The 70,369-nt window shown below is 40.7% G+C and overlaps 6 protein-coding genes and 2 long non-coding RNA genes across 10 annotated transcripts in view; 6 read left to right on the top strand and 2 right to left on the bottom strand.

Moving 5' to 3' along the window:
• The window catches only part of tmem176 (transmembrane protein 176), a 9,702-nt gene extending 3,780 nt beyond the window's left edge, over positions 1 to 5,922 (top strand). Inside the window, exons 3-8 of the mRNA XM_020656839.3 lie at positions 1 to 24; positions 720 to 830; positions 1,316 to 1,372; positions 1,797 to 1,943; positions 3,904 to 4,020; positions 5,206 to 5,922. The exon at positions 1 to 24 is cut by the window's left edge and continues 105 nt beyond it. Coding sequence (XP_020512495.1) covers positions 1 to 24; positions 720 to 830; positions 1,316 to 1,372; positions 1,797 to 1,943; positions 3,904 to 4,020; positions 5,206 to 5,265 — 516 coding nt within the window. The 3' untranslated portion in view covers positions 5,266 to 5,922. The remainder of the gene's footprint in view (positions 25 to 719; positions 831 to 1,315; positions 1,373 to 1,796; positions 1,944 to 3,903; positions 4,021 to 5,205) is intronic.
• Positions 5,923 to 13,843: 7,921 nt separating this feature from the next.
• LOC110001357 (uncharacterized) lies at positions 13,844 to 27,563 on the bottom strand. The gene is made up of 5 exons (XM_065960612.1): positions 27,107 to 27,563; positions 24,580 to 24,710; positions 22,669 to 23,550; positions 17,339 to 17,405; positions 13,844 to 15,072 (listed from the first exon to the last, which is right to left on the bottom strand). Exons 1-5 carry the CDS (start codon positions 27,393 to 27,395, stop codon positions 14,486 to 14,488), a joined length of 1,956 nt encoding a protein of 651 aa, XP_065816684.1. The 5' UTR covers positions 27,396 to 27,563; the 3' UTR covers positions 13,844 to 14,485.
• On the top strand, positions 16,440 to 17,561 carry LOC110001354 (uncharacterized). Its single transcript, XR_002278765.3, has 3 exons — positions 16,440 to 16,478; positions 16,569 to 16,642; positions 16,862 to 17,561. It is a non-coding gene; the product is annotated as an uncharacterized lncRNA (long non-coding RNA).
• A 5,854-nt stretch (positions 27,564 to 33,417) lies between the features above and the next one.
• On the top strand, positions 33,418 to 37,657 carry chchd10 (coiled-coil-helix-coiled-coil-helix domain containing 10). Its single transcript, XM_020656846.3, has 4 exons — positions 33,418 to 33,578; positions 34,713 to 34,944; positions 35,765 to 35,906; positions 37,395 to 37,657. Exons 1-4 carry the CDS (start codon positions 33,538 to 33,540, stop codon positions 37,412 to 37,414), a joined length of 435 nt encoding a protein of 144 aa, XP_020512502.1. The 5' UTR covers positions 33,418 to 33,537; the 3' UTR covers positions 37,415 to 37,657.
• A 2,040-nt stretch (positions 37,658 to 39,697) lies between these two features.
• LOC114921655 (uncharacterized) lies at positions 39,698 to 41,105 on the bottom strand. The gene is made up of 2 exons (XR_003809960.2): positions 40,966 to 41,105; positions 39,698 to 40,427 (listed from the first exon to the last, which is right to left on the bottom strand). It is a non-coding gene; the product is annotated as an uncharacterized lncRNA (long non-coding RNA).
• Positions 40,016 to 42,400, top strand: ddt (D-dopachrome tautomerase). The gene is made up of 3 exons (XM_020656845.3): positions 40,016 to 40,232; positions 40,986 to 41,161; positions 42,134 to 42,400. Exons 1-3 carry the CDS (start codon positions 40,125 to 40,127, stop codon positions 42,204 to 42,206), a joined length of 357 nt encoding a protein of 118 aa, XP_020512501.2. The 5' UTR covers positions 40,016 to 40,124; the 3' UTR covers positions 42,207 to 42,400.
• Positions 42,401 to 47,767: 5,367 nt separating this feature from the next.
• Positions 47,768 to 51,197, top strand: LOC110001351 (galactose-specific lectin nattectin). Of its 2 annotated transcripts, none has more exons than XM_065955038.1 (9): positions 47,768 to 47,923; positions 48,005 to 48,095; positions 48,868 to 48,990; positions 49,100 to 49,129; positions 49,216 to 49,266; positions 49,363 to 49,454; positions 49,934 to 50,059; positions 50,224 to 50,320; positions 50,809 to 51,197. In XM_065955038.1, the coding sequence occupies exons 2-9, from the start codon at positions 48,047 to 48,049 to the stop codon at positions 50,877 to 50,879; spliced, it is 639 nt and encodes a 212-aa protein (XP_065811110.1). In that variant the 5' UTR covers positions 47,768 to 47,923; positions 48,005 to 48,046; the 3' UTR covers positions 50,880 to 51,197. The 2 variants fall into 2 exon arrangements, with proteins under 2 accessions (XP_065811110.1, XP_020512494.2); XM_020656838.2 differs by having other exon boundaries at positions 47,789 to 47,923; positions 48,008 to 48,095.
• A 10,964-nt stretch (positions 51,198 to 62,161) lies between these two features.
• LOC109976392 (galactose-specific lectin nattectin-like) lies at positions 62,162 to 66,316 on the top strand. 2 transcript variants are annotated; one of them, XM_029275880.2, is made up of 9 exons: positions 62,162 to 62,317; positions 62,399 to 62,489; positions 63,681 to 63,803; positions 63,913 to 63,942; positions 64,029 to 64,079; positions 64,176 to 64,267; positions 64,805 to 64,930; positions 65,088 to 65,184; positions 65,934 to 66,316. In XM_029275880.2, exons 2-9 carry the CDS (start codon positions 62,441 to 62,443, stop codon positions 66,002 to 66,004), a joined length of 639 nt encoding a protein of 212 aa, XP_029131713.2. In that variant the 5' UTR covers positions 62,162 to 62,317; positions 62,399 to 62,440; the 3' UTR covers positions 66,005 to 66,316. The 2 variants fall into 2 exon arrangements, with proteins under 2 accessions (XP_029131713.2, XP_065811121.1); XM_065955049.1 differs by having other exon boundaries at positions 62,183 to 62,317; positions 62,402 to 62,489.
• The last annotated feature ends 4,053 nt before the right edge of the window (positions 66,317 to 70,369 follow it).

Raw genomic sequence — 70,369 nt, 5'->3', positions numbered from 1 at the left:
AAAGGAGAACCCAAAAGTCTGGGGGTGAGTAACAACTACATGAACACTGAACATATCTAGATCATTCCAGTAGGACTGCTCCTGAAAAAAACATGCAGAACACGCAGAAAGGTCGGACGAAGCAACAGAGTCCACTACACGATTCTATAATGAGAATATTTGCCTCACGATATCAACAAAAGAGGTGAGAAGAACATGCTGGAGAACAGTAAACGTAATGCAGTCGTTCAATTCTGTGCACAGAGATCGTAGCGGTCTTATGCATTCAGACTACGGACCATTCACTGGTCACAAGATATAAACCTCACCATCCTCTCCCACTGGCTCGAGGTGAATTCTTGAGCCAGGAGAAACCAAGGAGAAACTTCAGTGAAAAATGTGTCAGTTTGTGTTCACACAGCTCCTCCTGCAGATATCAGGAGTTTTCACGAGTTTTCTGCAAGTGTTAATGCTGATTTGTCTGTTTTTAGATTGATCTAAATTCATGTACAGTCAGAATTTCCAAACATGGCGACCGCCATCACTGGGTTTCAAAACTCCTCTTCAGTAACCATTGATGACATCACTGAGACCACGTCAGTCCTGATATAGCGTTTGAAAAAACGCTTTATTTTGATTATTGTTTTGTCTTCATCCACGTTATTTTAACGTGTGTGTGTGTGTGTGTGTGTGTGTGTGTGTGTGTGTGTGTGTGTGTGTGTGTGTGTTTGTGTGTCCAGGTGGCTCAGGTGATGCTGGGACTGATGGTCATGTCTTACTCGATCCCCCTGCACTGCACTGAGGTCACTGAGGTGGTGCTCCTCGGCGTCCCCTGGTGGAGCGGACTGATGGTGAGATTCTTCTTCTTCATTGGTTTTAATGTTGATTCCTTCTGATGTAACACGTTTTCAAAGAAGCTAGGTGGAACAGTTAACTTGAGCTAAATTGGACAGAGTGTAACTTAAAATGAGCCCTTCCCATATCGCTCAGTTGACTCCTGGATTTCTAAAAAAAAGACTCCCATCTCACTGTTGTGAAACACAGGTCTGTTTGAGGTTTCAGTAAACATCATGTGTCGAAGAAAACGACACACTTTGATCTTTGTTTTAATAACACATTTAAAATTCTGGGCTTCTTGGTAAGGTCTTTTTTTGGCCCATCAATAATTCTGACATTGATATAAGACTGACTCTGATATAAACTTGGCTCAGATATAAACCTGACTTATATTAGTCAGAGTCAGGTTTTTATCAGAGTCTGATATAAACCTGGCGGTAATATAAACCCGATGCAAATATAAACCTGACTCTGACACTGATTGTCCTCCATCTTTTAGTTCATCATAGCAGGAGTGATTGCCATCATCCTGGACAAACACGGCACCATGAACATTGTGAGTCTAAACACAGTCCTTATGGTCTGTGACTTACACTCAGGTTTGGACCTGCAGCTGCTTTAGTGATTCTTTTATTTATAAATTCACATTCTGAAATAATATAGGCTATGATGATTAATGTTTGTACGTGCTAAATCCACCGACAGTGCCAGCATGAAGATGATCCCAGAGGCAAAACAAGAGTGATTGCTGAATTGTTCAACATTAGTAGCTGCTTGGTGAAAAGCCTTTGCAATGTCTGTCTACCATGATGCTTTACATTATTTTAATATGAATAATTATTTAAAATAACTATGATTATTTCTCAAATCTTCCACAATCACTCAGTTTTTTGTTTACGTCATAAAAGGAGAATGTAAAGCAACAACCCTACTTCCCATGGCTTCCTCTTTTCTTGTTGAATTTTTGTGTTATTTTGCAGCTCCGTGTGTGTCTTCTGGTGAGCGTGGTGTCCACCTTGCTGTCTGTGGTGGCTGTGATCATCTACTCTGTGGACATCGATAAGAACGTAGAGCCACTCTGCGTGAAGTCTCAGCGTAGCAGATGCAGCCAGAGATACTACGCCATGGTTAGTGTCAGCAAGCTGTCATGCAGACAGAAAAAGCTTCTCAGATTATTAGAGATATTTATTTTGGTATCAGGAGTGTTGTTTCTTTTTGCAGTCTGAGTTGTACCATGCACAAGGGTTTCACTTTGGCTGTTTATTGGAAAGCAGTCAGGTTCTGATTCACAAAACTATTGAAATTTACAAAACACACACCAAGGGTTAAATGCTCGCCTAACTGACCTGCAGAGCAAACAGCATTTCAGTGCATCCATTATGGAGTCATTTGAGGAAAAATTGCTTACAAAAGAGGGAAAAGGTAATCAGCCATAGATAACAAAATGTAAATTATATGATCCCAGAACAAATGTCCCAGGTGTATTAGAGTGTCTCATTTTGGACCTGGGAAGACCTTACATATATGTCTGTATTATTTTAGTTTCTTCTCTGAGCTGCAGAAACATGCGATAAAAACCCACCGAGCTGATAAAGGGCTGACTCTGACTGTTTTCACTTCCTGACCAGCTTTTTTAGGGAACAGAGAGCAAAAATATTTCATCATACTGCTGCTACATCTGTTTGTGCTTGACATGCAGTTTAAATGTCACACGCTACACATTGCACAATCCCTGTGTTGTAAAAAGCAAATACATGAATTAAAAAATTAAACATAGGATTACAATTGAAAATCTGTACAACAACAGCTTGTTCTTTGTAAAAAGATGTGTTAGTTTAGTTCATCATGTCGTTTCCTGTGAGGAATCATTTCCAAGAATGACTATGTGACTGTGAGAAAAATGCATTTTTTTTGTAACATGTTGTAGTATTGAACATCTCTTTGAGGAGTTTAAAACTGAAAATAACCTTTACTTGTAAAGAAAGTAGAAAGCTTTATCTGTCTATGAACATCACAGGACACATTTATGTGTTAGTCCAAACAGGCCGAATAATCACAGTGATCTTCATACAAAGATATAAACCATCAAATGTGTTTGAACATCCTATTCTCATTGGTTGCATTAATTCCCGATAATGGACACCCATAAATAAGTTTAAGTAAAACTAATTTGTCCTTAATTAATTGACAAGACTAACATCTATTGAGTAGAGTAATGAACCAAGAGGCTGTTTACATGACTATTGAAGCTGAAAACGGGAACCTTTTGTCGGGTTTTGGCTGTTTGTTAATACCACAACAGCATTTAGGCCTGAAAACACAAAGTTATGAATCCTAATTCCAAAGTGTAACCTTTTGAAAATGGCACCCTCTCCGTCTTCGTGTAAACTGGCAATATGCAGTTCCTCTAAAAACTGTCTTTTTGCACATGCTCATTACATTTCCAGTCCATAGACATGAGCGATTACAACAGCAAGGGCGGGCGATGGAGTATTTCGACTGGCATGACTCACAATCAACATTTTCACTGTTTCTAGTTTAGGGTCGCTAGGAGTAGTAGCTCCACCTCATCTCCACCTCATTGTCTCTCCACACTAATGTTTGTGTTTTCCATTTTAATGTAATCCACTGTGTGCTGGATATGACAATAACAATTTAAAAAGATAGATACATTTGTGGTCTTAATGATTTTGGGGTGAAACATACATATTCTTGGACTGGTTTTAACCATAAAACATAACAGTTTTTTATATTGTACCTTTAAGAGAGTGTGTACTTCTCTACACCTCCCTCATGCATTGATTTCTGCTTTCTTCCTCGTGATTATTGAACTTGAATCTTCAGAGTTACATGTAGATATGGTTATTATCACATAAAAACAGACTTGAGAGGTCTTGTCCTTTTCTCAGGCAAGTGAAATAAGCAGGATAATGTCTGTCTTGTCTATCCACATTTCCAATAAATTCCTTTTATAAACACCTTTTAAGAATCTTTAAAATATGTTCTTTGCTTTCATTGTAATTAATGAATGATGTGAGTTAATACTGTGTGTGTGTGTGTGTGTGTGTGTGTGTGTGTGTTCAACAGAAGCTGAGCAAAGGGGTGAAGTCGTCCCTCCTCGTCTTCACGTTGGCTCAGACGGTGGTATCCTCCATTGTCTGTTTCCTCCTCTTCAGACAGCGACGCAACTTCGGACAGTACTCTGTAAGAACACTGTTTCTTTTACTATTATCAGAAAATACACCTGATTTATCCTCACAGCTAAAGTCCCAACACACACACACACACACACACACACACACACACACACACACACACACACACACACACACACACACACACACACACACACACACACACACACACACACACACAGTACAGTCAGTCTGATGACATCATTACTAGCATCTTGTGTTGTTCTAGAAAAAAGGCAAAGGATTCATGTCATTGTCTTTCGTTTATTTAATAAATACTCATTGTCAGTGATGCTGTGATTACATGGGGTGGCACGGCTGTGTCTCAGTTGGTAGAGTCTGCCGTCTGCTAACCGGAAGGTCGAGGGTTCGATCCCCAGCTCCTGCAGCCAAATGTCCGATGGGCCCATGGGCAAGGCGCTTAACCCCAATTTGCTCTTGCTGCTTCCTCAGCGGTGTTTAAGTGTGTTTGAATGTGTTTGTTACTTCTGATGGTCACTTTAGCGGCCTCTTCCATCAGTGTGTGAATGGGTAGGTGTGACATGCAGTGTAAAAGTTTTTTTAGCAGTCAGAACACTAGAAAAGGGCATTACAAGCTGAAATCCATTTACCATTTACATGTTTAGACTTTGGATTCCTCTCTAATTAACCGTCCACAGCCAACCATAAAATGACCATATGCCTGAGTAGTAATCATCACCAAAGGGTTTCAATGAAAACTGAACTCTGGATCAACACAGGATTTATCAGGTTTAACCCAGGATTATCTCTGAATTTATGTCGGATTGACTCAGGAGTAACTAAACCTATCATGTGGAATAAAGTATTTACTCAGTATTAGTTCAGGATTGGCAAAGACTTGACCTCAGATTAACTCAGGATTAAACGGGTGTGTATCTAATGATTAACAATGGTTTTATTGAGGTTGAATTTAGGATTAACTACGGTTTGATTCAAGTGTAATTTAGCCTCGTGATTAACTCAGGATTAATCTAGGTCAGTGATTCTGGCCCCTACCAGTTTGAAGATCCTTTAAGTTTCAAACTAAATTCATACCAACAGGAAAGATCTTTCCAACACTCAAGCTCAATACACTTTGTACATCATAATGAACGTCAATGCATTTTTTTTTTAATAACCTGAATGCTTCAAGCACCCTATTATGCTGATTTCTTTCTTTCTGTTTTTTTTTCAGTCTCTCTCTGCTGGTGGTCCCTCCACACCCACATTACTTATCCCCCCTGACCTGAACTGATCTCTGATAAGACCAGCAGACATCAATCACCTGATGATCAGATTCAATATTCCTACATGTTTTTAACATTATCAGCTGTGTCTGATATGAGACCAGCTGAGGGGCACAAAAGTTAAAATGTTTTCACGACAGTCAGAATATTTGAACACTTCAGACGGATGAGACAAGAAATCCTTTAAACTTAAAAAATTGTTGATACAACAAACATTAAACAATACTACAAACATAAAAGTTGACAAATGTGTGTTTAAGTTCCCTTAAAATGTGTTTGATTTTTAAAACAATAGGACTGCATAGGTGAGGAGGAAATGCAAAGACAGGCTTATTAGCACCCCCTGTCTGCTGTCTCCTGTTTCCTGCGTATTGAGTGTTCCCTGGAAGTGTGTGTGTGTGTGTGTTTGCGCGCGCGTGTGTGTGTGTGTGTGTGTGTGTGTGTGTGTGTGTGTGTGTGTGTGTGTGTGTGTGTGTGCATGTGTGTGCGTGTGTGTGTGTATGTGTGTGTGTGTGTGTGTGTGTGTGAGAGTGTGATTTTAATTAATATCATGTGCACTGTTTTACTTTAACCTCAGATATAATAAAGATATGTTTTTTGTACTAACTATGATAAAGTTTGTTTATTTTATAAAGAATAAAATCATATTTACTGATAAATTCAAATTGGTCGGCGCCTGAGTATGTTTGCGTAAATGAATTAATTTCAAGTAGCACTGCTCCACCTCTTCCCGTCGTTCAAAGTGGAGCCAAAATCCTCCCCATGACAGGCTCTGAAGACTTGTTCTAGTGACATCATCCAGAGTCTGAGCAGAAGAGATCAGAGCTGCTGTTATGACATCCCCTTCCTTTCACCAAACATGCATTTAACTTCCTGCTAAAAGGTCAAAGGTCCCTCAGGTGGGAACAGTCCACAGCAGAACATATTTGTGTCAGTTTGAAACCACTCATGGTTATGGAAAGTTGACTCTTGTGTTAGTGTTTGATACGTTTCCTTTCACCGCTGTTCTTCTACTCTAACAATCCGGTGCACCCAGCGCTGCTGAGTCTCATTTGTCAGAAAAGCTGTCAATCGTGATGTTATTCTTCTTTTTATAGCATCGAATAACTCATTCACATTAAACATGTCAGAAAAATAAAATCTTGGACAGAAATCAGCACGATAAGATCTAACTTTAATGACAGAAACAATCTTTGAGAAAATTGTATTTGCCGTGTATACTGATTTTGATCCATGTCCCATCTGTTAACATAGAGGAGGCGGAGCTTATGATCTATACTGCAGCCAGTCAGTAGGGGGAGCTCTGAATGTTTTGGCCTCTTATACAGTCTATGGTGAGTGTGTGTGTTTGTTTATGTATAATCCTTTTTGTTTACACAGTCCTTTTTGCATGCAGACTTGGTACTCTTGATCTGCAGGCTTAATGTTATCTCTTCTCTGTTAAACTGAACATTATTTTCAGTTTTGTATCAAAGAAATGCTTATGTAAATATTTAAAACACTTAAACTACACTGATCCTATTTGACTCTGTTCTATTACTTTTTATATTGAGATGGCAGTGCAGTCAGACGCACAACCCAGTGCTCTGTTTTTTGAGGTTTTTTATTCATAGTTCCGGATTATTTCTGAGTTGCCGCTGACAATAGCTGCTAAACCGTCTCATTGTTTTTATATAGATGACTAAGATCTATTCTATTCAATTATGATTCTATGGTTGTTTTTTTAATATGACCAGAAAAATACTGTAGGTCCTCACTTGGTCAGTGTACAACAATAGTCCTCTGTTTGTAATGTAGGCATGTATGTGTGTGTTTGAGCAGGGAAACAACAGAACACACACACACACACACACACAGATCTCAGGGCCTCATGCTTCAGACGTCATGGAAAACATAAAGATCTCCATCATGGCACCAGATGTTTGTCCCTGCAGCTGTCCCTGCAGACTGTTAACATGTGTTAAAGCAAAGAAAACTATTACACAGCTGAGCCTGAACACAAAAAACACACAATTGTGTGTGATTCATCTGCTAACAATCTGAGTTAGAGTGTTAGTAGTGAATGAGTCAGCTCTATGTGTAGGCTTTTTCGCTTCATGGACTTTCTGACACAATTTTCTTTTACCGGCAAACCTCCACAACCCAAAAATGAAAACGGCTCCGCGACCCACTTTGGGTCTCAACCCACCAGTTGAGAACCAGTGGTTTACAAACACAAAATATTGGGTTATCACAAAATAAAAAATAAAATCTTGGACAGAAATCAGCACGATAAGATCTAACTTTATTGACAGAAACAATCTTTGAGAAAATTTTATTTGCCGTGTATACTGATTTTGATCCATATCCCATCTTTTAACATAGAGGAGGCGGGGCTTATGAGCTATACTGCAGCCAGTCAGTAGGGGGAGCTCTGAATGTTTTGGCCTCTTATACAGTCTATATATTCAAAATATGGAGTTATCACAACATTTAGAATAACTTCTAGCTAAATTGACTTAAATTTTAAGTTCCCATGACTAACTGATAGTAGATGATAGTCGAGCGAGCTTCTTTCTAAATTTATCTTTATTGTATTGTTAATATAGTTGATAATAACGTTGTAATATTGTAGTTTGTGTATATAGTGGGTTGAACTTCAGTGGTAGCAGCTGACAGCTGAAGACCAGGTGGCAGTTAACATTGTCAAGGTAACAGTGGACTCCACCAATCAGAGATGTTGATTTGAGACTCTGGTTGTCTCCCACAGGAGTATAAACCATCGTTTTAAATCCAGGTAGCACTTTGGATGGTTGGATGGTTATCAAATCTGCTATGAAGAAAATTAATGATATTTTTACTTCCAGAACAACACTGTTCAGCTCTATTACACAGCTGAACGAAACGATCCGGATCATTTAAAAGAGATGGAAATCCCACCACTATCATGAAGCTGTGCAGAGTACACAAACATTTGTGTCCGTGTAAATAGTTCTCATTAAAAACACTGGCCGCTAGAAGCTGAAACATCCACTGCAAAATGTACTGAAACAAATTGTGAAATTCAAATTAAAAAAATAACTTTATTTGTCCCCGGGTGTCAATTCAAATTCAAATAAGGTCTGGTGTTCATGAAATCTTTTTATTTCTTCTATCAAAATGGACATTTTGATAATGGTTGTGTGTGGGACATCTGGGTCACACTTGTGGAATTGCAGTGTTTTGCAACTTCTACATTAGCTTCATTTTTCCAACACTGCTTGGTCTGTCTTGGCTGGAGGGTCCTGTTGTATTCTTGTCCCTCTGATGACCGTTTCCTGTCCATCCACAGAGCGCTCTTCATTCTTTTTATTCTCTCTTTTTTTTAAACACTGTAGGAATGTCAGTGTTCTCTAATGTGGACTATTTTGGACTTACTGACCCACTGAGACCCTGAGAAACAGTTTGTGTGGTTGTAAGTTTGTGTGTGCGTGCGCGTATGTGTGTTTGTGTGTGTTGATCGGTCAGTATTACCTCATGGTGTAAAGTTCAGACATGCTTTCTCTAAGCAAACATATGTACGCAAACAGGGAACGTTTAACAGACTAGAACTGAAGATCTTTACACTGACCTTCATTTTTCTTTAAATAATGATTGCGTACTTGTGTCTGTCTGTTTATTTTTCGTCTGATTATGTTGCTGTGTTTAGAGATGTCAGTGAAAACATACATGGAGAGGGTGGATAATTTTAGCTCAGTGTAGAGCCAAAAAACAAGATAATAACACACTAACACACTAACACAGAGTAACACTGCACCAAAAGAATTCTCATGAGGGTCAATAAATGAGGGGCTGATCACTTTATCTCACACTGACACAGAAAGGTCCTCTGTACTAAAACTAGGACAGCAGCAGTCTTTCTCTGAACTAAGGGAACATTTCACTCCCACAATGTGACATGAACTCTGACATATCAACCAATCAACAACCGCCAGGGCTGACAGATGAAGCTAAAACTTAAGTACCAAAAAGTAAATCCCCATAGAGCCCAATATTTAAAATATCCAACTTAACAGCAGAAATACATGTTTACAGCCTAGTACAAAAACAGTAACTACTTGACCACTGGAGCCACTGGATTTTAATTCAACTCACCTGTTTACATAAAGTAAGGCTTAAAGGGATGTAGAATAAGGGGCGTGACCTCTTTGAGTGACAGGTGGGAGCTTTTAGGTGTCACCTCAGCTGATCCAGTCACTGAATTTAATCTCTGGGCAGTGATCATAAAACAATGATCTATATGCTAACGGTCACTTTGACATCTTTATCAGGTGATGATAAGTAAAGTGTGCCCATGGCTTATTCTGGTGCCCTCTAGTGGAAAAAGAAGCAGTTAACGATGCGTCAAACTTGCTTTGAAGCAGCCAATTTCGATCTCAGCGTTTCTATTTTGCATTCAAGGGTTTCTGTTAAGTATTTGATTTTGATTTACTGTTCTCTTGTTTTAAGTCTTTATGTCTTTAGTTTGGATATAGTGTTAAATTGTCTTTTTTTATTTACTAACTGTTAGTATCCCTCCCTCCGTTTAGCTGCTCTTCAGGAATTCATCCAATTTTTTGGAAGAAATTACAAGATCAAATGGAAGTTCAATTTCCATAAGACGGCTGCAAAAAATGGTGTTGGCATGTTTAGCACCGATGTTTTGTTTGAGGTTTTTTTTCAGTTGTTGTGGAAAGATGCTTATTGGCTTAAAACACATGAAAAATGACTCTGCAGGTGTAGTTACTGGGTGCATCCAAATTGCCAAGTACCTACTCAATTTGTCGGTTGGCATTAGTCAGTAGGTAGTACCTACTATCCGTGCTGTATACTGTTTAGTACCTACTATTCAGTAGGCGCACACAGTAGGCAGATATTTGTTCCTACATCGTCTGATTCAGTCAGTATGGAAGTGGCGTCATTTACGTTACCCGAATCGGCCACACCCACACGTTTTTTTGTTTGTTTTTTTGTTCAGCTTTTTCCAAAAAGAGTAATGCGCATATACAGTCAGGTAAAAAAAACAATATCACAATGTAAATCAAGTAAAAGACAGATTAAATAACTAAATAACGTACAGTACATAAAGGAAAGTACAAATGAAAGACAGTAATATACAGAATATAAAGTAAAATAAACCAATAAAGACGCATTTAAATAGTTAAATCATTATTTAAATAGAGGGGGGAAAGGTTTTATAATAATGCAGAAATTAGTTTTATTTTCTGTTGTTAATTAAAAGTAGCAATTTCAGTCAGGACTTTAACTCTAGATTAAAAATTGATTCAATTAATCCATGCTCGTTTGTTTTGATTTGGTGGAGCATGTGATGTGATGATTTAAGTTTAATTTCGCACAGCATTGTGGGTGGTAAAATACAATCAATTTCCAGAAAGGATGCATCCGATCCATACTGCATGAAACCCGGAAGTTAGTATCCATGCTGAAATGTTCAGTATACTGAGGTGGACCCAAAAAATGCATACTGAATGACCACGAAAGTTAAGTATACTGAAACTCCCTACTGAAAAGTCTGTACTGCCTACTGAACTGTGGCTATTCGAAAAGGGCCATTGTCCCTCTTAGTTTGGGGCTCTATGTTTAAAGGAGTAGAGGGCCTCTACAGACTGTTTCCAGGGGCTAGTGGTATCATTTTCTGTCCATGCTTTATACAAAGTCCGTGTTATTGTTCACATTGGAACAAATGACACCGCCCGGTTGACATCTGATCTGACCAAAAAGGATTTTAATAATCTTTTTAACGTCTTAATCAAGTGTGGGAAAGACATTTTTGTTTCAGGTTCCATACCCACGCTAGCCCGCGGCGCCGGGCGTTTCAGCTATCTACTCTGCCTCCACACATGGCTTCAGTCCACCTGCAGACTGCACAACATTGGTTTTATCGACAATTTTAACCTGTTTTGATGATGTTTCCAATTCTGCAGCCACTGAATTTCTCAATATTACAGATTCTTTTAACCTCAAGCAACATGTTGTAGGCCCCACGCACATAAAAGGCCACACCTTGGACCTGTTCTTTTATCTAGGGATATATGTCAACTATGTCAGATGTGGAGACTTGCTGATCAGTGACCATAGAAGTATTTTCTTTGATCTTTGTGTAACCATTGATCCTCCCAGTGTTGTAAGAACCTTTCACTCCCGCATCATTACAACAAATACAGCCGATCAGTTCTGAACACAATATCATTGGGATTGTCATTCACACCTAAACAATACTGACCATTTATTGCAATCTTTTAATCTTCATTGTGCCACGTTACTGGACACAGTGGCACCTTTAAAGACGAGGACTAATGCCATTCCTAACCTTTCCCCATGGATGACCAATGCTGTCCACTGCCTGAGACAGCACTGTCGCAAGTCTGAACAGCTATGGAAATCCACTGGACTAGAGGTACATCGCCTTTATCTCAAAGATTTGCGGCATTCTTTTAATGAAGCAGTACAGGAAGCCAATCCAAAAGTTTTGACACAATCAACAATATTGTCTCACCATCTCCATCCACCTTACCATGCTGCTCAACTAATGACTGCAATAAGTTCCTCCTTTGTTAATAAGGTATTGGCTATAAGGTCCAATATGCAGCCAAATTCTCACCCACCTAGAGACAGCTCCTCTGCTACCCCTACTGTCTTGGACTCCTTCCACCTTGTTAGCTTTGAGGATCTTATGAATTTGACAATGAAAACAAAGCTGACTAATAGCTCCTTTGATGTCTTACCACATTCACTGTTTTTAAAACTTTTACCTACTACTAGTCCTGCTGTTTTATCCATTGTAAATTCCTTATGCTTACAGGATTTTTCCCTACTTATTTTAAACATGCAACGATTCAGCCCATCTTAAAGAAACCAAATTTAGACCCAGCACTGCCTATGAACTATAGGCCAATTGCCTCACTGCTGTGTTGGAGGAACATAACATCTATGACAAATTCCAGTCAGGGTTCCGGAAAGGGCATTCCACCGAAACCGCTCTATTGAGGGTCTCCAACGATATTTTAATGTCTGCTGATGGAGGTGATTGTTCAGTGTTGGTTGTTCTTGACCTCAGCTCCGCCTTTGAGATGGTTGACCACTGAGTGGGAATATCAGGTAAGGCCCTGGACTGGTTCTCTTCGTATCTAAGTGAAAGGACCTTCACTGTCTCTGTTGGGGGGTTTATGCATGACTCCTTTATCGTGTGGAGTCCCGCAAGGCTCAGTCCTGGGACCTCTGTTGTTCTCTCTCTATCTTTCATTCATTATCACTAGACGGCCATGTTAAACAGCTAGCCAAATCATGCTTTTTTCAATTAAGAAATATCAGTAAGCTGAGTAAGTTCTGTCTTTCACAGAACTTGAAATGATTTTGCACGCCTTTATCTCATCTCGTATCGATTATTGTAATGCTCTTTTCACCTCACTTAGCACGTCCGCCCTAAACCGTCTCCAGTCAATCCAGAATGCTGCTGCTCGATTACTCACCAGGTCAAACAAACGGTCTCACATCACTCCGATACTGAAAACACTGCACTGGCTGCCTGTGGCATATAGGATTAAGTTTAAAACTCTCATTCTCACCTTCAGAGCCATTCACGGTCAGGCACCAGATTATCTGTCTGTCTCATTCACCCGTATTTACCCACCCAGGTCAAACACCCTACACCTGCTGTCTGTCCCGCAGACACATTTTAAGACTTGTGGGGATCGTGCGTTTCAGTCCATAGCACCAATCCTCTGGGATTCTCTACCCATCTCGCTACGTCTTTCTGACTCTGTTGAGTCTTTTAAAAAACAATTAAAAACATTAATGTTTAGACAGGCCTATGGGTCATCAGGTCCACCCAGTGTACCTACTCATCTATGTTTTATTGTGCCAATTATTGTTCCTGTTTATAGCAGGATTTTATAATGTCGTCCATGACATACTCATTTTTTTCTTTTTTTCTTCTTTCATTGTATGTATGCTGTTGTTGTTTTTTGTTGATGTAAAGCACTTTGTGACCTTTGTCTGCGAAAAGCACTATATAAATAAACTTTATTATTATTATTATTATAAAAAAGATCAAGTACATCACTTACTTTTTTAATGAAAACTTCAAACAGTGAGCAAAAGAAGACTCATGTAAGCTATCAGAGAAGCAGTGATGTGCTTTACAAAGTGAATCCAAAGAAAACAGAGTAACATGGAGAAAATGCAGTCATCATATAAAACATTTAAAGAAAAGATTCAAAGAAATGAGGAGCAAACAATCTCTCCATTATTACAGTATGAACAAATCCACACCTGAACAGTTAAATTTCAGTGACGTGAAAATTATTTGTACTGTTAAAATATTTGTTGGTCTATCTTAATGTCTTTTTATACATTTGTCTTTGTCTCCGTTTCTTGGTGTCTCTATAATGTTGTGTTCCTGTATCTCTGTTTCTTTGTGTCACTTGTTGCGGTGCAGCGCCTGGTGTCAGATGAGGTTGCTGAGGAAGGAGAAGTTCTTGCCACACTTGGAGCAGTGGAAGTGTCTCTCTCCAGTGTGGACGCTCTGGTGGACCCTCAGGCTGGTGGAGTTGGAGAACGTCTTCTCGCAGTGGGGGCAGGGGAACGGTCTCTCCCCACTGTGAAGCATCTGGTGCCATCTTGTACTGTGTACAAGATGGCCACTCCGTGTCTCCAATCTGTCTGCTCTCCTGCCAGTCAAGCAGCAGGGGGGCAGTCCTTTGTTGGTCACCTGATGAGAGCAGAGGTATGAAAAGCGAACCAGGACATAAAAGGTCTTAGTATTTTTCACTTATAAGGTTTCACTTCAGAGCTGCGTGTTTCTCTCACACCTGACACACTGATACACATCATCAGCTGTTTCTGCACTCAGGGGTCTCAAGCATTAATGCCCCCCACCCCTTTCCACCTCACTCTCTTCAGACTACTGACTGCTGTCAATGCTTACATTTTTGTACCCCAACTATAAATCTTACATGGCACATTTATTGGTTGTGGCTGTGTTGCTTGCCAGTATTTTGTGTTTTTTTTTTAAAGATTTTTGGGGACATTTTGAGACAAGAGGGCTTAAAGACCAGTGGCTGCAGTAGCTCATTCTAAAGAGACTTGGGTTAGGAACCAGATGGTTGCCAGTTCAAGTCCCAGTATGGACCAAAGAATGGAAGTTGGGTCTGGTTGCTGGAGAGGTGACTGTTTACATCCTGAGTACTGGCAATGAGCAAAGAACCACTTTCACTTGTTGCGATGCAACGCCTGGTGTCGGATAAGGTTACTGAGGAAGGAGAAGTTCTTGCCACACTTGGAGCAGTTGAAGCGTCTCTCTCCGGTGTGGACGCTCTGGTGGACCTTCAGGTTAGTGGAAGTGGCAAACGCCTTCCCGCAGTGGGGGCAGGGGAATGGTCTCTCCCCTGTGTGGACCATCTGGTGCCGCTTCAGGCTGCACATCTGTCCAAACCTCTTGTCGCACTGAGGGCACTTGTGTGGCTTCTCTCCGGTGTGGGCACGCTCGTGGATGCGGAGCTTACAGTGGTGGGAAAACCGGCGTGAGCAGATGGAGCAGGTGAAGGGGAGGCTGGGCTGCTGGGACAAGGAATTCTGGTTCTGAGTGTTGATTGACTGGTAGACCAAGTTCTGGTCAGAGAAGTGGTCCATTTGCTGGACTCCTGACCAAGAGTTCTGCTGCGAGAGGTTTACTTTATCCATGGTAACAGGGGAGGTGGTGTGGGCAGAGATGTCCCAAGTGGATTCCCCTGAAGACAGACACAGCAGGGAGGGGTTCTGAGACCTGGTTAAACCCTCCACCCTCCACTCCATCCCTTCTACACGCTCCAGGTATCAGACCACCACAGCCATCCTGTCCTGAGTCAATCACAATGATGTCAGGCTCTGGGATTGACCTCACTTTGCCTGTGAGGCTGAATGAACTTCCTGCTGCAGAGACCACTGTGTATGAGGAACAAGAAGGCTGCTCTGATCCTCCAGACTGCTTGCTCTCCGGCCAGTAGAGCAGTGATCGGGTTGGGCTTTTTTTCTCTGGGGAGTCACCTCATGAGAGCACAGGTACGAAACAGGAATGCCAATCATTTGCTGGCTCCATCTTCTTAAGTGTGATGATATTTTTTGGTATTTCAAAGACTTCCAACAAAATTCTGCTACTTAACTTAGTACAGCAGACAAGTGAATTCATCCGTCCCTGAAAATAGTCACTGTAACTTCTACTGCGGAGCCATGCTGTTGTAATACGTGCAGAATGTGGTTTGGCATTGTCTTGATGAAATGAACAAGGCCTATCCTGGAAAAGAAGTTGCCTATTTTGCAGTTTTTTGCAAGTTGCTCATAAACCTGTATTTATGGTTCGGCATTAATGTTTCCTTCACAAATGTGCAGGTTACCCATGCCACACAGTATGAGCATATGCACCTCCATACCATCACGGATGCTGGCTTTCAACTGAGCTCAGATAAGAATGCCTGATGATCCCTCTCCTCTTAAGCCCAGAAGACACGGCGTCCACTGTTTCCACACAGAAAGTCAAATTTGGACTTGTCAGACAGGACAGTTTTCCACTTCACCTCAGACCATCTTAAATGACCTCTGGCCAAGAAAAGGGGACGGTGGTCTGGACCTGGTTTATATAGGTTTCTTCTTTGAAAGCTGAGTTTCAGCTTACATTAGTGAAAGCAGCAAAGGACTGTGCTCATAAACAATGGTTTTTGGAAGGGTTTCTGAGCCCATGCAGTGATGTCCACTACAGATTCACATCTGTTTTTAATACAGGGCTGACTGAGGACTTAAACATCTCAGTCACCCAGTGTTGGTTTTAACTTTAGATGTATCTTAAGAGGCCTTTTAAACACTGAGTCAGGGACTACTGTAACCGGTGGACTCCATAGGTCTGTGTGTGCAGCGTTCAGTCACCGCCTATTTTGGCATAATGTTGATAAAGTGAAGGGATATCTGATAGGAAGTCTGTATATTGTTTTATTTTGAAATTGACCAGATGCTCTGTGCATCCCTTGTCTGACTTGCTGTCCGGGTTGATCTGCTCTGTTCAGCTTGATCCATGCTTGCAGCAGGCTCATGGACAGTGTAAGTGGCCAAAGGAGCCTATTTGGGTTGTTTGTTGTTGCTCCACCCCGGAACATGAATTACACGTTTTAGCGCACGCGTCACACTCGGCTCGTCACTCACGGCGAGCAGGCAGGGGGGCTTGAGCAGAGTTACGGTATGTGCACGGCTAATTTGTTTGTAATGGTCAATTGTTTGTTTTCTCCAAACGCGATACTAAAACAAGGTTTTATGGTTTACCATTAAGCATGAAGGTTTGAAGGTTTATGGAGATCGCTGTGTCCAAAGATGAAAGTTTGCACCCTTGGGAAGCGGAGCGAGGTATGTGCGTAATTTGGGAAGGTGTTAATTGAATGATTTATGAATGAATTGAGGTTCGCTACTATAAGGGATTGTGCAATATTGTTGTAAGTGTTTAATGTAATGCGTTGGGTGTTTGAATCGGGCCTGTTGTGATGTGGATGTTATTGTTTGTGTTTGTTTAAAGTAGCTCTTTTCTGAATGTTAATTTTGGCTTTTTTTTGTTTTTGGTTTTTCTAGTTTCATGGTGCTCGAAACGAAATAAATAAATTGCATCGGTCGAACTCCACGCTTCCTTATATGTTGTCTTGGTCGAGGGCTGCTACAGACAGTCTGCATGTGCTTGAGACAGACGGGCTGCATTGCCTGCAGTGGAAACAAGAGCATTGACTAGAGAGGGCGCTATAAGCTCCGGAGTGCCCATCTCAGATGGAAATTCAACCGATCCCTTGGAATCTGACAGTAAAATTGAAGTGTTTTTTCCAGTGTGTCACTTCACTAAGGTAGACTGATATTTTAAGCATTTTCATATTTTAATTTGAGGCATTTCAGAACATCTGAAGGAAAAGATTAAACTGATCTTGACACATGTTGATGTTAAAACTATAATTATAGAATAATAAACCATCACTGCTGCTGTATGAAGCTATCAATGCAGGTTAAAATGTTTCAATGGTCCACTACAGGATATGATGTCACAGATAGACGGACAAATACCTGTCACCTCCTTCTTCTCTTCCTGCTCGCTCAGAGGGCTGCTCAGGTGTGTCGGACGTCTCTGGGCCTGAAAGAGAAGGGAGATGTTTAGAGGACACACAGTTACCGTGTGCTCTCACATGATGGGTTTCATTATTGTTGCAGTCACTGGGGTTATGTTTCAGATGTATATGCTCAGTATGATCCCACATTTTCAAAACTGCTTTACACTGCAGCTTTGACAGTGACGATCACTTCAGCTTCACAATAAAATCAAACAGTTTGAAAACATGATTTATTGGCATATTAAAAAACACTGAGTATAGATATTTGTTTACATGTTAAACATCATAAAGAGGATGTTTAATAGAAGTTAATCAAGATTTCACATGGTCTCAGATGTTTCTCCTTCTACGAGAGAATATTTCATCCGGGAGTTTGAACTCCTACAGCTGCTCTTACACTGTATGTACATGCTGATTTTTACTTCTACAGACCATAAAGGGTTAATAGTGATGGTGATAACAATGACTCTATAATTTTAAGTGGGCGTGGTCACAGTGACTTTACCACTTGATGTGTGTCTACTGTTTTTCTTCACAGACTGTATAAAAGAAGATGGCTGATCTCACAACTCACAAAAAGTGAAGCCCAAACATTTGCCTTTTGAGCTCCGCCAACTGGCTGCAGCATAGGTCATAGGCTCCGCCTCCTCCATCTTAACAGATATGAGGGTCAAACTATAAAAGTTAAAAATAGATTTCAAACTAATTTTTTTCAAACATGGATTCTGTCTTTATAGTTAAACCCCGTTTCCACCAAGCAGTCGGGTTTGGTTCAGTATAGTTTGGAACAGTTCGGTACAGTAACTTCCTTGTGTTTCCACAGCCAAACGTACCCTTATTTGGTAAGTGGAGTGTAAGCCAGATGGATATAGCTGCGCCAGCTATGCAATAGTATGACATCATAGCAGCCCAACACAGTGTAGTCCGCTATTAATTAAGTTAAACGTTCAAGAACGGGACACAGTAAACAAAGAACCCTTTAGGGTCGGATCCGTACTCTTGGCACCCCAACAGATGGGTACCAAAAAAGTAGGATGGTACGGATTCCTTATTATGGTACCATTCCAAACTTTTGATGGTGCCAATAAATGGGTACCGTACTGAACATAACTGAATCGGACCGCTTGGCTGGAAACGGGGCTTTAGTTGTTATCATGCAGACTGATTTCCAAGTTGATTTTGATTGTTCTGTTTAGTTTAGTTTAGTTTAGTTTATTTAGTTATGTGATCCTATATAAAGGAGTATATCGTTTTGATTGATGGCTGTGGTGACAAAATGAGACTCCTAAAGCACTGTGTGCACCGGATTATCAGAGTAGAGGAAGAGCCGTGAGAGAAACACTCACACAAGAGTCATTGAACTTTCAATAACCACAAGTGTCAGCTTCAAACTGACGCAACAATCTGATCTGCTGTGGACTGTACCCACCTGAGGGACCTTTGACCTTTTATCAGGAAAGGTCAAAGGAAGGGGTGGTAGCAATAAGAAAGCTCAATTCAATCTCTACTGCAGACTCCGTGTGCAAATGACATGTTTTTACTTTTCATTTTCCTTAAGAGGGTTTTTGGAGACATTAGGTTGGTTATCTTATTTACAAGTTACTGTTATGATAATCTGGATGCTAAATATTTTCCGACTTATATAACCAAACAACGAACAAGACTTAATGTTTCCCATGGTACCGACTTGTCATTCCCAGGTAGCCCCGTGCTAACTCCTCCCCTTTTCCTGGTCTCTTTGATTCTAAATGGGACCATTATTTACAAAATGAACATCATGCTGTATTGAAGAAGACTTGAAACTAGAGAGAGAACATAAACTCATTGGGAAAATGTTTACTGAGGGAATAAATCAACTGACAAGTAGGAACATCTGATCATAGACTTCTATATAATCAGACTGCTTTGTACAACGGGTGGAGTCGCCCCCTGCTGGACTTCAAAAATACTGCAGGTTTAAGACACTTAAGTAGCTCAGACACCCTGCTAGTTAAAAAAAATCTGTGATGTATTCTAATGTTGTTTTGTACATATACAAATACATTGACAAAAACATAAACAAGCTGATGGAAATTTTCAAAAATATTTAATAATTTAATGATACAAAAGATCCTCAGCAGGAGTCTGTTACACAAACGATGCACTTTGGTTCATTCAGAGAGTCACTGCAGGTTGTGCAGAGATGGAGCATCCTCTCAAACTTGTTCTCTTCAGTTCAATGATTCATGTGAATAAAGACTAGAATATAAAGTTGTAAAGAATGAAGTGAAAAAGTCGAGTTTCTATGAATACAAAGTACACATGAATGGGACAGCAGCTCTGATTCTTCTCATGTCTTTTGGAGGTTTTTCTGTAACGTTTGTCCTTTTAAACACCTGCACAAAACTCCTGAAAACTTCCTGAAATGTCAAGGTTGAGCTGCATGTGTGAAAGCAAACAGCAAAACTTTTAAGCCTGTCTTTACCTTGATTTTTTCTGCCAGCCCCCTAAGTTTATTTCTGCGTAAAAATAATAATTAAGTTGATGAGTAAATGCAGCAGAAACATTTCCAATAAATGTTTGCAAGTTAGACAGCGTGCGGGAGTTTACCTTTAAGTGACAGTCTGCCTGAACTTTTCTTAAAAGTTTCAGGAGTGCATAAGTAGAAACAGTTTATGAGGGTAAAATTTATTTTACAGACATGGCACAACAATCTGCCAAACACCTCCTTTATCATTGACTTCACTTTTTATTCAGTCACAAACTAACAGATGTTCTACTGCCTTTGTTACTAAACTTCTCCTACAACTATTCTGGTAAGGAAGCTTCTACATTTGACATCCCCTAACTGTGGAGCAGAAATTCAAAACATATCATCTTAATTTGGCTTTGATTAGGGTTTATCTCGATATATCATTGATGTTTGTATCAGACTGACTTGACGGTTTTTCTATCACTATCTTTTTATTCAACATATACGCTCACCGGTCACTTTTTTAGGTACGGTGTTCAACTGCTTGTTATTACAAACATCTAATCAGCCTATCACATGACAGCATCTCAATGTATTCAGGATTGTAGATATGGTCAAGACGATCTTCTTAAGTTCTAACCGAGCATCAGAATGGGGAAGAAAGTTGATTTAAGTGACTTAAATGTGGCATGATTGTTGGTGCCAGACGGGCTAGTCTGAGTATTTCAGCAACTGCTAATCTACTAGGATTTTTCACACACAACCATCTCAAGGGTTTACAGAGAATGGTCTGAAAAAGAGAAAATATCCAGTGATCGTCAGTTCTCCGAGCGAATATGCCTCATTGATGTCAGAGGTCAAAGGAGAATGGCCAGACTGGTTTGAGTTGGTAAAAAGGAAACAGTACCTCAAATAACCCCTCCTTACAACCGAGGTCCCTGTGTACTAATTGAGCATCCGCTACAGCCTACCTGAACATTGTTGCTGACCATGTCAAACCCTGATGATCACAGTGTAGCAAATCTTCTGATAGAAAGCTAATATCATATCAAATTGGTTTCCTGAACATGGCAATGAGTTCACTGTACTCAAATGGACTCCACAGTCAGCAGATCTCCGTCCAATAGAGCACTTTTTGGATGTGGAACAGGAGATTCGTCTCATGGATATGCCGCCAACAAATCTGCAGCAACTGTGTGATGCTATCATGTTAATATGGACCAAAATCTCAAAATGTTTCTAGCACCTTGTTGAATCTATGCCACAAAGAATTAAGGCAATTCTGAAGGGAAAAGGGGGTCCAACCCAGTACTGGCAAGGTGTTCCTAATTAAGTTGCAGATGAGTGTATATTTATAGTATTTTGGTTTATCTCAGTCTACAGAGGCTACATTCTTGTATCATCTCGCTCCCTTTAACTACCACGCCTCATGCCTAGTATTGATATCAAGGAGCTCCAGCCCTCATCACTTAGGTTACACCTAAAACAGTTTCTGAGGAAGACTTCTGAAGCCCAAGGATAGCGGTGGCCATATTGAAAATGCTGTCTCCATCCAACAATCAGAAAACGTATAAACAAAGAGGTGGAACTGAGATGGGGCTTATTCCCCCTAACAAGCAGCTACAACACACTCAGCTGTTGGTAAACTCAGCCACGCCCTTAATTATGCAAATGTACAAAACTCTTAAGCTTGATGAAATAAAAAAAAGGAGTTATAAAATGAATTCATCGTAACATGAGCTGAGTGGGGAGTGACTCAGTGCAGGAGAGAGCCTCAAGTGGACACTCATAGAACTGTCTTTTTTCCACATTTTTCAACACAGGAGGTTGCTGATTGGTCACCCCCCCAAGCTCTTTATCCACATCTACTGTCACTCTACGTCTGTCCTGATTAACAGTGTCTGCATAAAATATTTAATATAATGACGTTCTGCAGTTTTCTATGTTTGTGGCAGACCTGCCCCATCCTGCCTGCATGGTTTGTGCATGCACAGGCTGCACTTCAGTGCGCTGTGCGAGTCAAAAAAAACATTGTGCATGCATAAAGGATCTTTAGCTTCAGATTTTGTACCCAACACAGCCCTCTGTAACAGAGTGTGGCTACGTTTACAGCAATAGACTACAGCAGGCTGTAATGTTACTAACATGAAGCACCTGATTGTTGTCACACGGAGCCAATAGCTGATACCTGCATTATGGCAGACGGAGTGAGAGGGAGCAGAGGAAAGAAGAAGCAGCGTTTGAAACAAAGTAACCACACAGTGAAATATCAATGTTTTATGTGTGAAAGTCAGCGAAATACTAAAATGTCTTCCTATTCAACAGCGGGTCTATATGGCTCCATTTAAACGCTGCCTTCTTCTCATCTGCACGGAGATACAGCGGTAGTATTTATTGAAGGCCACACCATGTTTATACATTTTTTTTTCATCCATCCATGGATCATGTGCGGCCCTGAACCGTGGAGGGTGATTCTAATGGATTAAGTGTGATTTAAACTATGATTATAAAAAACTTATGGTTAAAACATGACTGAGGATTATAATTATAATTTTTTTTTTTTTTAGATTTGTTTCTTTTTGGTACAATCAATCATTAAAGTATCAGATTTTAATGTAAAAACCCATATGGAAAAATACTGATGATTTTGGAGTATAATTGAATATTTGACTTTGAAACAAACGTGATAAATATTTGAATTTTGTTTCTCTGTCCCTCTTTCCATTTCTCGGATAGGAAATTAAGTGCCTGGAGTATGCAGTAAATCGGTCCGTGCTGTGTCGGCTCCTCTTCCTCTTTGGTGATCTGGGCTGTGGAGTCCTGGTCCGGGGTCAGTGCTGGATCTTCTGGTGCCTCTTCAGGTTGCTGGGGTGGGAAAAGCGGCGGCTGCAGACGGAGCAGCTGAACGGTCTTTCCCCCGTGTGAACGTTGTGGTGAATGTCCAGCTGGCTCTGACACACGAAGCTCTTCCCGCACAGCGAGCAGGCGTATGGTTTCTCCCGGGTGTGCCGCGCCGCATGCTTCTGCAGGTCCGACTCCAGGAAGAAGCGCTTTGTGCAGCGGGTGCAGCCGTACGGACGCTCCATTGTGGCTGCGTGGTAGAAGGCCAGGTGGAGGCCTCTGGGGGCAGGTCTGTGGAGGCTCGCTGGGCGGGTCAGAGAAACACCTGGGGGGTTACTGGAGAGGCTAATGCTGGAGGCAGAGCCTCCTCTGGACGGTCCAATGGGGTCACTGGGAGGAAGGACTGACCTTTTGACCTGCCCAGCACGCTGCATCATGGCAGATTTTTGTTCATGTCTGTCACTCCCTCTCTGAGTCTCATCTGACCCCTCCCCCCCTCCATCAATCACTATCACCTCTAACAGAGACAACGCCTTCTCCCTCCTGCCGTCTCTTACACCATCACAGGAAGCCGTCACTTCAGCGCCCCCTGCTCTTACTTCACTTCCTGTGATCAGTGAGCAGTGGGCGGGGTCTCTGCGGTCAGTCTCAGGTGTCCTGCTGACAACAAAGGTGACGACGTCAGATCCACTGACCTCCATTTCACTGAGCTGTCTTCCGCCGTCCTTTGAGGTGGTGGGGAGCGATGTGGGGGGGTCGATGTCTCCTCTGTTGATGCAGGGGTTCGATGACGCCTCCTGGTGGGCGGTGGCGGTCTCAGTGGTTTCCTCCACCTTCACTATGAGCAGCTCCTCCTCCTCCTCAGGCTCTGCAGACTGAGACACAAACGGATCACGACCTGATCTGATCAGAGCACAAATTCATCATGTCTGCTGTTTTCAAATTATAAATCTTTATTAAACCTGCAGCTTATTGTTTACATGGATAAATAAGAATTATTTCAATTTTCACTTTCAGACATTTGAAGGTTTTTTTAAACTCTGTTTTCTTTTTTATATAAAAAGCAGAGACAGTTTTTCCAACCTCACTTTGGACACTTATTCAACACATCATTGCCTTACTTTATGCTCAACAGGATTAAATCTTGAATCCAGGTTGTTTAAAATATTAAATTATGCAATCCAGTCATGGACTGAATTAGGAAAAAAATATTCAAATATCGCTTTAATTGCTTAAACAATTTTTTTTAGAGTAGGTAAGGTTAGGCAGTCAATACATGACTTCCCTCTTGAAGTTTTTCCACCAAAAAGCATCATTATCAAACATTTCATTTTTTATTTAGTTAGGATTTTCAGTTTGTGTGGACTATGGCGCCCCCTGTGGACAAAGTAGGTAGAGTGAAGGCTCCTTTTACAGAGTTTATACTGTAAATAGTTTGAAGATATAAAACACGCTCAGATATATTTCAAGACATGAGTCTAGAGATCTGAAGGTTAAACACTAAACAGATGTTGTTTGGGTGAAATATTAATAATAAGTGGCTGGGAGACGTCAGGCAAAACAATTTGAAAAAGCCACAACACAAACGCAAAACATCAAAACACAAATTACAAAAGGCACAACCGAAGTCGAAGCCTGAAGGATCAGGTCCGTGTTTCTGATGGACTGTTACTCATGACGGACATGTGGAAGGCTGTCTTTCAGATAACTGCACGAGCTTATCCAACGTAGCTCAGACCGGAAGTACATCACGTGACCTTTAGTTGAGTTTGTTGCTAATGGCATACTTACCGTCAGGCTAGTATGCAGTATGCACTGTTTAAGTATGTAGTAGGCAGCACTTCAGTATGTGTTATTGGAGCCATAGACCTTTGTTTTCTGTCTGTGCGCTCTGCTATAATCACCTCAGTTTTAGTGGTGGTGACGACCTCCTGATCAGGGTCCTGGTCCAGGATTATAGGGGGGGTCTTCTGCAGAGACTGCTGGGCTGCTGGACCCCGATTCAAAAACCTAGTCCTGCCCTGCAGAGAGGGGCCTGATGGGTAACCAGAGGAGGAGAAACACATTAACAACACTTACATGAACCACCTGTGAGTGTCTGATCATGGCTGATGAACGTCTGTGCTGTGAGATCTTTGTGAAAACAAGTTATGAAGACATTTTAAAAGAGCAATATTTAAGATATCTACTGAATTAAATCATAAAATGACCTTACTAATAAGCTCCACGAGCAGAGACGTGGCAAAACTAGAAAACATATTGGGGATGCTTTTGAAAAATGGAGAGAGGTTACTGAGGAGAAATGTTGCAAGACTGATGCAGAGCTGGCTAAACACTGAAGCTTCAGTGTCCACGATATGGCGACCGACGCACATATCGACTCTAGGGAGGAGGGGGCGGGGGGTGACGGCTCTCTCCAACGTTTTGAATTTAAGAGTGCAGTACCCATTTTAAACGCTAGGTGTCAGAATTACATATCTCTCCTTTAACAAAACCAAACAGGAGCTCCAAACATTTAGAAACTTTTTTTCCCAAACAGGTAATTTATGTCCTTTTTCATGTACATGTTGATATTGTGCAGCCGACTTTTAGTAAAACACACTTGGTGTTTGGCCCACTTAATCCAGTTGAGTATCACAATTCAGCTAAACAATATCAAGATATGAGTTCAGGGGCCCGTTTCTGAAAGAAGGTTTTATGTAAACTCTGAGTCAGTTAACCCTGAAATGAGGGAAACTCTGGGTGTTCCGTTTCAGAAGAGGAGGTCACTCAAACCCCAGAAAGAGGGGTAACTCCAGCCCGTTCCAGAGGGAGAGGTTACTTTAGCTCTGAGTCAGTTACTATGGTAACTGAGTCTGTGAACCTAACCTGGTTGGGACCAGGTTTTTTTCAGTGAACCCCGAGTTTCTCTAGGTATCAAATTAATAGACTTCATTATGCGCTGACACGAGCAGCTGTTTTCTTCGTATGTCCTCATGAAGATAGGCTATATTTCGAGGAGGAGGATCTATTTTTTACACCTGTTGCCATGGTGAATCGTAGAATCGGGGCTCCATTCATGTTGGCTTTTTATCGTCGTGGTGCACGCACTGAACACCGAGTGGACCTACTCAGAGTTGATTTAACTAATTGAAATCTGCTGATCAGGAACCGAAAACTCAGTTTCCCATCTTAGAGTAAATCAACTCAGAGCTCAGTTCTTTCAAACAGGCCCCTGGTCAATATCGCTCAGGTTAACTGCTCATTCATTGAATCTTCGGACAAGTCCCTCACTACCTAACACAAAGCTAAACTCGCCCACATAGCTCACCAAGCCAGCAAAATAATCAGCTCGTCCCAACCTCATCTCTCTGAGCTGTGTTGCCCCTCTGATCATCAGCCACCCTGATCACAGGGGCAACAGTAACATCCAGTAGTAACTATTATTTTTAGGAGTGAACACAGCTCTCTGTAAAAGAGATTGTTTTTTGTAGTTTGCAGCTACAGACTACAGCAGGCTGTTACGATAAATGTCTGATTGTAACCGTTACCACCAGTTGACACCTGCATGGTAGATACAGACTGACACGTGAGACTAAACAGAGAAAACGGTTGTTTCTGTTGATTACGTGCGGCCTGAACCGTGGGGGTCTGATCCATCTGGAGCTGCTGTTGGACCTCACATAGAGACGCAGGAGGATTTTAGTTGTCAATGTCGGGTTGTTTTTCAACAACGATATTTAAGGCAGAGGGTGTATGTTGTAAAGTGCTGCAGGAAACACTGGAATACACAAACTTTTCACTCAGGATATATTTTGAACACAAATTAGATTAAAATATTTAACTAAATTTATTTCAACAATGTTATATGTAAACTTTGTTATATGTAAATTTTGTTGACATAATATGACATATGACATAAACACAGTGGGCGGGGCCAATGTTCGGCGTTAAAACCCCGTTAAAAGTCCCTTTATCCTTTTTTTTTTTTTAACAGTTATCCGATAAATTTTGTGACTTCAGAGGAATGAAGACTGTTTTGACGGATTATATGGACAACAAAAATAAGACATGATAACTTTTTTGAGGGAATAAAGTCAGTATGTTATTAAACAATATTAGAATTGTAAATTACATATTTTATCTACTAATATTGGATACATATTATTCAGAAAGTACAACTTTTTCCTCTTGTACACTAATTCTTGTAGTATAACCTCTTTATTATCTGATTTGTTGTCCTTTAATGTAGCTCTTACACTCCGTCATAGATTATTAATAAGACAGAGTTTAGCACATGTTGTGGCACTATGTTCTGGTGAAAGCCCTCTTGGATTATGTTGAACTTGTACATTGTTAGCTATATTAAACTGTTGTATATTAGAAGCTTTCTGAACAGTTTTCTGACCGGTGTTTAACTGTGAGTAACAGCCGGGTGTCGGGGCTTCTTACCGGCCGCTGAGTCTCTGCTCTGCCGGCTGAAGAGGCGGACCCCATGGAAGCGGCTGTTCACAGATCCCTCCGCCGCCTTCACCCTCTCGGCTCGGTACCGGGCGACCTGCAGCTCCAGCAGTTTGATCTTCCTCCGCAGGAACTCGCTCTCCTTCTGGCTGCGGGTCATCTCCAGGTGAACCACCGCGTAGCCGTCGTCTACCACCTTACAGATCTCCGCCACGGCCGCGTTAGCCAGCACCTCCATGATGGAGGCGATCTGAGAGTGGAAGTCCACGGCGGCCGACATCTTTAAACTTCCGCTCTGTGCTTCGTCTCTGTCCTAAAACAACAAGGAGCGATGTTAACGCACAGCGGTGTTATCTGAGACACATCCCGACCTGTTTACACCGCACAGGAACAACGGAGAAAAGTTATCCTGAAGGCGAGTAGTCTTTGTTGATAAGGCTACAGGAAGCTGTCATGTGACTGTATTTGACAAGCACAAAATATGAATACAGAAGCACAGCGCCCCCTGTGGCCAGGAGCGGACCTGCCACACAACCGTGTAGAAGTAGTAAGAAGTGCTTCAAGGCAAACTGATGTAGCGTATTTAATTTCGTTAAGATTGTTGGAGCCAAATTATGTGTTTGTTTTGTGTCATGGCATTTTCCTTATGGTTGTGTATGCCCTCTACTTTTAGTGTAATGAGGAAAACTATTAAACATTTTTTTTAGCATCTTTAACCTTTTATTTTAACATAAAATTGATATTTAAGCATTTTAACTTATTTAAACTTTTGAATCACTCTATGTAACTTCTTGTGACTATGCAATGTTTTTATCCACAATCAATTATTTTACCCTGTGACAGATCATGAACTCTGTGTTTTATTCTTAACTGTAATTGCATTACTTGTTAATGTGTCACAGAAACACATGTGATCCCAAAACGTTCAGTGGAATTAACTCAAAAAGCATTACTGGACAAACTGGACAAACTTCAGAAGACACGGAAAGCAAAACTAAACAAGGCATCAGAGTTTAAAGAGACAATACAAAACTTAATGCAAGACAAATCATATCAAACTGAGGTTCACTGTACATTGGACAAATACAAAACTCTATATGACAAGGCAAAACCCACGAAACTCTCGTGCAATTTCTACCTCCCGATGAAATGTAGAAAAAAAACGAAATATGGTTTAAAGCAAGAATGTTGAGTTTCAATGAATTTGCTGCCGATGTGAAAAGATGGATGTCTAAAGCAATTTCAGGATCTGATAGAAACGAGGAAAGAGTTGAGAGTGAAATAAATCAGAGTGACAGCATTTCAAATATTGGAACCAAAGTTTCAAGCACAAAATCAAGCAGAAAAAGTCATTCAAGGACCACAAACAAAGGCAAAACGGATACTGTCTCAGCGCAAATCACAACACACCAGCTTTGTACAATATACTGGAAAAACAAAATGAAATCACCTCACTTCTAATAAAGCAGCAAACTTTGAATTTACTGCCACCAAGAGAAATTCCATATTTTGATGCTGATCCTCTGCAGTATAACACTTTCATCAGGGCTTTTGAACATTGTGTGGAACATCACACAAACAACAAAGGGGACTGCTTATATAACCTGGATAAGTATACAAGAGGTCAGCCAAGAGACTTAGTTCGTAGCTGCCAGCATGGCTCCAGACAGAGGATATTCTGCAGCCAGGCACCTGTTACACGAGCACTTTGGGAGTGAACACATTATCACTGCAGCATACATGGAAAAAGTACTAAAATGGCCTAAAGTGAAACAGGAGGATGTGAAATCTTTGCAAGCGTACGCACTGTTTTTACGAGAATGTTGAAAAGCAATGGAGGACCTACATGAGAGAACTGGATATGCCTGCAAATATGAAAACAATAATTCTCAAACTTCCGTTAAAACTTAGAGAAAAATGGAGAAGCTCTGCATGTGACATATTGGAAAAATGTAATCACAGAGCTCAATTCATGGATATTGTCAAGTTCATCGAACATCAGATGAAATATTGTCTTACCCTTTGTTTGGAAACATTCAGAACACAACACTGCACAGGAAGTAAAAACCTTAACAGAATGAAATCCCAAGCCAGGCCAAACTTCAAAGGCAACAGTTTTGCAACAACTATTACTGCTATTGAAACATCATCTTCTCAGGAATCCAGACAATATACCTTTTCAACAGTAAATGTGTCCATCTACAAAACAATGCAGCATCTGTATATGCTGTGCTCAAGGTCACACACTGGATAAGTGCCCCCAAATGGACAGGAAAACCCATAGGAACAAGATAAACTTTCTAAGAGAGAAAGGAATCTGTTTTGGATGCCTCCACCCTGGACATTTGAGCAAGGACTGAGATAAGCGCCTTTCTTGCAAAATCTTCTGCCAGAACCATCCTACTCTTCTTCACATTAAACAAAAAGCTAAAGCTGACTACACAAACTCAGCACAGCAAAAAGAAACATCAGTGAGTAGTATAGTTTCTTTGCAATCATGTGATCATACAGGGGCCGGTTAAAGTAGCAGTGAGGGGATTCTATCCATTCTGCCTGTACAGATAAAGTCAAAAAAGGGAAACGTGATCATACAGACATATGCTTTTTTGGATCCGGGTAGCACAGCCACCTTTTGTTCTGAAACACTTGTGAAAAAGCTTAAACTAAATGGAAGGAAAACTCACATCAGCCTTCAAACCATGGGCTCAAAATAATCAGTTCCCAGTTACGTGTTGGAAGGTCTGGAGATTGCAAGTCTGAATGGCTCAATTTCCTATGATCTTCCAGAAATCTACACACAAAAGAGTATGCCTGTTAGCACACATTACATTGTCAAGGAAGAGGATTTGGTTAAGTGGCCATATCTTAATGGTGTTCATGTCCATCTCATTAAATCTGAAGTGGACGTTTTGATTGGTACCAATGCGCCCAAATTGCTGGAACCCTCGGAAGTTATAAACAGTGTTGAAAATGGACCCTATGCCATTAAGACCCAATTAGGATGGGTTGTCAATGGTCCCTTGCATGGGTGCAGTGACGAGCAATGTGAGACTGGCCACCCCGCTGATACTGTAAACAGGATCTCTGTGGAAATCCTGGAAAAAATGCTGGCTTGTCAGTACAATCATGAATTTAATGAAAAGGCGTCAGATGACAAAAAGGAGATGAGAAGTTCATGAAAATCATGGAACATTCAGCCATACTTCAAGATGGACACTACAACTTAAAACTTCCTTTGAAAACTGAGTATGTGTCCCTTCCAAACAATAAATCCATAGCATACAAAAATGAGGCTTTTCATCAGGAATATACCAACTTTATGAATGATGTCATCAGTAAAGGATATGCTGAACTTGTGCCAGAAAATGAAATGGAAAGATCTGATGGAAGTGTATGGTATATTCCACATCATGGAGTGTGTCATCCAAAGAAAGGAACACTTTGTGTGGTATTTTACTGTGGAGCCGAGTTCAAAGGGAAATCTCTCAACAGTCAACTTCTGCAAGGTCCTTACCTCACCAGTTCTTTGTTAGGAGTTCTTTCACGATTCAGACAAGAACCTGTGGCATTAATGACTGATGTTCAAGCCATGTTTCATCAAGTCAGAGTGACGAAACGGAAAGAGATTTCCTTCGGTTCTTGTGATTGGCCTGAAGGGGATGTAAGGCAAGAACTTGTGGAGTACAGAATGACTGTGCATCTGTTTGGTGCAGTGTCTTCACCCAACTGTGCTTGTTACGCACTTAGAAGAACGGCAGAAGACAATCAAAGTAGCTTCCCTGCTGAAGTCATTGACACAGTAAAGAACAACTTTTACATGACATTTGTCTTAAGAGCTTGCAGTCTGAGGAGGAAGCTGCCAAAATGGTAAAGGATCTGACAACTCTGTGTCAAAAAGGAGGCTTCCGCTTGACTAAATGGAAAAGCAACAATCGTGAAGTATTACAATCCATACCCAAAAAGGAAAGATCAAAGAATCTGCAGGATTTGGATCTGGCCAAAGACCGACTAACAGTTGAAAGAGCCCTTGGCCTGCAATGGTGTGTCGAGACAGACACTTTCAAATTCAAGATGTCACTCGAGGAATGGCCAATTACTAGACGTGGCATTCTATCTGTGGTCAGTTCAGTTTTTGATCCTTTGGGCTTTCTCGCATCGCTCACTCTTCCAGCCAAACTTATTTTACAGGATCTGTGCAGGAAGAGTTATGGGTGGGATGATCCAATCCCCTTAACTCTCCAACAACAGTGGACAAAATGGTTGACAGACCTGGAAGGAGTGCAAGCATTCAAGGTGGATAGATGTTTTAAGCCAACGGATTTTGGAAAGCTCCTTTGTTGCCAGTTGCATCACTTTTCCGACGCTAGTGAAAATGAATATGGCATATGTGACATATTTCAGGATGCAGAACAACAGCAACAGTGTTCATGGCTCTTTCATCTTAGGCAAAGCCAGAGTGACACCACTTAAACAAGTGACAATTCCTCACTTAGAACTCACTGCAGCAGTTCTTGCTGTTCGAGTGGACATCATGCTTCGAGCAGAAATACAGCTCCCACTTGAAAAATCATGGTTCATGACGGATAGCACATCATTTTTAAAGTAAATCAGAAATGAAGACAAAAGATTTCAAACCTTTGTGGCAAATAGAATATCCACTATTCAAGGAGCAACCGATGTAACACAGTGGCGACATGTTCACACCACTCAAAACCCTGCAGATGAAGCCTCAAGAGGAATGAAGACAAATCAGCTGTTGACAACTAAAAGATGGATTGATGGCCCTGAATTTCTGTGGGAAGAAGAGGAAATGTAGCCGACTAAGAGTTGGGTTCCTAACATTGCTTCAGATGACCCTGGAATAAAAAGGGAATTATAAATCGTGCAGTGATTGTGGAGGACACACAGAATGCGACTCTACAACATCTAACCTTCTTTTCGGACTCAAACAGGTTGAAAAGAGCCGTTGCATGGATCCTTAAAATAAGGAAGACTCTAATGGAGATCAGTAAAAAAGGAAAAGTTAACACAGGAATGCAAACATCATTAGGAAGACAGAGATTGACTCCTGAAGAACTTTTGGAAGCTGAAGCATCCGTAATCGGCTTCACCCAAAAAGGAAAGGTTCTACAATGAAATTGCCACATTGACATCTGGCAAACATGAAGTAAAAAAGAGCAGCACCATATACAAACTGGACCCCATTCTGGACAATGGATTGCTTAGAGTTGGAGGGAGACTAAGTAAGGCAGCCATACCTGAGGAGACAAAACACCCAGTTGTCCTATCCAAAGATGACTATGTATCTGCTCTGATTCTAAAGCATATTCATGAGCAGGTGGGCTACGGTGGAAGAAACCATTTTCTCTCTAGATTGAGGAGAAAATATTGGGTAACCAACTGTAGCTTATGCAGGCGCCATAAAGGAAAAATGGGTGAGCAAAAAATGTCAGACCTGCCCAAAGAAAGACTTATTTTAGGAAGGCAACGATATTTAAAAACAGGTATCCGAGGGCATACAGTGTTAGATTGTTTTAGGTAAATGCACTTGAGCTTGTATAACGCTTTCCTAGTCTTCTGACTGCTCAAAGCGCTTTTATACCTCATGTCACAACTACACATTCAGACACTGATGGTAGAGGTTTCTATGTAAAGTCAACATCAGAAGTAACTAATCCCATTCATACCCATTCATAAATCGCCAACGAAGCAGCGGGAGCAACTTGGGGTTAAGTGTCTTGCCCAAGGACACATCGGACATGTTACTGCAGGAGTTGGGGATCGAACCCACAACCTTATGAGACGACCGACCCTACCAACGGTGCAACAGCCACAGCATTGGTGATGATGTTATTAATAAATTAGTTTGGATCTGTATTTTTCCCATTATTTAACGTTTGATTTAACATTTGCAGAGCTATAAGTTTAGCTCTAGACCCTTTTCTGTTCAATCTTGTTATTATACATAAGTTTCCTCAAACATAACTCCCAATAAATCCCAAATTCATCTCTATATATAGCACAACAGTACCCAGACCATCATCACAGGTTGGAAAGGTAAGAAAGGGACCTTAATATTTACACTCTATGGTATTTATTTCTTTGTATTTCCATATTTTTTCATGTATTAAATCGTCCTTTCTTTTTTATTCACGTATATACATACATACATGTCATAATAATGTTTGTAACGTCATGTCACCCTTATTCAACTTAAATAGAGTGGGAAAAAAAGTATTTAGAAGTTTCGGGAAGCTTCTTTAAGTAAAACACGTGAAGTCTCGCGATATTTGTGTGTAAGGTCGTTCTCACATGTGAGATCTGCTGCGGTCAATCAACGCTGACCTGAACAGAGGATCAGAAGCACACCGACACACTCTTCGGTTCTTCTCCCACAAGCAGATCATTGTGTGCGGTCAGTGATGGCCAGAGGAAGCCGCAGCAGGTCCGCAGCTCCGGCCAGGTAGGCTACACACTTTATATTCACCTTTACTATTCTGTGAGTGTGCATGTGTGTTTGTGGGAGAGAGTGCGCGTGTGGGGCTCCTGTATATATTTGAAGGGCAGGACTTGGCATTTATTCAGTCTAAACTAAACAATAATGTCATTAAAGCTAAAGTATTATGTCTACAGTCAGCCACAGGCTATATAACCTCAGAAACGTAACATCTGCCAAAACACACATAACTTATTTACACGCTTGTTGCGTCATCAGACAGCATGTAAGGTCTGAAATGACGTCAGATCCTGTCAAGGTCACCAGAGTCCAGACAGTCCAGACCGGCAAAGCCCTGATCAGGTGGAGCTTATTCCAACATGAGTTAAATCAGACAGAAGCTGAATGAGGTTTGGTTCAGCTCACTCAACGTGATTTATTAACTACAATAAGAGACCATAATGCAGAGACAGCACTGCAAAGGTGGTCAACATTTAGAAAAACACAAAACAATGTATTTTATTTTAATGATCAATAGTATCAGAAAGTACCAACGCGTTTATAGAGCTATATATGTTCCATAAGACAGGTGTGAAGAAGAGAGGGATGAATCTATCAACAATGGCAGACAATACTACTGCAGTATAACAAAAACTTTTACCAAAAACTATTCTAATTCAATTTTTTGTGCAATTCCGACAGTGTGCAGGAGTTTGCCGTAGCTTTTGATGGTGAATAACAAGAAATTACCCAATATTGTGTGTCTAGGATTTTTTTTTAGTTGGTGTGGTATGAAACAGGTATATTGATATCGTCTGATTTTAAATAGAATCATATAAAAGATTCAAAAATCTATTCAATTATTATTTTAGTTTGAGGAGGAATTTAAAAGCTTACTTTTCTGAATTTGAGCTGCTCCCTGCCTCAAAGTTAATTGTCTTACTGTCTTAATCTCTGGTAGTGTCAGAGTAAAGTCAAGTGTTCACAGAATACATTTAAAAAACATAAACATAAAGATTTACTGAAAATAATATGAAGGATAAAAAAAGCAGAGAATATTAGATAACTGATAAAAGTAAGCATGTGTAATCTGTTTTAGTGTAGTGACCCTTTTAGCCTCTCTAATAAATACATCAATTCACTTTTTTTCTCCTCGTGTAGCCCGCCCCCGTCCTACGCTCCGGCACCCGCTCACCCTCCACCGGCCGCTCTGGCCCCAGCCCCGTCCCCATCCCAGGGCCCCGGGCTCATGGCTCAGATGGCGACTACAGCGGCGGGGGTGGCGGTTGGCTCAGCTGTGGGTCACGTGGTCGGCAGCGCACTCACCGGAGCATTCAGTGGGGGGAGCAGCAGCAGCAGCAGCACCCCAGAGCCAGCCAAACCTGCATATCAGGTGAGAGAGGGAGCCGGAGAAAGAGGAGAAGATGGAGTCAGGGAGGAAGTTTAGGAGAAGGAGAAGGCAGGGAAGAAGTTGGTGAGAAAGAGGAGAAGGAAGGTTAGAGGGAGGAAGCATGGAGAAGGTTGACGAGAAGGAGGAGGAGAAAGAGAGAGAAATAGGAGGAGGGAGAAGGAGGACAAGAAGGAGTGAAAGAGAATTAGGAGGAGAAGGAAAAAATAAAAGATCGAGGAAGAGGTGGGTTTGGAGGAGGAGGTAAAGATAAATTGGAAGCAGGAAGGAGGATGAAGAGGGAAGAGGATCTATAGTACCAAAACGTTGGCAACATTTTTGTGCAGGAGTTGGCCTGATAATTAAAAACATACCATATTAGGTGTCTAGGACTTTTGTTGGATGGGATTTTTGTTGCCTAGTAACAAACAGGTGTTGATATCGTTTGAGTTTTACTAGAATCATATCAACTTTTATAACTCTGGTATTTTAACAGCCTGAATAGCTGCAGTGAATAACAGCAGCCTGACTCCTGTATGGAGAAACTTTAGCACAAGCTGAGCAGTGAAGCTCTGTAGGCGAGGTTTGGTTTATAGTCTGTTTTTGTATATTTGTATCAGTTAAAGTATATGCTATATTTAGAATATTTTTACTGCTTTAACTTTCTGTCAGAAAACACTGTTCAGGAGTTTCATGCTGCGGGAAACAGAAACATATTTAGTCCTGGACATTCAGTTTTTATCTGCATCCTTGACCTCTCTGATAGTGGCTCAGTGGGAACATTTGATACACACTGAGAGTCACAGCAGCTGTGTTTCCTCTGCAGGAGCCCCCCCGGCCCCCCCAGGCCCAGCAAGGCCCCTGTCACTTTGAGGTCAAACAGTTCCTCGATTGCGCCACCAACCAGAGCGACCTGAGTCTTTGTGAGGGATTCAGCGAGGCGCTTAAACAGTGCAAGTTCTCCCACGGTGAGTGTGAAAGACAGGGTGACAGATCACAGCAGCAGGAGGATGGGGTGGATTTATCAAACAGGATTTATACTGCACTGTTAAAACACGATTACAGTCAAATTATCAAACTACACCTGCCACAGTCTGCTGATAGTGATGCTGCTTCACTTAATTATAGATTACCTCCACAGTCCTGACCAAAACATCAGAATACTTCAGTCACTATATCATAATAATGCAGTTTTAAATGTTTTAAATGTTTACAACTCTGATGAAATCAATCGCAATTGATTTAACCTTTTTCCAACAGCAGGTTATGTCACTAAAGGAACAAAATGACACAAGTTTTCAGTCAGTGAATCTCACTTTGAATCACTTTAATGTGTAATAAAAACCTGCTGTTAATTTATAGTATACATCTCAGCCGGATATAAACATAAGGAGACTCTGATACTCTGATAACTAGAACAGAGTCATGCAGATCCATCATTCATTGAAGTAAGAGTAAAACATCTCCATCTTAGTTTTAAAAAATGTCTTGGCACCATCTAGTGGGCAGAAGGAGACATTGGAGACATATTAGCCTATCCATTAACTATCGGTCTCTGCAATTTTTATCCCAGATAGTCACATTACTAGATTTATCTTCCAGTCATACAGCATTTCATTTGTGTGTCATTGTATTACACTATCAGTTCTTTTTCTGGCGGTCACCAGCAGAATGTGCCATATGGATAACAACAACTCAATATCACAATGTCAAGCGGTGATGCACGTATATGCTACTTTCCAGATGAGTGACCCTCTTGTCTACGTCATACTGTATATCTGTACGACAAGTGTTTAATAACTGCATTTGAGGGATCAACACAATAAATGAGTTTATCTAAATCCATCCGTCTCTGCAAATCAAAGATAGCTCTAAGAAAGATTCCGGCCGATATATCGGTATCTGATCTTTTTTCTCCCCCATATTGATATCTGTATCAGCCCCAAAAATCTCATATCGGTCGGGCCCTTGAAGAAATATTTTTATTGCACTATAAACACATTTTTTTCCCACGATAACCACTTTAATTACATAATAAAGATCAATACTGTGCTTATGTCATCATGCACAATAATGCAAAGCAGTGGACAGAAAGAAAAAAGTGATGACAACAAACAGGCTTTCAAAGAAGAAAATAAGTTCTAATAAGTTCTTTATGTAAACTTCATGTACTTCACTGACTACATTCAGTGTCTAACTCGTAAGTTACTTGCAGCTTCACTTCTTAACACACCATGAGAGTGAAGACCAGAACACAAACAAGAAGATTACCAAACATGTTACGGTCTGAATATTTATAAACTTTATTGAGGAGTTTTTAGAGAGACGAAGGCACATCCAGTCTGTCAGCCATGACTGTCTGAACATTATCATTAAAAATATGATTTAAAATGTGTTCTAACAGGAGGAGGGTAATCAGAATAAAAATAAAAAATGTTGTTTGTGTGTTTCTGCAGGTGTGTCATCACTGGTTTGAAGAATGGACATCTGGACGGACATGTTTTTAATAATGATATAACTTAAAAGATGCATTATTATTAATAATACATCTTATATTTCAATAATAAAACCGAGTGTAAACATGATGTAGACTGAATATGTAAGAACACTGTACCTCAGGCTGTGATTGGTCCCTTCTCTTTGATGACTGTGACGTGTGTGAAATGTTTTTGTTAATGTACAGTGATGAACTTTAATAAAGGGTTAATGAGCATGCTCAGTCTGCCTTTTTATTTGTGATTGGACACCGGAGTACAGATGAAGCACATACATGTACTGTACCTCACTACAAACAATATATACAGACAATATGAGTAATTCTATAAATAGTACAATAATAAAAACAAATAAACAACAAAACATTGCCGAGATGGAGGAACATGGGCAAAGCTTCAGCTCATGAGGTAAAGGATAAGTTTGCAGAGTGTGTTAAACGGCTTGTTCTGCAAAGTATCCGACAGTTCCCTGATATGAAAAAAATAATTTAATGAGAAGGCTTTATGCCTCTACGTAAGCTGTTGGCAACTCTTACATAGGCTCTGTTCCCTATTTGAGAGTTAGACCGTGTGCTAGCAGTTTTTGCTGGACTCATTCGTCTCTTACAGTGTATACACCTATCTAATGTCTTAAATGAGAATAGTGTTGTTCTACAATTTAAAGGACTGATGAAATAAAATGTGCTACATTGAGAACTACTAGCAGCCTGCTGCAAGAAGCCAGAATAGTTGATTAGGATAATGCTGCGCTCATGCACTCATCCTCCTAGTTTCACAGTTAGGAAGTCGTTCTCCAGACTTCAGTGTGTTCATGTGCTTTCAGTTTGGATAGTTTGAATGTTCTAATGACAGCAAAAAAAACAAAAAAACAGTGTGTATACAAGTTATATTTGAGGAAGAATTTGCATTTTTCACCTCGGAAAATAATTTTTCCGATGTGTCCGACCCCACACAAATGCAGGGTAAGTCAAGTCTCTGACAAAGCCAATAGCTTATCATTGTCTCTGATTTTGGGGTGGCCAATCAGAATTCAAGGGGGGGCAATGCCACCCCTCCCCACGCTAAGGACACGCCCTTGACAGAAAAAGCAGTTTGATTTGATGTCCTATTTATGTCTCTGAAGAAATGAGTTAGCTGGGTAAAATCTGTGAATCTGCGGTAAGAAGGTATTTATTGGGACCAGACTTTGCCCCAATGATCATTATCTACAACACTATTCCAAAGTGGAGTTGCAGAAGTTATTGCTACAATGTCTCTTTGGAAGAGTCCTCTGGTTTTCTGTTTACTTTTTGAGGTTTTACTGAGAAGCACAGATTTCCAGCCTAAGTATTATTTAAGGTGAAGGTGTGAGTAAGCGGCTGTGGGCCTCTTATCAACAAGCACAATAGTATCATCCTTCACTGTTACAGGGAGCACGGTCTGTCTGCACCATAGACTGTAAAAATAATGCACATGGTGTTTTCTCATGTGTTTTCTTTATCTCTCTGACGTCACGTTTTAGCGTCAAACTACCCTTCATATTAAAATGTGTTTTCAAACATCATGTAATGACTGAAGTGAACCAACAGGAGGCGCTGCAGCTTAAAACACACAAAGTCCGGACCATAGACTGAACCTACTGAGGCCGAGCTGTGCACACATCCGGTTCTGCCTTCAGAATAAAAAAGTGAGATACATAGATATATAGTTGGAGGCGCCTTTATTTATCCAGAACTGGAAACTTGCGGTTTTACAGCAGCAGGTTATGAAAGTAAATAAAGCAACAGAAGAATAAATATCCAGGGAATAAGCTCTTCCAGACATAAAGATATAAATATGCACATCCAAAAATGTAGCTTAACATTATCAAAGTGTCAAATATAGTAAATCTAAGTTTAAAAAAAAGCTAAAACTAAAGTCTATAATAACCAGTAATATTTACAGTCTATGATAATAACCAAGCTAAAGTTTATAAAGCATAGAGAGAAAATAAACAGAGCATTAAAAAAATATATATATATACATTTTTTTTAAATTTCGAGATTAAAGTTCATAAATGTATGAGACTTAAGTCTTTATTTCTCTTTATTCTCGTAAATTTACGAGTTTATTCTCGTAAATTTACGAGTTTATTCTCGAAATTAAAAAAAATAAATAAAAATAATTCACATGGCCCTAATCCTCCGTCGTATATGTTTGCTTTGGACAGTGTGGTTCTTTTTCTACAGAATTTGGGTTTGTGCAAAAAAAATATGCTTGGAACAGAAAACAAATCAAACACCACCTTCTGCACACATTTATTTTATTTTTAATTAAACAGCACAAAATATCAGATTCATATTGTATGCAATTTTGCAATAATTAATTGAAAATTATTACTCCAGGTTTTTAGTGGATAGACAATTTACTACTTACAAAAATAACTGTTCTAGCATTTACGAATGCTTAACGAATTAAATTACTAATACCAACAAATTCAGTTTCTATAGCAACAAAAAGGGTCTCTTTGATTTTTTGTATTACATTTTTTTTACATTTATATCCGAACAGTCTGTGTGCCAGAAGCCTTAGTCTAACGCTCCGCTCTTATTTTGACAGTCAGAACCGGTAGTCGTCTCTCGTTGTCCCGTTCCCCCGTTCCTCTCTCCTGTTGGTACGCACAGAGTGTCTCCGGTCGGTAGTCTACTTACGGTGTCCTGTCCTCCCGTTAACATGCCTTTCCTTGAGCTGCGGACGAACTTACTTGCGGGCTCGTTCTCGGAGGATTTCGTTAAGAAATTCAGCGCGTGCGCCGCCGCCGCTTTGGGGAAACCTGATGACGTAAGTACATCTGCGCTGCGCCTGCGCGGTTCAATGTCATAGCTGTTTTTTTTAGTCCTATTTGCAGCGGGAGAGATTTATATTCATGAAATATTCTATTAGAAACAGACTCAAATCACTCTGACTGATTGTTTCAATCTCTGCATGCTGATTGGTCCTTTCCCTGCTGCCCCACGAACTCTGGTCTCTGATTGGCTGAAAGTGAAGCAGAAGCAATTTTTCAAGCTTATATACATTTTTTTACATTACTTTGTTTTTGTCTTATCTCTTGGAATACACTGCAGAAATGATCATGTGTAAGTTTGTAATGAGTAAAATGTATTACCAGAGATAAGGATATTGTTAAAACCATGATAAAAAAGATTAACCAAATGTTTTTTTTTTTTAATTGTTATTATTGTTATCAAATCACAGATACCATGCTTTGTTGCTTCAAAATGTTACATATTAACAAGAGCAGGAATCCAGATGTTTAACAAGCTGAAAGCAGCAGATATTTGAGATACTTTGCTCAGTAAATGACTAAAATAAAAGTAGGCGTGTAGACGAGGAATTCATCTATTTAAAATTACAAACTCCTGCACACATTTAAACGCTTTGCTGAAGTTTGTTATTTTCATTCTGAGAAAGTCTATAATAAAGATCCCTCATCATATCTGGACAATGTCAGAGTTAATGTCATTTTTTATGATTCTATCTATATTTATATATTTGTCTAAAAACAGCTGCTCACTGGGTTTGGTTGTGTTTTAGAGGATGAACGTGGTCGTGCAGCCCGGCTGTCCCATGCTGATCTCCGGCTCCTCCTCTCCGTGTGTGATGCTGTCGGTGTCTGCGATCGGTGTGACTGACACAGCTGACAAGAACAAGGAGCACAGCGCCAAGATCTTTGCGTTCCTGACCAGAGAACTCGGCCTGACCGAGGACAGGTGAGCTGTCAGCAGGTCGCCGCTACACTCTACTTCTAACTCTGCAGCCTTAAAGCCTCCGGAAATGTGTCTTTGATTAATAGAAACAAACTTATGATATTGAAGTTTACAGTCTCATTAAGAGTCCACTAAATCTGAGAGAAAATGAGGGATAAATATTAGAAAGTATATTTAAAAACAGCTAATACTTCTGTTTTGACATTTAATCTATCGGGCTCCGCCCACATATGAGGGGAGGATTTAACAAAACTAAAAGATCTTACATGCATCGTTTATCATTCACAACACAAATACATCCTTCTTCTTCTATACTTCCTCCTTTTCATCTATTTCTCAACCTCCTCCTTCTCTGCCTTCTTTTTTCTTTTCCTCCTCTGTCCTCTTCTCCTCCTCAGCTTTCTGTAGATTTCTTCCTCCTCTTCCACTTCCTAACCTCTTTTCTTATCCTCCTCCTCTTTCCCCTTACCTTACTTGATACCAAAATGTTACCAATATATTTATTCAGTTTAGACAGTTTGTAGCCAACCCAATAATAGGTGTCTAGGACTTTTATTTTTGTTGCCATGGTAACAAACAGGTATTATTATGGTTTTTATTTTGATTATTACAAGAATCTAATCAAAGTTTTAAAATCTGGTTTTGTGACAACCGTAATCTTCACACTCACAATGCCTCTCTAAGTTAAACTAATAAATGCATTAACACACTAACGGCACAGACTCAGTGCTGCTCTCTGATTGGTCGGTTATCTGTGATGAATCATATCTCAAACTAAGAGCTCTGAACTTGAACCCTGAACAGTCTTTGTTTCTGTAATCTTTGAATGGATGCACACTGTGAATGATTGACAGCTGTGAATGAATACTTCATTAATCGCTGAGGGGACGTTCAGTCGCTACAGTTCTTCGACATAATATAGCACAAAGAATCTGTACAAAGCGGAATGATTGACAGCTCTGTTTTGATTGACAGGATCGTGATTGTGTTCCACGCTCTGCAGCCTCACCAGGTCGGCAAGAAGGGGACGGTCATGAGCTTCCTGTGAGGGACGGCGGCATTCCAGACATGCCTTACACTCACATTCCTACAGACAGACGAGAGGAAGAAGAAATGAATCAGTGTTCATCACTTTATGAAGTAAATGAATCTACAGAGCTCTTGTTTTCAGCGCAGTTCACACATAATGTTAATGAGATCTATTTTTAATGATTAAAGACCAGACTGATTTATTTTAACGCACTCTGAGTTTTACTCTCGTGTCCGTCTGTGAGTATTATTAATGTAGCTGAAGTATTTTACATCAATGACATTCTTTCATTGAAACCTTTCCAGGTAAAGGTGAAGAACAACAAGGTAAAAGAAAAAGTATAAAGTCTTCAATGTGTCATCAAATCATTTAATGTTAAATACATGTCATGAAAGGAAAATCTCCAAACAACCTGTTTGAGCACACATTTTCTGAAAAGTCGAGCAGGCAAAAGATCGAGAAGATGGACTTTTCTCATTACTGGGGGGTTTGTAGACGAACTAGAAACACATGTTAGTGTTAGAAAAACAAGGTTAAGTGTTCTTAGCATAATATGTGACTCCTATAATACAGTAACAGAAACATAATTAAAGGTTGGAGATATGGATGAAGCTCACATAGATATGACTTGTATTATGCAAATAAAATAAATAAAAAAAGGTGGAGGGGTAACTTTTTATATTATCTAAACTATGATTTGTTATATTATTGGCAATTGTTGTAGACAATGTAATGGAAATTATTACTCAGGAAATTATTGAGTAAATATGAAAAAGCTAAACAAGTTATAAGTAGGTGTGTTTATAGAACAGGATCTATAATGAGTGTGTGTTCATACGTAGGGACCTTAACACCCATGGAAAATCTGTGGACTGAGGACATCAATCCAGTACCATAATACAATACAATTAAGAAATTAAGAGAAAATATTTTATCAGAGAATATGTAGACATATGTAGAAATGTCCAGTCAGGTATTGCACTTCTGTGAGCTATTACGGATTAAGTATAAAATAGCAAAAAACAAGGGGTAAAAAAATAGAAACAAGCAAAAACATTGCCAACAATAAATAATTTCCATTTTCTTATAGAGATGGTTACGGTTCCTATTTATGACTTTGTAATCAAAGAGTTTCTAAGTCTTTTGTTGTACACACTTAATGACATGGATAATAATTTAAGTAACATATTTATCCCATGAGATGACTCTCGATAATTGTTTGAGGGATGTTTTATACAATGAAAGATGAAGATTATTAGCTCATCTCATTGAATAATATTGCCCCTTGAATTACTGACAATATAATTTCTAAAGGGGGCACTGTTGGCGCAGTGGCGCAGGCAGTGATTGGTGCGCGCGCCCGTGAATGGAGGCTGTGGTCCTCCAAGCGGCAACCAAGGTTCAAATCCGACCTGTGGCTCCTTTCCCGCATGTCATTCCCCACTTTCTGTCTCCCTGATTTCCGACTCTATCCACTGTCGTAGCTCTACGAGCTAGAGGGATTATATATCCCAGCCGGTTAGCGTAAAAGGAAAATAAAAGCATAAAAAGGTACCTAAAATAACTAAAAAATAACTAAAACTAACCCCAACATTGTAGTCACCCTACTCCTACCCGCTAATGAATCCTCTACACTCACGGGTCCTCACTCATGTTTGTAATTAATAATATGATAATGTTACTACTAATATAATATAACAAAGACTACATGCTGTTTTTGTAAAGTGTCTCGAGATTACATTTGTTATGAATTGGCGCTATCCAAAAAGATTGATTGATTGGTGTGACCTGACTCATGGGTCAGTGATTTACAATAACAGAGCTGCTTCACAATTAAAAAAATGAAATTGAACACTTTTTAAGACCAGTTGAAAACTCCAACAAAGAAAAATAATTCCTGGATTTCATGTGAGACTCAACTGCTTTGATTCCCATCGTTTAAAACATTATTTTTTTTCATATCATAAAAGTAGCCCCATAATCGTTGGTTGTTCCTGCCAACCATTTTCCTGTATTTTTCCAACTTGTCCATAAGCCAATATGTCCTTGAACCTTTCGCCTTCCTCTCATAATACAGTGCTGAAAACGCTAAATGCCAGTAAATGTGCCACCACACCTCTCACTCCTCACGTGCAGATTTAAACATGTTTTAAAGGCATGAAAGCTAATTTCATTATTGCTGTGATAATCAGTGTTGTGAAAGATCACCCTTTGTAAGAGCTCGCTCAAAGTTCAGTTCACAGAGATTAAAATGAACTAGTTAAACATACCCAACCTACAGCCTTTTGATTTATGACTAACTTAGTTTAAAATGTTTTGCAGGGACCCAAGAAAAAGCTAACAAGTTTTCCAAAGTAACTTCATGAAATCAATAAATGTTTCCAACAAAAAATCAGAATACAAACACTGTTTGAAAAAGCGGTTAGTGTCATCATTGGAAGAAACAGATCAGGCTTCTACTTTAACTCTACGTATGCATGTGAGCTTGTTGGACATGTGCCTGGTGCTCGATATCAGACATTGACATGAAGAGCTCGGCGACTCTTCGCACCTCTGAACGTGAGCGGTTGTTCTTTGTCTCCAGAGTGAACTAAAGCTTAGCTCTCGTTCACCAAAAATAGTTTGCACTAAGTTAAAGTGTTCAGGCCCAACACTATGGCGCTAGATTTCCTTAAATAATAAACTGTAAACACAAGCTTTTGAAATCACAAGCAAATTCTGTTATTTCGCTAATGCACAAATTTACTACCATTTGTAAATTATACGTTTTGCGCTCACATTCACCAACCCGAGAGCTTTTCCAGCAACTGCAAGCATGAAACACATCAGGGGGGCGGGACAAAGAATGGCACCCGCACATTTAAGGAAAAATACACTCATGTGGAGCAGCTCTGCTCTCGAAGTTGAAAACTGCTCACTCGAATCAAACTGATATTAGACACATTGGGGGTCGGAGACCTTGGATGAAAATGGCCCATTTATGATTGGTCACTTTAACAACATCACGCGAGAAGGGGTTCTGTCAGGGTTGCCTAGAGCTCGCTGCAGGGCTAATGGAGCTCTGTCGATTACACAAAGACGTGTAAGCTTAGTGCCGCAGTGGAAATACAGGTAATAATAAAATACGCTCACAGTTTTAGTTTATCAATCTCTGGGTTTTTGACATAAATATAACGCATGATGATGTCTGGTTGACACTTAACTGTTCCCCGCGAACAGTGAACAACAATTGCAAAAACTGAAAGTGTGAATCATTAAAAACGTCCCAAAAAAATATTCATCTCACATCTTGAAACTTCAATGTCACTTGCTGCATTTGAATTTTTTTTTTAAACCAAATGCAGGTCTTAATTTTTAACTTGTAATATATATCTCAACATAAGATGTTTATCTGGACTTGTTAGGCAAGTGTGGTTTTTTATTTAGTGTCAAAGATATTTTGAACTCAAAATGAGAATAATTCGTGTTGTTGGCCCTACTTTTATACGTTCACAATAGCCGAAAAAAAGGGTCTGTTTTCATGTACTGCACCTCCTTGCTCCCGCTACACTCCGAGTCCGTCAGCTACGCTCTGCTGAGCCCCCACGTGGGCCAAGTCTGCCGATCCACTCTGTCGTTATTGGTCAGTTGCTCAGGACGCGTCTCGGAAATTTCAACATGAGCTGCAGGGATTGCCACAACAAGCCAATGGACTTAGATCAGTGATCTCACACTGACAAATTTATTTCTAGGGGCGCTGGAACCGAGCGTTACGTGCAGTTAATGCTACAGCTAACAGGAGGAGGTAGGAAAAGCCATGTTTCCGCAGACTTTGAATTTTTACATGCACAGGACACTTGGAAAACACACTAAAGGGCGTATAAAACCAGAAAAAGCATAATATGGGACCTTTAAACTTTGACAAATAAACTTGCTGAGCTTTCAGTTTTTGCAGAGTATTTAATAATGACACATTTGTCAAGGTTTGAGAAAAATTAAGGGGAGGACCCAGATGCAGATCTAACAAAAAATATTTATTTAAACAAATAGGCCAAAGGCAAACACACAATTTTTTAAAGTAGAAAACTAGCCACGAGGAAACCACAAGTAACACTAGAGCACGAGGAAAACAGACATCTGACACTGATAACTGACATACAGACCATCAGGCAGATGGCCTGGAGGCAGGGCACATAGCCCGGAAAGTTCAGGTGGACCAAACACAGGGAACAGCTCTGGTGGACGGCCAGGAGGCCGACCGAACGAGCAGACTAGTTCAGGGGGAGGCCAGGAGGTTTCGTTGTAGCCTCCAACGAGGACACAGGAATGGGCAGAGTCAGCAGGATCTCTGACGAGGACGCAGGATCTCTGACGAGGGCAATGGAGTCACCAGAACCTCCGACGAGGTAGCAGGAGTCGCCAGGACCTCAAACAAGAGTGCAGGAGTCGTCAGGGCCTCAAACGAGGGTGCAGGAGCCAAAAGCAGGACCTTCGACAAGGGCGCAGGAGTCAGCAGGACCTCGGACGAGAGCACAGGAGTCAGCAGGACCTCTGACGAGGGCGCAGGAGTCAGCAGGACCTCCGACGAGAGCACAGGAGTCACCTCTGACGAGGGAGCAGGAGTGGCCAGGGCCTCTGACGAAGACACAGAACTGGGCAGGACCTCCAACGAGGAAACTGGAGTTGGCATGGCCTACCACAGAGACACAGGAGTGGGCAGTGAGCTTGAGGATATGGACTCCAGACATCACGGTGAGCCCCGTTGACCCGTTCTCCTCCCTCCTCAGGTACCAGGGGAAAAGGCCAGACGAGTCCCTGTCCAGGGCGACTCAGGACTCAAAACAAAAATCTGCTGGGTCTATTGTTTGGTCAGTTCATTCTGTCAAGGTTTGAGAAAAACTAAGAGGAGGACCCAGATGCACATCTAACAAAAATATATTTACTCAAAAAAAAAAAGGCAAACACACAACTTACTAAAGTAGAAAACTAGCCACAAGGAAAACAGACATCTTCTGACAACTGACATACAAACAACAATGAACTGACACAGAGAGGAAGAAACACAGAGACTAAATAGACATAGGGTAATCAGACACAGGTGAAGACAATCAGGCCAATCACACTGGGAAACACAGAGGCAGAAATAAACACGAGACAAGAAACACTGGAGACTAGAACTACAACATAAATCAAGAAACACTAAGATACACAGAGAACTCAAGAAAGCAACAAAAACACACTCGAAAATAAAGAAACACTAGGGTACAAAGTTACAAAATAACACACGAAACACTAAAGACTAAACTATGAAACATTAGGACAAAAACACAAGGGAAACAAGCAACACTAGGATAAACAGGAGAAATTAAAACATGGAAACCTAAACGCTGAAATATAAAACTAAATAAGACCAAATCAGGACAACATTAATCATTAAGTCTTTCTCTAATAGCACTGTACGTGCGGACGAAAGTGTGTCAGTCAGAATCATGTCAGACAGAATCCTTCGTTATCATTAGTGCTGGAACATATTTTATTATCAGTCATTTATCAGAAGAATGTTTCTATCAGTGCTTCCTTATTGGCCTCGATTCCTGCAAACTGGGGCACGTTGATTGAACACACTTTGAAACAAACACACTCACGTTCAGCCCAAGGTCAAAGCTCAGGTTTAGGTGTGTGTATATAAAGAGCCGGATAACCTCCTCTTCATCACTCACCTGATACCTGAGCATCAGCAGATATTCAACTGACAGGTAAGACAGCTGCCTTCTCTCTCTCTCTGTCTGACTGTTCATGTTAACATATTCTGTAACTGACTTGTCTCTGACTCCCAGCAGGCCTCCAGTCACTTTATCATCCTCCTCCTCATCATCAACATGAAGGCTATCCTGCTCCTTTCAGTTCTTGCTCTCACAGCTGCAGTGGGTAAGTTCATTTTGTTATTTTTACAACTTGTTCTTGTAGATGTTTGTAAAAGATAAACAGATTTTCCTCTCTTTAGATCGGAGCTAACAGCTATAATATTAATTATGTGGACTCACTGTCTCATCCTGGCTCATAGATTGTGACAAAGTAGGAAGATAAGACACGCTGGCACGTTTACAAAAGCCAAAAATAACCAGCAGCTATTTGTAGGCAGATTCCACCAGGTGCAGCTGATCCTGCTGATGAGCCTCCAGCCAGAACGCACACTTACACAAAAATAATGTTAACATATGTAAACACAGTTTTATGAATGAGTCAACCTGTAACCATCCCCTGTCACTTGATGGTGAAAGTTGGCATTGTCCTTCACTTCCCAGATGATAGAAGAGGGAGAGTGTGTGGGTGCGCGTCATACATATAATGTGCAACACACACATTTATTAAAAAATAATTTTAAGCTGAGTCTGAGTTGGTGGAAATCCCCAACTTTGTCGTCTGTTTAACTGATGTTAACCAGCTATCCCGGGACTTATTGCCAACTAGCTACACCTCCTGTACCAGCAGCGTTACAATGGCATGTAAGGAAAATCTGTTTAAGAAAGCGCAATAGAGCTAAACACTTATAGACTGAATAAAAGCTGAGATTTATCTTGGTTTAAGATCATTTGGGTGATGTTTTGCATGCAATGGTTGAACAAACTTATTAAAAACCAGTTGTTAAAAGCAGAATAATGGTGGAAATAAAATAAATGAGAGATGACTTTCCTTTCAGATTTGGCAGATGTTAAACCTGTTGCAGATGTTGGCGCTGTTGCAGATGTTGAAATTGTTGAAGATGTTGAAGCTCTTGCAGATGTTGCAGCTGCAGTTCCAGAGCTGCAGAAGGACAATCAGTGTAAGTTGCTCCCACACATTAAACACAGTTGATATCTGACTCATTGTGTTGTGTGCGAGTTCTCTGAATCGCTCTCTAACACAACTCTTGTTTTCTGTTCCTCTCTCAGTGGAAGAAGATGAACTTCATATAAGTGAAGGTAAAAAGCTAAACACATGATTGTCTGCATCCTGAGTCGATTATATTTTGATCCAAACATGACTCTTTTTTTGTCTCTACTTTTAGAAGAATATGCTGCCATGTTAGATGTTGCAGAGATCGATTCTCCAATTAAAGGTTTGCTATCTTTAAATATTCACTCTTCCTCTTCACTTTGATTCTCTGATTTCTCTGTCAGAGTGATGATGTGCTGTTTCTCTTTGTCCTCTACAGAACGTTTCTTCAGTTGTCCATCTGGTTGGGAACGTTACAGGAGCAACTGCTATTATTTTGTGAGCTCATCCTATTCCTGGAGCGGCGCTGAGGTAATTAACTATGTTCAATTCAAAGCTTTATTGGCAAAAATCAATGGGACATGTGTGTGTGAAGGTGTCTGTTTGTTTCTCTACCCTGGTGAGGACCATAACCTCACTTATTACTCCCAAACTGGGACGGATTTGTTTTATAGGAAGAGTTTGTTGCTCCCATCAGGAGTTGCAGCCTGCTGATATGCCTGATTACATTTTTTTGTGTTTTTGTTTTTAAAGATTTTCCCCGACAGTACGTTTTTTTTAAACCTTTTTTTTTTACCCTACTGGTCACACGTGGTAGAGTGAGGTTGCTTTTGAAAATCATCTTTTATGAATCGTAATTGCTTTGAATTTCCCTCGGCATCAATAAAGTATCTATCTATCTATCTATCTATCGGTGTCTATGCACTTTGATTTCATTACATTTTGAATTGCTTAAAACTACAAGTGAACCCCTTTTAATGTGTGTGTGTGTGTGCGTGTGTGTCCCTCAGTCCTACTGTGCCGGTCGAGGAGCTACCATGGCGTCTGCCAGTGATTTGTTTGAATACACTTTCCTCCAGTCGCTCACCAGCCGTGGAGGCAGCCAGACCGCCTGGATGGGAGGATACTACTTCCAGGTCATTAGCTTATCATACATAAATAATACAAAATATAGATATATTAATCAAAGTGTGTGTAACAGATCACTGAACATCCTGTACTACAATACTGTACTATACTATATCTATGGACAGACAGATGTCTGCGGCAGGTTTAATTTACTGTGTGTTCATGTGTGCAGAACTGGAGGTGGTTGGACCAGAGCCGCTTCAGCTACACCAACTGGTACTCTCAGAACAGTTACAGCAGCTACCCGTGCATTTACCTCCAGACCACACGTGAGTCACAACACCGTCATCTGTCACTTAAAGTTTCATTTAAGCTTATAATACCTCTGGATTACAGTAATAGTTTTATACATGTACAAGTGTTTTGACCTTTCAGGTTTTATAAACTTGAGTCTGGCCTCACATTGTTGCTGCCAGTTTGGCAGAATTAAATCACAATTTAGTTCACTTTAATTACACAACTGCAACACTTTTTTTCGAAAAAGATTTGGATAGACCATTACTGATGCAACTTCAGTTGTATAGTCAAGGATCTTTTGTGAAAAAGAACAACATGAATTTCATGCTTAGGTTGTAAAATATAAACTTTTACAAATACTTTAATGGTACTTTGCAAATTTACATTTATTCAGGTCATTGCATTTTCTCTGTCTCTTATAATACTACATGGAAAACTATCTTTGCTTTTTCAATGAAGAAACATTAACAATCAGTGTCATACCTTTGTAATGTTAATGGGGGAACATTCTGTGTTGCAGGCGGCTGGAGCAATAATGTATGCAGTACTTCAAGGCCTTTCATCTGTGTGAGGAGAACAGACACCTGCTGAACCTGCAGCTGATCTAAACTAGAAACCTCTCAGCCTGATGGATGGTATCTTGAATAGGTGTTGGCACAGACAGCTTATTTGATCTTTTGGAAAACAATAAGCCTCAATCTGTCGCATGAGCTGAATGTTTTATAAAATTATGATTTGCTGATTACTTACTGCTGTATGTATGAAACTACTGTCTTTCTTTCTTTGTTAAGAAGCCACAGGTCCATTGCTGATTTTTTTTTTTTTTTACTAAAGATTTTGAAGACATAAAAGTAATGTGTTTTGTAATGTAAAATATGTGTAATGAATAAAGATATATATTGTGACATACTTTGTTTTTCTTGTCTGATTTGCTTACAGCAAGATTAGCATGTGTGTCATTAAAGTTATGTTATAGTTTAAGAATATTAAAAAACATCTTTGCTTTACTAAATGTGTCCTGCCTGGTATCAGAATCCCAAGCTTTTTCACACCTGGAAATGTACATTGGTACTCAAACAAATTTATAGAAGTCGACCTAAAATACTTTTGCTAATCTCAATGGTTAATGCATTCAGAAGAAAAGACAATTTTATCTATCTATTATTCGGTGTATGCTATGGTTCACAATCCTGGAAAAGCAACATATCTTTCAAACTGATTTTTGTTCTTCTTCTCTTATTTGAGACTTTTTAGATGGATGAGTTATTCTGGTTTTAATTGTTGCACAAGTTATCAGTCATAAATTAATGTCTGGGAAGCAGCCTTGGAGTGTATGGCAAGCCATTTCAACATTAAAGTATTAGCCGTCATAGCAATTGCAGATATCAATAATTGCTTTTTGACATGTTATACTTCCAAGCCGATATATACACAATCTAATTTTCAGCAGTAACAATACTAATTAAAGATATCTACAATTAATTTTTCACCAGCCCTCCGAAAACTGAAAGGACTCTATGCTGCCCCCATCTCCTCCTGCTGCTATATCAGAGCATGATCCAGCCCATTTTACTGTACTGTTCCACCTGCTCCTTTAACAAGTTACCTGTGGAAAAACAAGGCCATACTCACACGCATCACAACCACAGCTGCCAGAATAATTGGTCTCCCCACACCCAACCTAACAGAACTCAATAACAGGGCCATCACACGCCTTACAACCTCAATAGAACAGGACATCACACATCCACTGAACACTCACCTCACCCTACTTCCCCCAGGACAGAGGTATAGAGCAATGAGGTGCAGAAAGGTCTTCCTATCATTCCCGCCAGACGATGTTACAGTCTCAGCAATAATCTCATCATGCCTTGCTGATATCTCTAAATGGATGAATGAACACCACCTTCAACTCAACCTTTCAAAGACTGAGCTCCTTATCATCCCAGCCAGTCCCTCTATGCAACCACAGATCAATATCCAGCTTGGAACAACCAAACCCATTCCCACAAAGTCTGCCCAGAACCTGGGTGTCTTGATTAATGACCAGCTAACATTTAAGGTTCAATTGGCCTCAATTGCCCGTCATGTAGATTTGCCCCTGTACAACAGCAGGAAGATCAGACCTTACCTGTCAGAACACGCTACACAGTTCCTGGTACAGGCTCTTGTGATATCACGCATTGACTATTCTCTCTCAACTCTGCAACTCTCTACTGGGAGGTCTTCCTACATGCACTATCAAACCCCTGCAGATGATACAAAATGCAGCAGCACGACTGGTCTTCAACCTTCCTAAAAGAGCACATGTCACTCCGCTGTTCATCTCCTTACACTGGCTCCCTGCCTGTATCAAGTTTAAAATGCTGCTGCTCGCTTACAAAACTCCCCCTTACCTAAACTCTATAATCCAGGTCTACACTCCCTCACGCCCACTACGCTCTGCCAATGAAAGGCGTCTGATCCAACCTTCACAACAGGGTCCTAAGATGCTAACGAGACTCTTCCCCTCTGTTGCCCCCCGGTGGTGGAACGAACTACCAAACTCCATTCGATCTGCACAGTCCCTTTGCACCTTTAAGAAAAAGCTAAAGACCCAGCTCTTTCATGAATACCGACGACTTTAATGATGAGGATGATGGTGTCATTATTAATGATGTTGATGATGGTGATGACGATGGTTTTGTTGATAACGGCGACTTTTAAGATGGTTTCTATTGATTAGAGCTCTCATGAACTGCCATCAATGTTGTGCTTTGCCTCTGTGCAATGCCTGTCAGCACCTGTGTGTCCAATCGGACTCAAAGCTGATCAAGCCTCCCCCCTAATATAATGGTAGGGGAAACACTGAATTCAATTTTACATGTTGAAATTCAAAATCGATATATCCATAATGATAATTTTGACATATCACAATTCTAATTCATGATATTTATGATATTGCTACTAGTGATAATCTACAATTGTTCTTACATTACAGATATCATTGATATTATTGATATCTTGAATGTAATGTAAAGAATGTAATTACAGACATCAAAAACTGCATTTCAGATATCTGAAATTTTTTTTTTACGTGTAACAATTATATTAGAGATATCTGTTGGGGTTGTATCAAATCAACTTTGGTTATATTCTTTAATAATTATACTTAATTATTAATAATATAAATAAAATATCATTAAACTATGTTTAATCTCGTTTTGGGGCACCAACCTGTAATCAGGTAAATATAACCAAAATATCACTCAAATCAGTCTCAAATTAGTTATTTAATTACTAATATTATTAATAATGAATAACTATATTTAATAAATTGATTGAAATCCGTACACAAAGCCTTCGCACCCAGCTTATATCACAATGCAAATACACCAGTAATCACAAACAACTGCTCTCTTAAATTATAACAGAATTTATTTAAACAAAGCAACATCAATCCAAAATCAATTAACTTAATCAAACAAATAACTATTATAAACTAATCTAAGCAACAAACATTATCAAGCAAAGGCTTGTGGAAGGGGTGTGAATGTAGGTGTGTGTGTGTGTGTGTGTGTGTGTGTGTGTGTGTGTGTGTGTGTGTGTGTGTGTGTGTGTGAGAGAGAGAGAGAGAGGGGAAGAAGAAAGGAGGGAGATGGCTTCGTACCCACGTGGTCGTTCATGATGGCGCAAACCTAACAAAGACCTGGGTGCGTGCGTGTGTGGATGAAAGGGAGAGAAAAGGGGGGGGAAGATTACTTCGTCCCACGTGGTCGCCCTTCCGATGGCGCACACCTAACAGAGACCTAAATGTGGCCTTAATGTCTAAAAGAGACCGAGTTCGGCCCTACACGATCTGTGTCCCTGAGGCGTCTGGATAGCCGCGAGTGTATAGATCTCTGTGCGTAATGGCGCGGTGGTGGAGTTGGTTTACAGATGTACGTTTACACGGGAATATGTGTGTGTGTATGTTCGTAGAAGGGGAAATAAAAGAGGATAAAAGAGAATAAAAGAGAAATGCGTGCCTGAAGAGGCCGGATCACAGTCCGACTCCCGCGCCACAACTCGGAGTAATTCCCTTCATTCACAGAAACAAACCAATAGCCGAATTCAAGTTAATACGGTTTACACTGGCCTTTCTGATCAGAAGAGTAATACCCGGTTATAACACTGTTACGCTAAACACATATAGGACGCAGCGGTCCGAAACAACAAGAGTTTTAAACAGTTAAAACTCAGGACGCAGCGGTCCAACAAAGATAAAAATTACAGTTTCAGCTTCGATCAACAATTGTTGTAAAAACACTCTCTAAAGCTAATTCTGCCCAGACCTAATTAAGCCTCACTTGTGAATCGCTTTGTCCGCGATTGGTGAAGGAAAAGAGTCCGGCAATGGAGCAGATCTTCTGTCCGTCCTGCTGCAGAGGCGTCTGATGGCGGCGAGGGTCCCTTACGGCGAGAACGGAGATGTCCTTTGATGTCCTTTCGTTGCAGGACGGAATAAGACCGTTATCTTTCTGATAATCTGTTATAGTCTGACGCTCTCCGAGAAACTGAGATGCGTTCACTGGACAATCCGAGCTCAGAATTTAGAACACTGCCGGCCGCGGATTACCTGCGCGCCAAAAAAACTTAAAACAAAGGAAGATTGTTGCAGGAAACAGAAGGTGAGCTTGGGTCTCCGAGCACTAGAAGTCAGCGCGTGGAAAGAGGTCGAGCAATGGAAGTCTTGGAGTTTTTGTAGCCTGGCCTGCTCCATGGGGGGTCTACCTCAGGTCCCCTCCAATGAGGAGATAGAGGTTCCGGTCCCCCCCTTACTTTGCGGTGTGAAGTACCGCAGGGAGTCCTTTTAGGCCTCTTTGTGATCTCAGTGAATAACTCAAATGAGGCTTTTACAGAGGTGCAGGCCCAAGTCCATTGTTTGACTGTCCTAAGCCTGCGTGGCCCAACATATCTAACATTTTTCTTTTTAACTAGTCTAAATTGAATTGTTGATATCAACAAAGGAATTTCCTCATGTAGAAATGTCATTGTAGATATCTGCATTTACACATATCTGAAATGGTTTGAGAATTGTTGATATCTGTAATGGGAAATTACATTTCCACTAGTAACAATCTCTTTTCAGACTGTGGAAATTCAATTGTAGATATCCGTAATCATTATTCTTACTAGTGAAAAAGTAATTACTGACATCTGTAATTCAATTAAAAATATCTTCAAATCAGTTTCAACATGTAGAAATAGATTTGTAACATGTAAACCCAAAGAAAACTAGACTGGATAGTACGACAAACAAACTTTCATTTAACTCAACTTGAAAACAAAAGATCACTTAGTTGGTGCTATTTATTTGTGCTTGAACAGCGTCAAGGAAAACCCTGGCTTTAGCCATGTGGCCGCTACAACCTGCTGAGAGAGTGGACCTGATGTATTACAGATGGACAACAAGAGTGACTTAATTGTATATTACTATATTGATCTGAATATAAGGCAATAATTTTTTCTTTACATGAAACACACTTTAAAAAAGGGAGACCAGGGAGAGACACCAGGGGGAGACACAAGGGAGAGACACCAGGCGGGGACACCAGGAAGAGATACCAGGGGGGCACAACAGGGGGGACTGTGATCATCAGAACTAAGTGCATCAAAAGTAGGTCAAGTCAAACAACAAATGAGGCGGCATTATGATGCCAATTTGAATATAATGATTAACAATGCAGCAGTCATTAAAAAACTGTCAAACAGCCAAGAAATATGGTGTCACAGAGTGTAATGTCTGAAGATGAAGAGCCCAAAATGACCATCTTACTCCTGTCTTCACAGCAACCTCTTCCAGGAGATCAACTGGTGAGTGTGAGTATGTGATTGAAAAATAAACAAAGGTATGCTCACATGAAAAAAAACTTGCAACCCCTGATCTCACCAAACACCTCTATTCATAAATATGACAACATCTGTCAATATGCGAAGAGAAAGGTGTGAAATCAGTCATGGTGAAGGTAACAGGAAATTGACGCATTTATTTAATTTAGAAGTAATAATTTTATTTAAATATTGAAAATTAGATTTCATGTAACAGGTGTTAAAAACAACAACCACAAGATGCTATGGAAAATATGGAAAATAGTTTTTTGTAATTGACTGTTTGAAAACCAATAAAAAATGTTGAATCCAAAAAATCTTGTTTTATTAAATATGTTTGTGTCATTATTAAAGGTCCCATATTATGCTTTTTCTGGTTTTATATGCCCTTTAGTGTGTTTTCCAAGTGTGCTGTGCATGTTTAGGCACATTTATGTGCAAAAATTCAAAGTCCACGGAAACGCGGCTTCTCCTACGTCCTCCTGTTAGCTGTAGCATTAGCCACATGTAACGCTCGGTTCTAGCCCCCCTCGATAAAAATGTGTCAATGCGGCGTCATTGTCAGTGTGAGATCACTGATCTAAGTCCATTGGCTCATTGTGGCAAGCCCTGCAGCTCATGTTGAAATTTCCGAGACACGTGCTGAGCAACTGACCAATAACGACAGAGCGGATCGGCAGACCAATCAGAGCAGACTTGGCCCACGTGGGGTCTAACAGTGTGGGCACAGCAGAGCGTAGCTGACGGACTCAGAGCAGAGAGGGAGCAAGGAGGAGCAATACATGAAAACAGACACTTTTTCGGATTTAATCTATTGTGAACGTACAAAAGTAGGTATATAGATTAAATATACGAACCCCAAAAATGGCATAATATGGGCTCTTTAAGTTTAAGTAAAATAGTTTTCATCATAAAAACATGACTTGGTTTTGACTCAGTCACTTATTTCTGAAAAATGTTCCTTGAAAGGGGGGTTTATCTTAAAAAGAGGGTCATATTTTATTTGTACAGGTGGGCACAGTAAATCAAAACTTTGATTGCAGTTAAAACACTAATAAAGATATTGACTTTGATTTAAGTTTATCAGCCAATTCCCTTAATAATTAACTTAAGCTAACATTACAGGGATACTTCACTCGTTGAAACATGAGTCTGTATTGACATTGGGTCATATATGTAGTAGAAATGCCTTCTTGGCCGAGGAAAGGCAGAAAGTGCCTTTTTGGCTCATGTGGATGAAAGACACCAAATTCCAGAATGCACAGCACGACAGGCCACTTCTTTACATTACCCACGTAGGAGGTCAACTGGATCGCACCAATAGCTTCCAAGCAATATAGTGAACGTTAATGGTGCGTTCCAGGTGATCTCTTAAGTAGGATATTCCCAGTTCCCAGTCGAAAGTCAACTGGGATGCCCCCTGAAGTCATAATTATGACTCAGAAACTGGGAGAAAAAAGAAGTAGCTCACGTTCAGATCCAATATGGTTGCTACGTACATCGAAAGGGATGTTTAAGATGTAACTGTTGTGTTTATTATCAGCTTAGTCGTCTTTTTGTGTAATTAAATTAATAAGACCGATGGTATCGTGGAAGTTCTCTCTGTGGAGGTGTTTTCATGTTATTTTCTGTCAGAAACTATCATGAAGCGTGTTGTTATCGTCTGGTATTAGTTAACAAAACAAAGGTAGTCCTGGACGCGTCCATGTTGCTTTTCAGACTTGCAACTGGAACGCAGTTTACTTGGGTGTGACGTCATTGTCACAGATCGAGAAAACCAAGTGGAGGAAAAAAATATTTAATTAAACAAAAATCAAAACAGGAGAAAACAAGGAGCCACGGGTAAACTGCCATACGACAACCGACAAACACATACAATGAACTGACACAGAAGGGAAGAAACACAGAGACTAAATAGACATGGGGTAATCAGACACAGGTGAGACTAACAACACAGGTGAAGACAATCAGGGCAATCAAGGCAGGGAGAAACACAAGACCAGAAACACTGAGGACAATACAAAATAAATCATGAAACACTAAAGACACACAGAACTCAAGAGTCTAACAAAACACACTAGAACACAGAGATACACGAGGATAATAAATGACAAAATAAAACAGAAAACATTGAAGACAAAAGTAGGAAATCATGAACACTAGGAAACATTAACACACAAGGGAAACAAGCAACACTGGGATAAAACAGGGAAACTTAAACACAAAACCAAATCATGACAGTCAATCCCAGTTCCGAGTTCCGAGGTAAATGGAACGCAGCACAAGTTTTGATTCTGGGAGTGAGGTCCCACCCACTGATCTGTGATAGGTCTGTAGCTTCAGTGGTCGAAAATATGAGGAACTAGCATTGTAGTTTCATCCCGCTAACCACAACAGCCGCCAATGACGCAAAATGACGATTTATGAGTCATCGAAAGCTCCTTTTCAGACTTAGAAATACAAAGAATTGCGTGCCGGGTGCTGGATATCACTCGTTGACACAGAGCTCAACGACTCTTCTTCTTCTTCTCTGTCTCCAGAGTGAACTAAACTTGGTTCTCGTTGACCAAAAATCTCCCACTCAGTTAGCGTGTCAGGCCAAACACTATGGCGTTTTACTTCCTTCAATTAATTAAGTTGATATATTATCTTAGGTTTGGGAGCAGTACTCTGCCCAAACCACACCTCAATCACAAGCCTACTTCTACTGAGCAATCCCACTCCACCCTGTTTGTCTCAGTTCTTTGACCACACATTAAAATACGAAAAAGGCTATTTACCATGGATCCTGAACTTCAGTTGCACAACTCTGATGAAGACCTGTATGATGAACTGTTCAAAACCTGTTATCATCCACCCTTGGAACAGCAGTCAGACATCAGTCCAGCATCCTAGCAGAGCCGTTGGCAGTCCGCGGTGAGCATAACGCTGCACCGCCATCTCCATTCAAACTCCCCGAAAAAAAAATCTCACCAACTTGCAGCGGATCCCAGGCCTCATCTCCACCATCAGTGGGACACCCAAACCGAATAAGCTACAGGCATAGCCACAGCACCCAGACCCAACCCTCTTCTTGCCGCTTTCACAGTGCAGAAGCCAGCTACCCATCACGGTGCTGTATGCCGGTCCCCAATCTAAAAGAGAGTTCGGCATCAGAGACTAACCCATCGATCACCTCCGATGATGCATGAAAGCGAAGGGCATCCATTCCACCACCACAGACTTCATGCGTGTTGTCACCGGGCCTCAGTCACTGGGGGCCGCTTCTACAGCCACTACCTCCAGCGGTAGCTCTCCCTGGTGGGGTAAAGGTCGTATCACCCCCTGTGCCTTCTCCCCCTGTGTCCGATCCCTCAAGCTATCATAGCTTTCTTTCATCCTTGTGTTTGCAGGCTTCACAAAATCCCTGTGCACATACATCCTTACATCCCATCATCCCTTCCTCTGCCCTTCTTTCACACAAACAAGGCTCCAGTTCAGTTCAGTTCAGACCTTTATTATTCCTGGAAGGTAGATTTGATTTACAGCATCGTAAAGATAACAGATAAAAAGACATGGGACATAGCAACACAACCTGACCGAATACAACCAAGAAAAATAATAATGTCACTTTTCCTTAAAACAATGTTAAGAGCATTAATTGCACTAGGAATATACAAAAGTCTGCAACTGCTCCTGCTCCTACCGCTCTCTCGGCCAGCTTCTCAGGGAGCCCTAAGTTACACATAATCATAGGTGTAATAGGTATCCTCATCCTCCTCCTATTCCTACTGAGCTTTCCTTTTAGGTATCAACAGTGTCATTCCTTGTCCTGACTTATCCATGCACTATGCATCCATCAACCATGCCAGCACTCTCATCCGCTTACCAGGCCACGGCTCCCGGCTTTCCAAGGCAGAAATAACAAGTGCCTTCAAAAGTCCTACCCATCCACCCAAACTTCTGGCGCTACTTTGGGGCATGCTGGAAAGGATCATATTATTTTTCTGTTCGCCTCACCTTCTCAAAAACCTTCTCAGAGCTTGGAGTCCCACTTTCTGAACTGAAAACTGTAGGGTCTGGTACCTCCATCGAGTTCTAGGTATCACCCTCGACTCAATTTCCTTCTAGCCATCACTGCCTGAAGAAAATAAATCCTGCAAAGCACTCCCCTCCTCTTCTTGGCCACCTCATTCATGCTATTCGCATTATTCCTCAGGCTAAATCCTTTCTCCCTTACCTTTCTGACAAAGCCGCAGCATCCCCTCTATCCATGACAGAGTAGTCATTAACGACACTTGTAAAATAGGAAATGCACACGTGGCAATATTTCCTGTCTTCCTTGAACAACGTTTCCTTCTTCTATGACAACTCCAAAACCCAACCAGAAGACATTTAGCTTCATACAGACGCTGTCCCTTCCATAGGCTTTGATGGCTACTATGGAGGAAGATGGTCGCTTCCATCTGGCCCCAGAAATACATACTATGAACTCTGAATCCCATACTCCTTCATCTGCCCTTCATGAGCTCTACCCGATTATCATCATTGAAATACTTTTGGGGCATGAATGGTCAAATAAATCCATACTCCTACACTCAGATAACACAGCCGTTGTCAAAATCATCAACAAAGGCTGTCTTCATTCCCCAGCCATCATGTTGTTTCTGCGCTGACTAAGGTCACTCTCATCACATCACCAGTTCATCCTCAGGGCAGCCCACATTCTGGGTTACCACGACACCATCGCTAATTTATTGTCTCTATTCTCCTTTCAGAAATTCAGATTTGCATCCCTCATCAGTCCCACCATTTTCAGCCATTCTTAACAGCTGCCAGTACATCGCCTGCCTATTTAACTAGCTGGAAATGCTTAAAGCATATCACTCTGCATACCAGTCATATTTTCCATCTTTGGACATTGCGTTCATCTACAACTTCATCATCCATGCTCATGCCATCCATAAATCTGGTCCTCCACTATTCAGACCTATCTAGCCAGAATGAACTTTTTTATCCAATCAGCTACTGCAACCCCATTGCACTTCTGTCTCTCATTACTACTTAATCATGTTGATCAAAAGTCTAAGGAAACAGGAACCTGCGGTTGCTATCAAGCACCTTCCACTCACCTCTGACCTTCTCAGCCTCTGCATCCATACATTACGTTCAGGCTACTCACCCCCTACAATCAATTCCACTCTCGAATCCATGTTCCTTATAGCTTTCTGGGTTCCTCGGATGCTCTGAATTTCCTTCAACTTCATCCGTCTGCAATCCATCCCACCATCCTAAGCTATCTGACATTACCATCCACACTTCAGAGTCCCTCATATTCACACTCCATCAAAGTAAAACAGATCAGCTGGGAACCTCTACCCCACCTACATCTTTCCCATACAAGCCCATACAAGCCTCTGATAAAACAAATCAACACTAAGTATGCAGCTCAGGCGTTACCTCACGAACCGCACTACATCACTGAGACAGGAATATGGTAAACATTTTCACAAGATCCTGCATTTCTTAGACATCATGTCTGGGACACTATTATTTCCTTAATCTGCATCAGTGCAGCGTTCACAGCAGCCAGACGAGGCATCTCGACCAAACCATCCGAATCCTTGAACCCTGGTCATCTCAAGCATATCAGTCAGTCCATCCTTCCAGATATATATTCATCTGTTAATTTTATTTTTCATAGATCATTTTATGCAAATTTGTTCTTTATCATGTGTTTTACACCTGTACAGCCAGGAGTCAACTGAGGTTGTTTAAAATGTTCTACTTTGACTTTGCATTTACTTTCATTTCACTTAGCACTTACTGAGCTTTGAGTTTTTTCAGAGTGTTTAATAATGACACATTAATCATTAATCAAGTCTTTTTCCAATAGCACTGTACGTGCGGACGAAAGTGTGTCAGTCAGAATCATGTCAGACAGAATCCTTCGTTATCATTAGTGCTGGAACATATTTTATTATCAGTCATTTATCAGAAGAATGTTTCTATCAGTGCTTCCTTATTGGCCTCAATTCTCGCAAACTGGGGCACGTTGATTGAACACACTTTGAAACAAACACACTCACGTTCAGCCCAAGGTCAAAGCTCAGGTTTAGGTGTGTGTATATAAAGAGCCGGACAACCTCCTCTTCATCACTCACCTGATACCTGAGCATCAGCAGATATTCAACTGACAGGTAAGACAGCTGCCTTCTCTCTCTCTCTGTCTGACTGTTCATGTTAACATATTCTGTAACTGACTTGTCTCTGACTCCCAGCAGGCCTCCAGTCACTTTATCATCCTCCTCCTCATCATCAACATGAAGGCTATCCTGCTCCTTTCAGTTCTTGCTCTCACAGCTGCAGCGGGTAAGTTCATTTTGTTAATTTTACAACTTGTTCTTATAGATGTTTGTAAAAGATACACAGATTTTCCTCTTTTTGGATTGGAAACAAGAGCTATGATATTAATTATGTTCACTCAAACTGTGACAACCTTGCTCATAGATTGTGATAAAGTAGGGAGACAAAACAAGCTGGTAAGGTCAAAAAGTAGTTTTATTTACAAAAGGCAACGATAAATCCATAGTGTCGTGTAGGTCATTGGGGAATGTATGTTAATGTGTATGTGCTAAACAGAACAAAAGCTAAAGAGTCATTGTCAGATGATGGTTCTCCAAACCAGAGCAGTGCCAGTCGACCAGAACCAGAGCCAGAAGAATCAGGGAGTCAGAGGGTGAATAAGAGAAACCAGCAGCTCTTTGCAGACAGATTGCACCAGGCCCAGTTGCAGCTGATCCTGCTGATGAGCCTCCAGCCAGAACGCACACTTACACAAAACTAATGTTTACATATGTAGACACAGTTTTATGAATGAAAGGCAACCTGTAACCATCCCCTGTCACTTGATGGTGAAAGTTGGCATTGTACTTTACTTCCCAGATGATAGAAGAGGGAGAGTGTGTGGGTGCGCGTCACACACATAATGTGCAGCGGGTGACGTCACATACAAAGGTGTGATTCATTTGGTATAATGCTCCTGATCCGAGGTAGATAGTCACAAAGTTACAGGTTTACTGAAATTAAACAAAATAAAACAGCAGCAAAGCCAAAGACACCCAGTGACCTGGCAGGGTTGTCACAACACACACATCCAAGAAGGTTGATGCATTAAAACTATTTTAAACTGAGTTTCTTTTCTAACACTCTTTGTGTTTGCCTCAGAGTTTTTCCAAACATTACAGCCGCAGGAATCAAATCTTTCACATATTTGTATTATAAAAAAATTGTTTGAGCAGAGTGGATTGGAGTTCTTTTTACAGAGGGTCATAAGGTAGAAAAAGGCATGATGACATGTGAAAAAAGTCTGTTTCAGCAATGTTTGAGAGAAAGCAAATGAGATACAAATTGAAAGACAGAATAAAAGCTGAGATTTATCTTGGTTTAAGATCATTTGGGTGATGTTTTGCATGCAATGGTTGAACAAACTTATTAAAAACCAGTTGTTAAAAACAGAATAATAGTGGAAATAAAATAAATGAGAGATGACTTTCCTTTCAGATTTGGCAGATGTTAAACCTGTTGCAGATGTTGGCACTGTTGCAGATGTTGAAATTGTTGGAGATTTTGAAGCTATTGCAGATGTTGCAGCTGCAGTTCCAGAGCTGCAGAAGGACAATCAGTGTAAGTTGCTCCCACACATTAAACACAGTTGATATCTGACTCATTGTGTTGTGTGCGAGTTCTCTGAATCGCTCTCTAACACAACTCTTGTTTTCTGTTCCTCTCTCAGTGGAAGAAGATGAACTTCATATAAGTGAAGGTAAAAAGCTAAACACATGATTGTCTGCATCCTGAGTCGATTATATTTTGATCCAAACATGACTCTTTTTTTGTCTCTACTTTTAGAGGAAAATGCTGCCATGTTAGATGTTGCAGAGATCGATTCTCCAATTAAAGGTTTGCTATCTTTAAATATTCACTCTTCCTCTTCACTTTGATTCTCTGATTTCTCTGTCAGAGTGATGATGTGCTGTTTCTCTTTGTCCTCTACAGAACGTTTCTTCAGTTGTCCATCTGGTTGGGAACGTTACAGGAGCAACTGCTATTATTTTGTGAGCTCATCCTATTCCTGGAGCAGCGCTGAGGTAATTAACTATGTTCAATTCAAAGCTTTATTGGCAAAAATCAATGGGAAATGTGTGTGTGAAGGTGTCTGTTTGTTTCTCTACCCTGGTGAGGACCATAACCTCACTTATTACTCCCAAACTGGGACAGATTTGTTTTATAGGAAGAGTTTGTTGCTCCCATCAGGAGTTGCAGCCTGCTGATATGCCTGATTAAATTTTTTTGTGTTTTTGTTTTTAAAGATTTTCCCTGACAGTACGTTTTTTAAACCTTTTTTTTTTTTACCCTACTAGTCACACGTGGTAGAGTGAGGTTGCTTTTGAAAATCATCTTTTATGAATAGTAATTGCTTTGAATTTCCCTCGGCATCAATAAAGTATCTACCTATCTATCTATCGGTGTCTATGCACTTTCATTTCATTACATTTTGAATTGCTTAAAACTACAAGTGAACCCCTTTTAATGTGTGTGTGTGTGTGTGTGTGTGTGTGTGTGTGTGTGTGTGTGTGTGTGTGTGTGTGTGTGTGTGTGTGTGTGTGTGTGTGTGTGTCCCTCAGTCCTACTGTGCCGGTCAAGGAGCTACCATGGCATCTGCCAGTGATTTGTTTGAATACACTTTCCTCCAGTCGCTCACCAGCCGAGCAGGCTGCCAGACCGCCTGGATGGGAGGATACTACTTCCAGGTTATTAGCTTATCATACATAAATAATAAAAAATATAAATATATTAATCAAAGTGTGTGTAACAGGTGACAGAAAAAAAATAGTTGGACTACACTGTGATGTCTATGGACAGACAGATGTCTGCGGCAGGTTTAATTTACTGTGTTCATGTGTGCAGAACTGGAGGTGGTTAGACCAGAGCCGCTTCAGCTACACCAACTGGTACTCTCAGAACAGTCCCAGCAGCTACCCGTGCATTTACCTCCGGACCGCAGGTGAGTCACAACACCTCCATCTGTCACTTAAAGTTTCATTAAAGCTTATAATACCTCTGGATTGGAATACATGTCTTTTTAGCTAAGTAACAAAATATTTTTTAGTTGTATACATGTACTAGTGGTTTGACCTTTCAGGTTTTATAAACTAAATGATGGCCTCATGTTGTTGCTGCCAGTTTGGCAGAATTAAATTAAATTTTAATTCACTTTAATTACACAACTGCAAATATTCACCTTCTATATATGCCTAAAAACCGATCACTGTATCTAGCATGTCACACATCAGCTGAGAACTAATTTAGTAGTGCTATGAACCAAAATAAACAGAAATACACTGATTATATTACCACAAACAGATTAAAGAAGTGCTGAAATAACTACAACATGAAAGAGATTTGTAAAAAGTCTGAACTCAGGATTTTGCATGTCAATCTGCAAGATGAGAAACGCAAACATTTAGAACACTTAAAAAAAAAAAAGATTTGGATAGACCATTACTGATGCAACTTCAGGATGTCAAGTATCTTTCGTGAAAACCCACATGAATTTCATGCTTAGGTTGTAAAATATAAACTTTTACAAATACTTTAATGGTACTTTGCAAATTTACATTTATTCAGGTCATTGCATTTTCTCTGTCTTTTATAATACTACATGGAAAATTATCTTTGCTTTTTCATTGAAGAAACATTAACAATCAGTGTCATACCTTTGTAATGTTAATGGGGGAGCATTCTGTGTTGCAGGCGGCTGGTACAATTATTTATGCAGTACTACAAGGCCTTTCATCTGTGTGAGGAGAACAGACACCTGCTGAACCTGACAGCTTATCTGAACCAGAAGCCTCTCAGCCTGATGGAGGGTATCTTGAATACCTTGAATTGTTGACACAGCTTATTTGATCTTTTGGAAAACTGTAAGCCCCAATCAGCTGCACAAGCTAAATGTTTTATGAAATGATGATTTGCTGATTACTTCATGCTGTATGTATGAAATTACTTTCTTTTTTTCTTTCTTAAGAAGCCACAGGTCCATTGCTTATATATTTTTTACGAAAGATTTTAGAGACATAAAAGTTGCACTTGAAATCAAAATATTTGTTATGAATAAAGATATATATTGTGACGTACTTTGTTTTTCTTGTCTGATTTACTTACAGCAACATTACGATGTTTGTCATTAAAGTTTGGTTATAGTTTAAGAATTCAGAACATCTTTACCTGATAGATGTTTGCCACTTGGTGTCAGAATCCCACGTTTTCCACATCTGGAAATGTACATTGGTCCTAATCAAATATGTTAAACAAACTTATACAAGTAGACCTAAAATACTTTAGCTAATCTCAATGGTTACTCCATTCAGCAGAAAAGACAATTGTATTTATCTATTATTTATTGTATGGTATGGTTCACAATTCTGGAAAAGCATCAAAGCTTTCAAACAGAGTTTTGTTCTTTTCTTCTCTTAGTTGAGACTGTTTTCAGAATCAGAATCAGAATCAGGATCAGAAACGTGTTTTTAAAAGTACATTTACACATACAAGGAATTTTTCTTGGTGTATTGTTGCTAAACAATGAACAAGGAAATAAAGCAGAACTAGCAACAACTTACATAATAAAATATAAGAAGCAATTACAATATATAAAATAAAATAAAAAAAATGTAAAATGTAAAAAATAAAAAAACAAAATGTGTACAAAAGGTGTAATGTAGGAGCTGTGCAGTCGACAATGAGAATTTTTTTTTTACAGTGTATGTAACCTACTCACAGAGTGCATGTGAAGAAAATACATGGATGGAGGAGTTATTCTGGTGGTCCCACTGATTTGTTGTTATCAGTCATAAATTAATGTCTGAGAAGTTATTTACACCACATAGATAAAAGCACAAATATAAAATAGCACACAACCTCATTCCAAACCTGCTGACCCAAAGAAAACTAGACTGGATAGTACAACCAACAAACTGTCATCTACCTCAGCTTGCACACAGAAGATCACTTAGTAAGTGCTATTTATTTGTGCTCGAACAGCGTGATGGAAAACCAGCAAAGCCATGTGGTCGCTACAACCTGCAGAGAGAGTGGACCTGATGTATTACAGATGGACAACAAGAGTGACTTAATTGTATATTACCATATTGTTCTGAATATAAGGCAAGAGTTTTTTTTATACGAAACACACTTGAACAAAGGAAGACCAGGGAGAGACACCAGGGAGAGACACCAGGGAGAGATAACAGGGGGGGACACCAGGTGGAAACACCCGGGGGTACACCAGGGAGAGACACCAGGGGGGGACACCAGGGAGAGACACCAGGGGGGGACACTAGGGAGAGACACCAGGGAGAGACAACAGGGGGAGACACCAGGGAGGGACACCAGGGGGGGACACCAGGGAGAGACACCAGGGAGAGACAACAGGGGGAGACACCAGGGAGAGACACCAGGGAGAGACAACAGGGGGAGACACCAGGGAGAGACACCAGGGGGGGACACCAGGGAGAGACACCAGGGAGAGACACCAGGGGGGGACACCAGGGAGAGACAACAGGGGGGGACACCAGGTGGAAACACAAGGGAGAGACACCAGGGGGGGACACCAGGGAGAGACACCAGGGAGAGACAACAGGGGGAGACACCAGGGAGAGACACCAGGGAGAGACACCAGGGAGAGACACCAGGGGGAGACACCAGGGAGAGACACCAGGGGGGGACACCAGGGAGAGACACCAGGGAGGGACACCAGGGGGGGACACCAGGGAGAGACACCAGGGAGAGACAACAGGGGGAGACACCAGGGAGAGATACCAGGGGGGGACACCAGGGAGAGACAACAGGGGGGGACACCAGGTGGAAACACAAGGGAGAGACACCAGGGGGGGGACACCAGGGGGGGACACCAGGGAGAGACACCAGGGAGAGACAACAGGGGGAGACACCAGGGGGGGACACCGGGGTGGACACCAGGGAGAGACACCAGGGAGAGACAACAGGGGGAGACACCAGGGAGGGACAACAGGGAGAGACACAAGGGGGGGGACAACAGGGGGAGACACCGGGGGGGACACCTGGGAGAGACACCAGGGAGAGACAACAGGGGGAGACACCAGGGGGGGACACCAGGGAGAGACAACAGGGGGAGACACCAGGGAGAGACACCAGGGAGAGACAACAGGGAGAGACACCAGGGGGAGACACCAGGAAGAGACACCGGGGGGCACAACAGGGGGGACTCTTTGATCGTCAAAACAAAGTGCATCAAAAGTAGGTCAAGTCAAACAACAAATGACGCAGAGTTATGATGCCAATTTGAATATAATGATTAACAATGAAGCAGTCATTAAAAAGCTGTCAAAGAGCCAAGAAATATGGTGTCACAGAGTGTAATGTCTGAAGATGAAGAGCCCAAAATGACCATCACTTACAGTCAATGAAAATCTTACGGCAGTCCTCACAGCGACGTCTTCCAGGAGAGCGTGAGAATGAATGTGCAAAAAAGAACCAAGGTATGCTCACACTCACAGAAGCGTGTGAAAAAAAACCTGCAACCCCTCATCTCACCAAACACCTCTATTTATATATGTGCGAAGAAAAAGGTGTGACATCAGTCACGGTGAAGTTTACAGGCAATGATAAATTGATGCATTTATTTAATTTAGACGTTATCATTGTTTTTGCGATTTATCCCTGATTGTATAAAAGTCGGGGTGGCATGTCAGCTCACACTGTACGACTGAATCGTTTACGACGCCCGACCAGACCAGAATCGGAGCTCAAATCGGCCCGATTATCCTGCAGTGTGAGCCAGGCTTTAAAGGGATACTTCACCCATTGAAACATGAATCTGTATTGACATTGGGTCATATATGTAGAAGAAATGTGAAATACATTTTAACGTTGGTGCCTTCTTGACAGAGAAAAGGCAGAAAGTGTCTTTTTGGCTCATGAGGATGAAAGAGACCAACTCCCAGGATGCACAGCACCGCAGGCCACTCCCACTAAGGTCCTCTACAGACATTTAAAACACATACAGCCGTTTCCTCAACTGATTCCGAGATTTCTTCAAGAAGGAATTGGCATCTTGGAAATTCCTGGCAGAAAACAGACTCCATGTCTGTGTTCATAGGCAAACTGTCGGCAGAAGCTGCCTCGCTGCTATATTGCGGTTCGTAGAGATAGCCAAGAACCAAGCCAAGATAGCCGATTTGAGCACAAGACCTTCAAATTCCCCTTCATCCATATCAGATAAAGTTGAAACATACTTTTTTCGCCATTGTCGATTCTTATCAGCTTTCTCCATAGAGCCTGTTAGCAAAGCTTCCAAGCAATATGGCGGACGTTAAGTTTCTGATTCTGGGAGTGAGTTCCCACCCACTCATCTGTGATTGGTCTGTAGCTTCAGTGGTCAAAAATATGAGGAACTAGCATAGTAGTTTCACCACCGCTAACCACAACAGCCGCCAATGACACAAAATGACGACTTTTGTGTCATCAGAGGCTCCTTGTCAGACCTAAAAATACAAAGATTTCCCATCTCAGGGGGAAATGAGGGCAGGATGCACGACCATTCAAAAATACTACCCGGTTTCTAATGACACAAAGCTTAATGAAAATGGGTGAAGTATCTCTTTAATAATTAACTTAAGATAACATTAATGTTAACCAGCGTTAAGGTTTGAAGAGTGACCGTGTTTAATGACGACTTTCAGCAGAATGTATACGTGGTTGTCATAGTTACATACTTACATGATTGGTATTTTTGACAACAATGAAAAAACGTAACAAAGCAACTATAGTCAGGACACTTTCCATCTTCAACATCTGTTGTAACTACGGTAACCGCAGATGCACTTAGCTAAAAGTTTCCCGTTAACATGGTCAATTTTTAAACCATAACACTGGTATTATTAAAAAAACAACAAAAACATCAGCTCTTTGATTGTGGAGTTCTTAAGAGGCCATGGTGACTTAGAAAAACTCTAAATTACACGTGTCAGTGTTGAAAATCTACAAATTGTGGCGCTCAGGAAGTACCTTCACGTATGTCAAGCAGCATTTCACAATAAAAGTTCCTGCAGCAGAGACAAGCATTTTTGTTGTTTGGCAAGTTTGATTCTCAGCCCCACTTGTACATATATCTTGATATTTATTGTGTCGTGTGGTCCATACAAATAAAACCG

The sequence above is a fragment of the Labrus bergylta genome, chromosome 1 (assembly GCF_963930695.1).
Source record: "Labrus bergylta chromosome 1, fLabBer1.1, whole genome shotgun sequence".
NCBI lineage: Eukaryota > Metazoa > Chordata > Actinopteri > Labriformes > Labridae > Labrus > Labrus bergylta.
Note: the sequence above shows the minus strand (reverse complement) of the source record. Positions and strands in the feature narration are given on the sequence as shown.

Bases quoted from the DNA above. Each gene is read 5' to 3' on its own strand.
- LOC110001357 (XM_065960612.1), bottom strand. From the start codon at position 27,395: ATGTCGGCCGCCGTGGACTTCCACTCTCAGATCGCCTCCATCATGGAG. The intron at 24,711-27,106 runs GTAAGAAGCCCC...GTTACCCATCAG, and splicing joins GAGCAGAGACTCAGCGGCCG to GCCCCTCTCTGCAGGGCAGG. The intron at 17,406-22,668 runs TGACCCCGGACC...CTTCTCTTTCAG, and splicing joins GGCACCAGAAGATCCAGCAC to GCCCAGAGACGTCCGACACA.
- chchd10 (XM_020656846.3), top strand. From the start codon at position 33,538: ATGGCCAGAGGAAGCCGCAGCAGGTCCGCAGCTCCGGCCAG. The intron at 33,579-34,712 runs GTAGGCTACACA...CTCCTCGTGTAG, and splicing joins AGGTCCGCAGCTCCGGCCAG to CCCGCCCCCGTCCTACGCTC. The intron at 34,945-35,764 runs GTGAGAGAGGGA...TTTCCTCTGCAG, and splicing joins CAGCCAAACCTGCATATCAG to GAGCCCCCCCGGCCCCCCCA.
- ddt (XM_020656845.3), top strand. From the start codon at position 40,125: ATGCCTTTCCTTGAGCTGCGGACGAACTTACTTGCGGGCTCGTTCTCG. The intron at 40,233-40,985 runs GTAAGTACATCT...GTTGTGTTTTAG, and splicing joins CTTTGGGGAAACCTGATGAC to AGGATGAACGTGGTCGTGCA. The intron at 41,162-42,133 runs GTGAGCTGTCAG...TTTGATTGACAG, and splicing joins CTCGGCCTGACCGAGGACAG to GATCGTGATTGTGTTCCACG.
- LOC110001351 (XM_065955038.1), top strand. From the start codon at position 48,047: ATGAAGGCTATCCTGCTCCTTTCAGTTCTTGCTCTCACAGCTGCAGTG. The intron at 49,130-49,215 runs GTAAAAAGCTAA...CTCTACTTTTAG, and splicing joins TGAACTTCATATAAGTGAAG to AAGAATATGCTGCCATGTTA. The intron at 50,321-50,808 runs GTGAGTCACAAC...TCTGTGTTGCAG, and splicing joins CATTTACCTCCAGACCACAC to GCGGCTGGAGCAATAATGTA.
- LOC109976392 (XM_029275880.2), top strand. From the start codon at position 62,441: ATGAAGGCTATCCTGCTCCTTTCAGTTCTTGCTCTCACAGCTGCAGCG. The intron at 64,080-64,175 runs GTTTGCTATCTT...TGTCCTCTACAG, and splicing joins GATCGATTCTCCAATTAAAG to AACGTTTCTTCAGTTGTCCA. The intron at 64,268-64,804 runs GTAATTAACTAT...TGTGTCCCTCAG, and splicing joins ATTCCTGGAGCAGCGCTGAG to TCCTACTGTGCCGGTCAAGG.